The 72089-nt window shown below is 40.4% G+C and overlaps 1 protein-coding gene across 1 annotated transcript; it reads right to left on the minus strand.

Moving 5' to 3' along the window:
* Positions 1 to 16263: 16263 nt before the first annotated feature.
* cahz (carbonic anhydrase) lies at positions 16264 to 29234 on the minus strand. Its single transcript, XM_080439427.1, has 7 exons — positions 29056 to 29234; positions 27558 to 27755; positions 25406 to 25524; positions 24626 to 24718; positions 24175 to 24237; positions 23188 to 23343; positions 16264 to 18006 (listed from the first exon to the last, which is right to left on the minus strand). The coding sequence occupies exons 1-7, from the start codon at positions 29084 to 29086 to the stop codon at positions 17887 to 17889; spliced, it is 780 nt and encodes a 259-aa protein (XP_080295553.1). The 5' UTR covers positions 29087 to 29234; the 3' UTR covers positions 16264 to 17886.
* Positions 29235 to 72089: the final 42855 nt, after the last annotated feature.

Here is a 72089-nt window from a genome sequence, read left to right on the forward strand (position 1 = left end):
TATCAGAGCTGCGTCAATTAACTATATTGAGTCTGTGCTAGTTTGCTATTTTCCCAGGACATGGGTTGATTCACGTCTGGCCAGGCAGTGTTGTGTGTTCTGTCAGACCTGTGCCTTTTCCAGGTTAAGGTCGATGGGAGGTCGATGTCATCCACACGCTGTTTTAGTTGGCCGATATATAATCACTCACAGCTGAGCCATGGGAATACACTGCTGTAATACCCTGGATAATTAGCAACACACACATGCACACATGCACGCGTGCGTGTGCGCGCACACACACACACACACACACACACACACACACACACACACACACACACACACACACACACACACACACACACACACACATACGCACACGCACACACACCCACACAGAGTCATGCAGACATAGTCATGCATGTGCAGACCAGACATACTGTACATATTCACACACACACACACACACACACACACACACACACACACACACACACACACACACACACACACACACACACACACACACACACACAAGTTTACCTCCCTTACGCCACAAAGAACACTTGGACAGAGGTCACAGAGTGCATGCCTGACATTGTGTTTACTAAAACAAATATGTATGATGTGATCGTTCTAGAAGAGACCACTTTTCAAAACTGCCATGCTTTTGTGTTTGGTCCCCAGCAAGTTGAACTAATTTAACCCCTAATATACATCGGCTATGCGAGGCGTTCTTCAAAAATCTTGAAACTAATATGTTCTGATGGGGGTCTACGGCCAAATATACGTATCAATTTGGGGGTCCTTGACACAAAAATGTTTCATAACCACTGATGTAGAAGATCAACACATTCCGGATGATGCATTACAGTTTGCCTTTGGACTTTGTTGTAGTAATGAAGCAAATTAACTATAATGGAGAGGGTGAGGATGAAGAGAACAACACCAGTGTCTCTCAGCTGGTGTTGCCCTGGATCAGTGGTAGGCAACAGGGTAGGATTCAACAAATAGTTCTATTTTCAATTCTTTGAATGTTATGTTTTCACTGTCAACTTTCCTCTTGAGACTTTTGGATGAAAAACTTCTCTCACGTTTTAAAAAACTAACCAAAACTGCGTTTCACATGCCTTAAATTATACATTGTTTCTCTCTGTTCTAATTAAGAGACCTTGAACCATGAAAGAGCTCTTGTTCGAAAAGGAGCATGACTCCCTGTCTCCAGATAACATGTTCTTTTGAAGCATTTTGAAAAATGCCACAAAAAGATTACATTTCTGTATGCACCTATAACATTTCATTTCACATGCATTTCTATCAGTTGTTACCACGCACATCTTTATGTATCAACTTTTATAACAATATAGTTATTATTGTATATAAGGTTGTTTGTTGCAAGTTCCAGGTCCTAAATTAGCCATTAATTGTGTTCTGGTGGTTTGGGAAAGTTAGCCAAATGTTTGACCAATGTGCAAAATAAATGCTTACCAATAGGCTTTCTTCACACATGTGTTCATACTAACACCACTCAATTTGTTCCAACCCAACTCTCATGGGAAACTTCATGAGAGCCAATCAAAGTTGAGGTACCCGCAGGGCTGGGGAAAACAACTTGTGGAATGTCTAATGATGGGTTTTTGGGGGTCCTGAATCCATTCCATTAGTTTTAGTAAAAAATTACTCCTGGCCATAAAATTGGCCATGTCTAATTTTCAGGGGCCCTATCCATCAAATTGTGGTGGCCGTAATTATCACTTATTTATCTTTGTTGAGTGGAATATTTTGATTCTTGGGGTTCTTATAAAAATATCTCCATTTTCTACTGTTGTGTTTAGTTTGCGTAATTAGCATAATCAGGTTGGGTAGGTGTTAGTAGACACCTTTATGAACACATTTGTGAAGAAAGCTATTGGTAAGCATTCATTTAGCTGATTGGTCAAACATTTGACTAACTTTCCCTATCTATTGGCCATCATCTAATTTTGCATTGGCCAGGAAGTCGGGACACAATATAAAAGAATACACTAGTCTATTCCTCATTTTATGATACATGGATTATGCTTAGTTAACAGCCTTTTTTATATTAATGCAATGGATGCATTTGGGTTCCCTAACCATTCATGTTAGTTACAAGTAAAGCGTTTTTAATTAATTGAGCATGCTTATCACATGCTAAATTACAAGGCTTACACGTGGATCTTTCATTGAAGGTTTTCTGCTAAGCTCCAAATGGGTGGGGGTGGGGGGAGGTGTGAGGAGGGCATGAAACAATGTGCTTATTAAATACAGTATTACACCGAAATGGAACGGAAGAGCAATTGCATGAACTCATATTGCATAGCACATTTTCAGAAATCATATTAGCTCTTCACAAGTGTCTAATCAAAATGTAAAAAAGTTGGCCTTCTTAAATCGAGCTACATCATTTTAAATACTGAAGACTTGATATGATTGCTCAGAGGTACTGATATGAACCTGAACAAAGATATTCAAAGTGTTCCAAACCAAGCTGAATATGGCATGTTCATAAGCACTCTATTAGTGGTCCACCTGCAGTACATTTTAATGCTCTGAAGTCAATCCATCCAAGACAGGAAGTGGCTTGACATAGGGAGGGTGAGCAAGGCCCAATCAGAAGGATGCATTATACCATACTGTAAGGGTTCACAAACTTTTCAGGCCGTGACCCCGGCGACCCCTGGGGACCCCCCCCCCCACCCTGACAAGCACTTGGAAGTGTAGGCATTACATTTAGTTTGACTCGGTTCCACAGATACATATTGTGAAAATAGCCGAACTACAAGATCGGCTATTTTCACAATGTTTGCCTCTTTCTTATGTAATATTTGACAACTTGGCCAATTTGGTCTTAAAAAGGTCTTAAAAGTCATTGAATTGTAACTTTAGAAATGTGCAGATCTGTATACACTTATACTGTGTGTTGGTTTGTTTACTGTTGAGTGAGAAAACAATGTTGCACATTAAGCTAATCCTCTGGGGGGGTCCCCAGATTTTGGGGACCCCCCTGGGGGGTCTGTGTGGATGCAGGTGGTATTCCACTGGGAGCAGGTTGTGGAAGACAGATGAGCTTCATGATTCTTGTTTTTAAAGGGCCAGTCTACATTCTCTTTGAATAACCAACCCTCTGCAGCACATGTAAGCTGAACTCTGCACTAGTCTACCTTCGGCCTTCAGTGATGGATCAAAAATAAATCCACTTTTTTGTAGCTCAAAGCCGTGTCTCACAAGGAATCAGGCTAATGCCTAATTTATGCTCCCTCATAGAAGCGGTGTTCCGCATCAAAAAGCTGATCTACAAGCTTGTAGATCGGCTACTTTTGGCACGAGCCAACGTCGCACAGCAAAGTATAAATTGGGCTTAAATCGTATTTTCTGTTTTACTAAAGGCAAGGCAATTTTATTTGTATAGCACATTTCGACAACAATTCAATGTGCTTTACACAGAACATCAAGCAAAGTAAACACAATTATGATATTATAAAATGACATTAGGATGCATAAAACAAAAGAAGTACAAAATGAATATACCGTTACGGTGCAGAAGAGAAAAGAAAAGAGACAAAATTAAAATGCTCTGGAGCTGGAGAGATGGGGAGATCCCTGATAGTTAACAAACACTCTATGATTACTATTGGAATATAGAGCTATTTAACACTTATTTTAACGACTATTTACACCCCCTTTAAAAGCACTCTGATACAAAAATACTGTCTTTACAAGTAATGCAGTTTTGCATGATGAGCTGTCTATCATTTGCTGTATTTGCAGTCCATTTAGGAGATTTAGTAGCTTCAGATGTACTCAAATATAATTTTCATCTTTTATCCATGAAGATCTGAGGCCGATTCTACAAATGTCATCTTGTTGCTAAATGCTGCTATATCAGTGGTGCTCAAACTTTTTCATGTCAAGGTCCACCCACAATTATATGTATTTGGCCGCGGACCCCCATCTCAAAATATTGTGTTAATGGGTTAGACTGTATTTCTCATTTAGTTATCTCTTTCACTTTTCAACTGTCTCTTCACTAAAATGCACAGTATGTCTCTCTCCATGCCTTTCCCTGTCTCTACCCTATATATCTTCTCTCTAACGGTCACTCTCTCTCATTGCTCCCTCTTCTTTGATAGGCTCTATGCACAGCAGCCATATTATCACTTCCTTCACAGGTGTTGCCAATGATACTAATGAAGGCTCTGTTCCATTTAGAGTAGCACAGTGGTTCTCAGACTTTTTAATTTCCACGACCACCATAACTCTGAGAGTGTACAAATGGAACCATTTGGTTCCATTTGTACACTCTCAGAGTTACACACCCATAAGAGGCCATTTGGAACCCCCTCAAGGAACCACGAGGGTCCCTGAACCCCAATTTTAGACCCACTGGTGTTGCAGTGATTAGTTATATGTGTATATAATGACATAGAACAGTGTGTATATTATGTTCCATGTATATAGAAGTATATATTATGGCCCATGCCAGGCGTAGTATGGCAAAAACTCTCCCGGGTATTGCTAAGTTTCCCGCTAATCTGACAATGAGATCAAGATTTGTGGCATTTTGTGAAAAACAAGCCCCTCCTGCAAAGTTTGAAAGCTAATTATAGCCAATGGGAATGGAATCTGATAGATCTGATAGATACTGTACATGTTGAGCACATGACTACAGACATAAGGTGTACCACCTTGGGTTGTTTTGGACGCAAAATGCAGGACCATAGACACATTATGTCCCTGATGCTGCCATCTCTTTCTTTCTTGCTTTCTTTCTTTCTTTCTTTCTTTCTTGCTTTGTTGCTTTGTTGCCTTGTTGCTTTCTTTCTTGTGATTTTATTCTGTTATTGTCTATTCTCTGTCCTTAGTGTCCATTGTCTGGTTATGTGGTTACGGCTGGGCTGGCTGTACTCCAAATTGCCCCTCAGGGATGATAAAGATGGACATGAACCCTTGAATCTTGAGTCATTAGAGGAAAACAAAGTCCCTTTCATCAAAGCTCCTTTTAAAGTCTATCAAATGGCGGGCACTAACACACACACACACACACACACACACACACACACACACACACAATCACACACACACACACACACACACACACACACACACACACACACACACACAGACACTCAGAGGCACACGGACAGACAGACAGACATTCTCCCCATGTACTGTTTGTATGTCTACCGATATACTGTATCACGTAAAGATAAGAACAACTAACCTGTACTTATTATTGTCTCCGCCAGGCCGAAAGGCATGGCGAGAGAGTATGTTTTCCACCCCGTCCGTCCGTCCGCGTGTGTGTGTCCTTGTGTCCGTGTGTCCGTCCGTCTGTGACCAGCTAATCTCTGGCACCGTTGTCTTGATCGCAGCGAAACTGTGCACACACACTCCCTGGATGCCAATTCAGAACCTTTGCCCCAAATTCCTCTCATGGGCCTTTTATAGCGCCACCAGGAGGCCGATTTGTGCAAAACACATTTTTTGACAGTACTCCTACAGATTTTGTCCAAAAGTCACGCAAATCGGTACACAGTATCTCTATAGCCATTAAACGAAACGGGTCTTTCAGATTTCTCATATTCCATCCTGATTGGCTAAAAATGTCTTCCAAAGTTTGCAGGAGTGCTCCGTTTTGAACAAAATGCCTCAAATCATGAACACAGCATGCAATTTCCGTGAAATGTTACACGCACAGTCCCATTAGGCCGAGGAAGAACTACCATTTTAATTTTGTCAAATCAGCCTCATGGTGGCGCTATAACAGGCCGATTCGTGTTTTTACCTATAACTGCACCGATCTGTGTAAAACTTTGTATGCACACTCCCTAGAGGTCAAGGAAAAACCTTTGCCCTGCATTTTTCACATCTGCCTTTTATAGCGCCACCAGGAGGCCGACTTATGTAAAACACATTATTTTATACTACTCCTTCCAATTTTATCCAAATTTCACGCAAATCTGTACACATGATCTCTATAGTCATGTGATCACGACGGATGTGTTTGATTTTTCATATTCCATACTGATTGGCTAAGATTGACATCTAAAGTTTGCATTATTGGCTTGTTTTGAACAACATTACGCAAATCATGAACGCAGCGTCCAATTGCGCTCAAACTTTGCGCGCACATTCACACTATGTTGAGGAACAAATGCCACCCTTTTAACATTGGCCTTTTATAGCGCCACCAACAGGTCTAATTTAGCGAAACAAATGTTTTTAACAAAATGCCTCAAATCATGAATGCAGTCAGTGTCCGATTGTCGTGCAAGGCCTATGAAGAAATGGCACCATTTTCACGTTGGCCTATTATAGCGCCACCAGGAGGCCACAATAGCCTACCTGACCTGGCGGAGACCTGTGCTCCGAGGAGCACTTTTTCTAGTTGTAAACTGTACTTGCCTCTTTCTGAGCATTGCGCTGCTGTATAGCAACACAGGTTGACACTGACCTAAATATAGGCTTTTCTATTGCTTTGCCAACATACTTAGTGTATAAGCCACCTTTGTTTTTAAAACAATGAATTCAGCCACATATACAAAATGGCCAACTGTATGTGTGAGAAACATAGTTAAACACCTCCTCTTCATCAGGATAGCACCAATGATTTAAGCCAACATCAAACTTTACTACAAACCTTAAAAACAGAGATTTTATTATACAGTAACTTCCAACCTGTTGGGGAACACAAAGGTATCTGTTGACGGTGTGATAAAAGACGTGACTATAGACAGCGGATTGACGCAGCTGGTTCCAATTTACAGGTTGTTATGCAATGGCTTCTTCCATTTGCTGGAGCAGTAAGAACCATTTTGGGCACTCTTTTGTTTCCCTCTATTTTTCCTCCCGCTCTTTTATTTGTGTGTGCGTGCGTTTGTGTGTGTGTGTGTGTGTGTGCAAGAAGGAGAATTACGACTTTGCGCGCACGCGTGTGCGTGCGTGCGTGCGTGCGTGTGTGTGTGTGTGTGTGTGTGTGAGTGTGAGAATAACAGTGTTACTCTCCTGCTGAATTCCCTGACAGTGTTACAATGTCATTTAGTTTCACAGGAGAAGTGGTGATGGAGGGTCATCAGGGTCAGTCAGTACCAGAACAGACCCCAGCGCTACACAACTAGTATCATCAACAGAGTGCCAGTATCAACCAGTACCAGTGTGTAATCAGCTTTGGCCTGTTTCTCTCCCCTCACTCCCCTCTCTTTCTCTCTCTCTCTCCCCCACCCCTCTCTCTCTCTCTCTCTCTCTCCCCCTCCATTCCTGCGGTCATAGAGATAAGACGCAGAGAACAGATCCCACCCAACGAGACTCCTCTGGAGTTGCCCCTCTGTGTCACAGTCTGTCCTCTCACTCACTCACTCACTCACTCACTCACTCACTCAGAAACACACACAGCTTCGTCTTACAATATGTTTGAGGACCCTCCATTGGCTCTCTCCCCATCCCCAACAACACTGCAGGGAAACATGTAGCTATAAAACCCATAAATACAAAAACAGGAACATTCAGTGTTGGCCACTGACCACACAAGAAAGGCAGAGTGCTGGCGAGGCTCACAGTGATCCATAACCACTGAAAACTATAAAACAGTAGACACATTGCCTAACCGGACGATGCACAAAAACAGATCACTGGCGACAGACATAGACTGGCCCATGAAGTCCGAGATCCACTGTCTATGGCCCATCCGACGCTCTGAATGACGTCATATTGTGCTCTGTAGCCAGCCGAACCCAACAAAGCCACAACATCGCTTAAATGGACTCAGAAGGCTCAAGAAGTTCGGCCTGAGTCCTAAAACCATCAGACCTTTGCTACAGAGCCAGTACCAGACCAGTACCCGGTGAAAAATGGTGACGGATGGAAGGTTCATTGGCTTCGGTTTTGCATTTGAAACATGAGTTTTGTTTTGCGACTTGTCAGCATTCAAAACAACAGCATTAAAATCACAGGGTGCATTGCACACTAAAAGCAAGTTGTTGTAAGCAAGCAAGATTTGTTTAACTCAAACAGCTAGTGTGCCTGGCACACACAGCAAAATCCAAGTTTATATAGGGGGTTACATTTACTATACACCAACCTACATATGCACACACCTATATAGGCGTGCATTCAAATTACACAGGCCTACCCTCCCTTCATGCTGGCTTGTCAGTCTCGGGGTTATTTCCACTGGCACAGTTTTGCATTGCACTCAGTGCAGTGCCCTATCAACATACTTTGGATTGCACCTTTGCCCTCCTGATCAGTGTTGCCAGATTCTGTGAGAGAAACAAGCAACCAGGTCTAGGAAAACCAGCCTAAAAGAAGCGACTATGGGCCACATGAGCACTTTAACATATACATCAGCTATTTGAAAATAGCAGATCTACAAGCTCACAACGCGTCGCGATGTGACACGTTGTGAGCTTGTAGATCGGCTATTTTCAAATCAAATCTTGCAGGAAATTATAATAAGTAGATCTGGCAACCCTGCTCCTGATACTCAATGTACATGAAGATTAGGGGTGCAACAGTTCATCGAGTTAATTGATTTAATGGAATAAAATATATATATAGATATTCAATAAAATTACCGACTTTCAAAAATAGCAAAAATAGCAGATCTACAAGCTCTCAATTAATCGCACGGCAACGCGAGCACCGGCTTTGTCGAGCGTCTATAGATGGGTTTCCCGTTTGTAAACATGAGGGGATGATGCGCGCGCAGTGGAGGGAAGAGCCTGTAGAGGGCGCTATTACCCGCAGCAGCTCTGGCCATAGTACATTGATAAAATAAATGGTCTTCACCGGGTTTAATGAAAGTAGATTAAATGATGCAGTTTGTAATATCTTCTTTACTCAATAAAAATGATTTGTCGGAAGTTGTATCTGTCTGTATATAATAGCAGCATTATGCCTATTATGCCTATAATAGCAGCATTATGCCTATCTAAATCCCGAAAATAACAATAGAGTGAATGGCACTTCCGGGTCGTTCTACCTCCCGCATGCGCAGATTGCACACTCTGCTCTGTGATGACGTCGCGCGGAAACCCATCTATACAAACTCAATTGGCCTGCGTTCGGGAGTGGGTGCACGTACGCACATACTCCTACGGGCTGGGGCGGCGCCTGTCAGCGTGGAATGTTGGGCGGGAGGAGTAGGACCGAAGTCTCTACGTCTTCCCGGTGTGGGCTCCTCGCTGGCAGGTGAACCAGTAGGGTACAACAACAGTGACAAGCAGTGGGAGGAATTACAAATAAATGGCTACTCTACATTTGTATAAATAAATATATAAATAACAAAATACATATTAAATGTAAATACATATTTAAGTAATTTAATTGAAGTAAATTGTCGATAGGCCTCGTATAATTAATTCGGCCATGCCTGTGACCAGTGTTTCTCAAGATTCACAAGATTTGTCAAAATAAAATAAAAATAACAATAAAAAAATAACGTAGGACATGATGTATAAGCTCACACTACATTGTATTGAGACATGTTGTGAGCTTGACTATTTTCAGACCCCCTTGAACCCTCTCAGGGACCTCTAGTGGTCCCTCCCTGGACCCCACTTTGAGAAACCTCCGAAGGAGGGTGGGAGGCTTCTGTGGGATTCAATCCATGACCAGAGACTGGGATCCATGTGGACACATGGAGGTCCTCAATGGCCAGGCTACCGCACCCCTTTCCCACTGCATGTTATCTCATCTGTCACATTGTTTTATTCATTCCTCTGCTTAGCTCACATCTCTTGTCACATGACCCACATCAATGGAGCTGGGAAAAAAACACAGTGAACAGACAGAGACACAGAGAGGAGGAGGGTCACACAGAAATATTGTGTGTGAACTGTCCCTAAAGACCGTTCAACCATGCAGAGACAAACACAAAGGCCTCTGGTACAGACACCAACAAACACACAAACAACCTTATGTAAGGCCTGGCACATGACGGCTACTGTGGAGTTAAAAATACAGTCGTTTCCCCTCATACAGTAATTCAAATCAAAATGTAATTTAGTACAAAATTAACGTGTCCTTGCACAGTAAAACCCTCAGTGCTAATTGAACTTGGTCTAAGAATGTACCTGTACAGATCCATTTGTGTCCATTCTTCTTACACTCAAAGCTGTGATTAATTCCAGTAATGTGAATAAATGTACCATATCATTACTTGCATCACGCCACACTGCAGGCAGCCAGCTAGCTAGCTATGCTAACTAGCCAAGATGAAGATGAGATGTGACATCACATACTTTAATCATAATTTAATGCTGTCGTACGAACATTGCCGTTTGCCGAAGATGACCGATTTTGATGTTTGAGTTGAGAAATATTAACCCATTGAATCCGGGAACGCATGTCTGTCATTTTAGATTTCTTTGGCTATTCAAAAATAGCAGATCTACAAGCTCATAGCAATTTGTGCAAATCTTTGAACATATATTTTTTAAAGCGAACATTTGTCAAATATTTTGTTCCAGGGACGCCCCAGAAGCAAAGATTTTAGTTACAAATGTTCGCTTTAAAAAAATATATATATCGCACTCTGTGCGGCGCACTATGAGCTTGTATATCTGCTACCATTTGTCAGTTGCAGAGTTGCCTGTTGGGATGGATGGATGGCTGCTCACTCAGTGAACATGGTGCGTGCGTGCGTGCATGCATAATGTTGGAGTTAGGCCTGAATGCTTGCGTGTGTCAGTGTGTGTGAGAGTGAGACAGAGTTTGCTAATCAGAGGTGTACAGTGGTGGAACAGTACTTCCTTGTTTATTTAGCTCTCAAGTTTATCCAAATTGAAATGTTGACCGTGATTAGGCGAGACCTGCTGATGATTACCGGTATGTCTGACAATATGATTTGAGTTGTTTCTCAGAGAAAAGGTCAAGTTTATCCCATGTAAAGTCCCATGACAATCAGGCTTATGATTTTGTGTGTGTGTGTGTGTGTGTGTGTGTGTGTGTGTGTGTGTGTGTGTGTGTGTGTGTGTGTGTGTGTGTGTGTGTGTGTGTGTGTGTGTGTGTGTGTGTGTGTGTGTGTGTGTGTGTGTGTGTGTGTGTGTGTGTGTGTGTGTGTGTGTGTGCGTGCGTGCGTGCGTGCGTGCGTGCGTGTAAACCAACACTAGCAGCGTACAGAAGTCCCTCTGTTAACCAGCGGAATATGGGGCTGACCTTTCCCAGGCAGGTCTGTCCCACATCAGGACAGATACATATGATTCTACTTGATAAGCTGAGGGCGATTGGTTTTGATTGCACATCACTAAATTGGATGAGATCTTACTTGGAGGGTAGAGAACAAGTGGTTGACATCAACGGAACCATGTCCTCATCCCTCCCGGTGAGCTGCGGGGTTCCTCAAGGCAGCATTCTAGGGCCGTTACTGTTCCTTCTATACATTAACGACATGAATGCTGCCTGTAACTGCAAACTGTTCCTGTTCGCTGATGACTCGGCACTCCTGATCTCGGGTGAGGACAAGTTGCAAGTTGAGGAAGCTCTCAGCTCTGAACTCTCAAAAATCCGTACCTGGCTTACCGATAACAAACTGTCCCTACACCTTGGGAAAACTGAATCCATCCTATTTGGGACCAAACATTCCCTCAGTAAAATGAAGGTAAATGACTTCAAGGTCAAAGTCGATGACACAATCATCACTAGCAAAGAAGAGATTACCTATTTGGGATGTATTATTGACAAATACCTGACAGGTGAAAGCATGGCAACAAAGGTGGTCAAAGGAGTAAACCAGAGAACCAGATTTATGGGCAGAGTTTCCTCTTTTGTCAACCCTCAGGCCCTCAGGACCCTCTCAGGGGCCCTGATTCAGCCCCTTTTTGACTATGCTAGCTCCTCTTGGTACTCCAACACCTCAGTGTCACTGAAGACTAAGCTTCAAACCTCCCAAAACAAACTGATCCGACTACTTCTCGGACTGGGGCCCATGACCCACCTCTCTCCCACTCACTTTGCCAGCCTAGGCTGGCTCAGGGTGGAAGACAGGGTTAAACAACAAAAAATGGGTCTGGTCTTCAAAATTGTAAATGCAGATTTGCCCGAAATGCCCCCTATACCCGCATATCTGTATAAATACCTCGAAAAAGTTAGTGACACCCACAGCCACGAAACTAGAGGGAGCGTAAACAACAATCTGGTACCACCCACCCATAAAACAAACATGGGCAAATTCTCCTTCTATAGCACAGCCACCAAGGAATGGAATAGTCTAACCCCATCCCTCAAAAAATGCAGTTCGCTGGGCTCATTCAAAACAGCCCTAAAAACTCATCTTTCTGGAGGCCGAAAGAGGAGCTAGTACCAGTTTCCCTGTAGACAGACGACCCCCCCCCCTCCTCTTTTTGTACATATTTTGTATTTCCTCATGCTTTTTTTTGTATATAATTTTTATTTTTCCATGCTTCCCCCCCCCCCCCCTTTTTTGTACATATATATTTTTTTATTTTTTCATGCTTTTTTTTTGTACATAGTGGTATTTTTTCTGTATTATCTGTATTTTCATGATGATTTTTGAACTGTTTGGTTGCTACTATATATGTCTATGAAATTAATTCAAGGACCCCAACGGAAACAAGTCCGCAAGGACTTTTTTGGCCGGACCTTTTAGACAAAAGCATTATAAATGTAACTGTGTTGTTTTACATTCTTTTGCCTAATAAAAATTTCAATCAAAAAATCAATCAATCAATCAATCAATCAGTTCAGTGGTCTACTCTACTGCCCCGGTGACCCCACTTCACGTGTGTGTGTAGTCACTGTATGCATATGTGAGAGTTTACACCTGTTAACACATTGATTGCCATCACTTGATTGCCAAGATCAAGTTAACTTGATCTTTCAAAAAAAAAAAATTAGATATGATTTTTCGAAGATCTAGACTCCTATCCACTTCCTTGTTAACTTAAAACTTAAAAATTCTGTATCTCGGCTCCTGAGTACTTTTTCTCAATGAAAAATCTCTGGCATAAAACTGCAAATAATCTGAAATAATTCTGGCAGGCAATGTGTTAAGACAGAATACAAGTATTGAATTTCTTTATTTAACTATCATCTTCCCAACCAAGTCGTATTGAAACACAGTACACATATTCTTCACTAGGGAGGCCTGGATTACATCAAAGGACGTTTCACTACAGTTATACTTGCAGCAGTACATGCAGTGCACAATGGAAGCCAATGAAGCCTGTGTGCTCTATGAATGCACACGGGTGTGTGTGTGTGTGTGTGTGTGTGTGTGTGTGTGTGTGTGTGTGTGTGTGTGTGTGTGTGTGTGTGTGTGTGTGTGTGTGTGTGTGTGTGTGTGTGTGTGTGTGTGTGTGTGTGTGTGTGTGTGTAAACTAACACTGGCTGCTTACAGAAGTCCCTCTGTTAACCAGCGGAATATGGGGCTGACCTTTCCCAGGCAGGTCAGTCCCACATCAGTACAGATATGATAGTTCAGTGGTCTACTCTACTGCCCCCGGTGACCCCACGTAGGTTTGCCGGGGGCGTCATAAAGGCCTTTGATACATAATTTCATCATGTGATGTCTAAAACTCTCCTTTAAAACAAGGAGGAGTTTGTTGAGGCAGGATTACAGCTGCAGTGAGCTCTGTGGGGGCCACCCTGCCGCTTTAGTTGTTAACAAAATACTGGTACATAATCTCCTTGAGTGGATTGGCTCTTAGAATAGAAAAGAAAGCTTACTGATGAAACAATATTAAACAATAACAAAAATAAAGTCTATTTTCATTACCTGGCTGCAAGTCATATTTCCATGATTGCGTGGATGGAAAGCTTGAACTGTTGATGTGGATGTGTTCCAGCATTGTTCATTTTTATTTATTTTTGCATGAATTATGATGATATAATATTAATGAATATTATAACTGTAATTGTCTCCGCCAGGCCGAAGGCATGGCGAGAGAGTATGTTTTACCCCCTGTCCGTCCGTCCGTCCGTCCTTCTGTCTGTGACCAGCTAATCTCCGCCACCGTTGGCCCGGTCGCTGTGAAACTGTGCACACACACTCCCTGGATGCCACAGCAGAACCTCTGCCCCACATCTTTCAGATCAGCCTGTCATAGTGCCACTATGAGGCCGACTTTTGCAAAACACATTTTTGGATATTACTCCTACAGATTTTGTCCAAAAAACACGCAAATCAGTACACAGTATCTCTATAGTCATGTGATCAACACGGATCTGTCCAATTTTCCAGATTTCATCCTGATTGGCTAAGATTGGCTCCCAAAGTTTGCAGGATTGCTCCGTTTTGAACACAATGCCTCAAATCATAAACGCAGCTTGCGATTTCAGTGAAATTTCACACGCACATTCCCACTAGGCAGAGGAAGAAATGCCACTTGAAATGTTTTAAATCAGCCTCATGGTGGCGCTATAACAGGCCGATTTGCGTTTTTAACTATAACTGAACCGATCTGCCAGAAACTTTGCATGCACACTCCCTAGAGGCCAAGGAAAAACATCTGCCCTGCATTTTTCACATTTGCCTTTTATAGCGCCACCAGGAGGCCGACTTATGTAAAACATTTTTTTTTATATTTTTGTTTCTTTCTGTGCAGCACTTCGGGCAATCTTTGGTTTTATGTAAACGTAATCTATACATAAAGTTTGATTTGATTTGAACTGCTTCCTCCTCTGCGCTCCTCTGTGGGTAGCATTCAGCTGGGTCAAGCTGAAAACAAGTTCCCCGGTGGGATGAAAAAGGTCACCAAAAAACAAACATAAACAAAACAAAAAAACATTGAAGACCCTTGCTCTACGGCACTGTTTCTCAACCAGTGGGTCGTTACCCAAAAGCAGGCAAGGGACCGTAATATATTGGGCACAGACCTCTTGGTCAAAATGAAATACTCCAGTAAAGTAAAAATACCTAAAAGGTGTACTTAAGTACAGTACTTGAGTACTGTACTGTACAATTAGACCATTGTCTATCCAAAACTAGATATTCAACTTGATGTTCACAGATGGAACAAGATAGAGAGAGGGGAAACCTTTGAAAAATGTATTTGTTTCCTTGTCACGCAACCTCACAGGCTTCACACTTGCAACATGGACATTCTGTACAGCATGATTTACACAGAGTTCTCTCTCTCTCTGTCTATTTGACTTGAGTTCATTCAACCTCCACCATCAGTTTGATTCTCTTCCTCATAAGTTCACGATGTCTGCACCTCAAACTGTGATGTATTTATCAGTGCCCGTTTACTTCTTAAGTAACAAGTAACAAGTAACTAAAGTTTTCAAATAATTGTAGTGGAGTAAAAGTACAATATTTGCCTCTGAGATGTAGTGGAGTTGAAGTAAAAGTACTGAACACTGGAAATACCTAAAAAGTGTACTTAAGTACAGCACACCACTGCATTTTTGTACTTCTATTGTTAAGCTATTTAGCTGTTCCTGTCGTGTTTTTCACACTTACTGCGGGCTGTGATGACACACAGGGATCAACGAAGAGTATCTATAATTTATGCACAACAAATGACAATGCGGAAATTTGAGGAAAGTATCGGGTTCCAATTGTCTTTAGGCAAAGACTTATTTACTGTTGCCAGTTTCCTTCTCTTATCCACCTGTGTGTGCGTGTGCGCTTGTGCGTGTGCGTGTATGTGTGTGTGTGTGCCAATCATTTGGCCTAGATTTTCCATCAAGACCCAATCTTGCAGCCTCACTCTTGTGTTTCGATAGCAGGTGAGTCTGTAGATTAGAGGTGTTGCCTCCAGATGCTTGCACCTTACCCAGACACAGTTTACAGATAACCTCATTGACATTCTCAGGTTCCCTATCAGCATTGGGTTTAAAACCAAAATATCGCCCACTTGGCCGAGGAAGAAATGCCACCCTTTTCACATTGGCCTGTTATAGCGCCACCAGGAGGCCAAAATAACGTACCTGACCTGGCGGAGACCTGTGCTCCGAGGAGCACTTTTTCTAGTTTTAAATATTGTTTCATTGTATTCTTAATTGCATTCATTCATTTGTACTACTCTGCTACAGGCTCTGAATAGAGTAGTTGCTTCAACAATAGTAGTCAAGCAGCAGATGAGTAATGAGTTTTACTTTTGGTACTTTAAGTACCTTTTGATACCAATGCTTTTGTTCTTTTACTCAAGTAAATTTTGAATTCCAGACTTTTACTTGTAACAGAGTATATCTACATTGAAGTATTGATCCTTTTACTTAAGTAAAACATGTGAGTACTTCTTAAGTTCTTCCACCACTGCATGCATGTGAGAAAGAATAGTGACGAGCCCAAAATGATAGAACATTTTCTTTTATTGATAAAACATTTGCAACTATGACAGATTCACACATAAACATGACATTTCCATTTAATAGTTGAAGCATTTCAAATGCTGCAGTTATGGTGTAAACTACACTTGGGAGACATTATTGCTTGATAAGAAATATATATAAAAGCTAAAAAAGAACATTCCGCTGGTCTCTTGCATATCAGTCAGCCCAGTTCAATAGAACGTGGCAATGACTTGAAATCCAAAATGGAGATCCTCAATCATTTCATTTCATGTAAAAAAAAAAGACAAAATCCACAGACCATGGACATAAGAAATACATGAATCATGTTAATAGCTTGAATGAGTCTACATAGTTCATAATTCAACCCATAATTCAATGCTTCAAATTGAAAGATTCTCCACAATTTATATATTTTTTCATGATTCTTTAAGACAAAAATATACATAGCACTGGGGTGATAGGTAGTTCAGTTGTCATAGTTACTACAAATATAGAATGACGTCTCAACCTTCATTGGAAGAGTTTGGTCAGTTTTGTCCAAAAGGCTGCCCATGTCTTTGTCTTTGTGATATGTTGTTTTTGTTGTTATGTTTGTTTTGTTGTTTTTGTTGTAACGAACAGACCTGTGAAGACAATTTTCCCCTTGGGGACAATAAACTATATTATTATTATCGATTCTAACAAAGTCAATCAAAAGTCAATGGGAGCTCCATGTTAAGCTGGGTACCATTGTACAGCAGATGGTAAATCATTGCATGCAGAGAGGCTTTCCTTAACCACATGTTTAATATAACATGCATAATCCCAGCCTCTCTGTGTGAAATGATTTGAAAATGCTTTCATGACATCACCAGTAGCCAGTGACCATAGTGCTGAATCATGGCTGCCACTGAAAAATAGGCCTACACCCAAACTCTTTAAATAGGTTAGAGAACCCTTCAAACTCACAAGCAGAAATAATCAAAACATTGTGTCTGTCGGCAGTAGAATTCAGGATGTAATGGAATGCATAGAAAGAAGTAGTCGAGACAAAGGCTTTCTTTTTCAGCATATAGGCATAATATGCTGTTGCTTTTGCTCTGAAAGAATATGCTGCAATGAGATGTGAACTGAAACGACGGCTACGTTTAGCTTCCGTTTTGCCCCACAGAAGACTATGTACTGTATGTATGCTGCTGGTCAATGTTGATGTGACCATGACAGCGAGGACAGCCAAACGAAGCGTAATCTGAACATGACGCTCTCATGAGAGATTATGGGGCGGCGGAGAGGGGGAGGGGGATATAGGAGAGAGAGATAAAGAATAGATGGGGGTGGGGAAAAGAGCATAGGCGAGTAGGACAGCATACTAATCACACCAAGGACATAATGGGTCATGTTTTAGATTATTTTTTAAATATTTTTTTTTGCATATGCAGTGAAAATACACCGCAGATCTTTTCAGCGCACACGTCTCCCATGCTTTCTAATGATTGGGGAAAGCTTTCAATAATTTGCTTTGACTGCACCACCTTGATAATTTATGGACTGTTAGTGGCAGACCACACTGTTAATTAGGAAATAATACCCCGGGTGTTGACAAATTTATGTGTGGAAGAGACAAGTAGAAATGAAAGATGCTTGTTAGGGGAAGGAGCTCCGGACCTTGCGTCCTTTCAGAGGCTGCGGAGGCCTGTAGTTGTCGACCATGCAGCACGCCTCTTCTCCTTCAGCGCTGAAGAGCACTTTGCGGAACACGTCCATCTGCAGAGAGGCAAGGTGGAGGGGGGGGGGGGGGGCAGAGGAAGACAATCTCAGTGATCACAAGTAGGAGGATATGGTGCTTTACTGTGCTTTTTATGATTAACCCATTAAGACCTGAGGCCGATTCTACAAAAAGGTCTTCCGAATCCTAACATTTAAAAAAAAAAAACCTACTATGTTGCTACATCAGTGGCCAAAATTATATGTATTTGGCCGCGGACCCCCCATCTCAAAATATTTTGTTCCAGGGACCCCCCCAGACGCAAAGAGTTACAAATGTTCGCTTTGAAAAAACATATATTCAAAGATTTGCACGATTTTTCAAAAATAGCAGATCTACAAGCTCGTAGCGCGGCACTCAGTGCTGCGTTACGAGCTTGTAGATCTGCTATTTTTGAATAGCCAAAGAAATCTAAAGTGACACAGATGCGCTCCCGGTCTTAATGGGTTCATATTGAATCTCGGATTAACACTTGAGGGGTTAATCAGATCGCTATTTCCGTGGACAGGAAGTGAACTGAGCATTAGCGGTAGGCCTAAATCCAAGTCCTCAGATAAATGATCTGAGTCAGACAAGCGTTTCACTTTCATCAAAGGATTTTGGCCTGATTTAATGAAAAATCCTGCTCTTCAACTGAATACATTTAATACAAGCTCATACAGTAAAGGTTTAACACCCTAATTCATATATTCTATGTCATGTTTTCTGAAACACAAAATAAGGCTATAAGATCAGTGTTATTGTCATAACTGAAACAACGGAAATCTCTGAATCAATTTCTCAATCAATTTCTTAATCATGGCATGGAGGAGAACATTATGAGCTATTAAAGATAAAAGCCACAAATGTGTGAGTGTAGATTTTGTTCCTCATGCGTGTCCCAGCCATCATGGGTCACTGACACTGTCTGGATATTGAGTTGTATAGAGCATTGGTTCTAAAAGTGGGGTCCGGGGACCCCCAGGGGTCCTTGGGGGGGGGGTTCCAGGGGGTCCCCAGCAAAAGTAGTTAACATAGCATCACAATCATCTTAACCACATTATCTATTTATATATGTTGGCTATTAAAAAATAGCAGATGTACAAGCTCTCAGCGCGTCACGTCTTGTGCCGCACTGAGAGCTTGTACATATGCTATTTTTGAAAATATTTGACACAAATCTTCTCTTCTGGGAGTCTCTGGCACAAGATCATTTCAGATGGGGGTCCGCAGTCAAATATATATCGATTTGGGGGTCCTTGGCACAGAAAACTGCTGGTATAGATTGCAGTATAGGTGAAAGTTTCTTTTTTCACAGTTCCTGAGCAATACCAAATCTTGCCAACAGCCTCAGTCAGTGAACAGCTGAACATGCATATCACGTTGGCACAGACCTGGGTGGAAATGTGTCTCATGGCCTTTGTTGCCTGCAGCGAAAGTGTACAAGCAGACACAGGTGGCATTTGTCTGATAAAGATGCAGCAACATTGAAACATTAATGATGCTGTGAGAATTTTACTCAAAAGGCCTGCATGGTGCAGTATTGCGAGTGAAATGTTTGTGGCTGCAAGAGTCAATATTTTTTCAAGCGGTTCTTCAGAACTTAATGCATAGATTCATGTGTCGCTTCTCGCTTGGATGAGTCTGTGAATAGCATCATTGTCAATATAAGTAAGCCTGGGAAGAGCTGCACTAGATACTCCTCTAGTCTTAGGAGACATTGGCTTGAAAGCCTGTATTTATAAATGTCACAAATGCCCTGTCTAACATGTTCATTTGGACTGTTTTCATAATAAAGACATTCATTCATTCATTCATTGCACCTTAACATTAACCACATCAACCTTTGGTGTCCCTATTTTAGGCTACTAAAATAATACTTCCACCACAACAAGATGGCATCAGTGAAGGTCCATCTCCTGCACCTCACATGCTGCTGCCAACTCAACTTATCTGTGCAGTACACATGCTTCAGCTGTACTACTCAGCCCCTCCCTCACTGAACACTAGGCTCATGTTGCACCATCAGTTACACCACAGCTTGTAGATGGGCTGTTTTCACTATTTAGGCTTCTTTCTTTCTTTCTTTCTTTCTTTTTTTCTTTCTTTTAAGCCATTTTGCAATACGGGGTCACAGCCTATGGGGATCCTTGGCATGGAAATGTTTGGGAAACACTCATACCATTAGGAAAGACATGCAGCAAGACAGGTCTTATAGTCTTTCACTGCTGTATTTATATTTAGTCATTGTGCTGTATCTTTTAGACACTTTAATTGCTTCTGATAACATGAAACCAACCCAGGAAAATCCAGACAACCATTACGAAAAGATTGAGATCACGACTTCTGTTAAATAGGGAATGCAGCGTGTGTGTGTGTGTGTGTGTGTGTGTGTGTGTGTGTGTGTGTGTGTGTGTGTGTGTGTGTGTGTGTGTGTGTGTGTGTGTGTGTGTGTGTGTGTGTGTGTGTGTGTGTGTGTGTGTGTGTGTGTGTGTGTGTGTGTGTTGTATGTCCGTATGTCCGTATGTCCGTGAGAAAGAAAGAGAGAAACAGATAGACATACATACAGAGAGACAGACAGACGGACAACAAGAAAGAGAGACAGAGAAAGAGTAGAGGCCGCAGCGGCTTTCCTTTGTTTAGTAAGTGGAGAACAGCTCATTAGGGGACACAGTGCACTGTAAGTCCTTTAACAGGGAGAGTAAACAAGTCTCCCCTGGGAGCCATGTAGCCTGTAGCTAACTGCTGAACTTAGACTCTGGGATGTTATTGCCCGCCCTAGCCTACATAAGCAATACATGTGCTCTATGTTTCAGCGAAAAACAATATAGCATTTTAAATGCAGGCGTGTATGTCTAAAATTAGACATACAGGCTAAAGTTAGGATAAGAGGGAATGAATGATGTCGATTAAAGTCAATGGACAGCATGTCATGCAACTGTAGTAACACAAAAGTGTCTCTGGGGTGTGTGTGTGTGTGTGTGTGTGTGTGTGGGGTGTGAATTGCAATTTTGCTGTTGCAATAGCTTTTTCTTTAGCCGCACTAGCAACGGAGCGCCAACAATTGCAATGTCAGTCGGCCTGTTTGGATGTAAGGAGGAGCAAAACACTCTCTAGGGGCCCCAAACCAGAACGGCCCCCAGTGATAGTGTAATCTAACCCAACACAGAGCAGTTTAGGAATTGATCCTCCCTTCACTTTGGCCATGGCAGCCCCAAAGGGTTTTACAGTAACTTCACACTGACATTTGTATAATGAGAATTATTGGCCATACATTTTTTGATTAATTGTAATAGCACATTATAATCACATCACAATCTCCTCATAAGATGCCATATGTTGTAAGCCATTATGACACTTGAATGAGCATGCTACGAGGCTTCTCAATTTACATTTTCCATGCATTCCTTTTGCTTGTAAAACATCAGAATTTCATCATTAGCACCATTACATTATACACAATACTTCCATTTTCATTATGATGCCTATGATTATTTACAATGTGCGACCATAATTACGCATTTGACTCTGCTAAGGTTTTTCCACAGCATTGTAGTATCTGTATGTGTTAAGTAAGTATCTGTATGTGTTAAGTAAGTAAGTAAGCTAAAATGGATCTGAAAATGTTTTGAAGTTGTTTATAGCTTTTGACACAACATGCAGCCCTAGGCTAGATCCTCATTAGCCCTGGGCGTACAGCTCTGTTAGCCCTGGGCTCACTCTTACAACTTCAAATGTGATATATCTCTACAATTAGCCCAGGGCTTCCTCACAGAGTTATCCTCACATTTCCTGGCTTGTCCTCAAACCCTGATGTTAAGATTGCTAGTGCGAAACGAGGTTCAAACAGAAGCAATAGAACGCCCGTTGCCCAATCTTTATGCTATGATGACACATTGTAAGTTGCTGTGGACAAAAGCACCAGTGCCTAAAATCTAAAAGTAATCTTGCATGACACAGTCACAAGGTCACTCCACAAACTATAGCTTTGTGGGGGAAACATAAGAAAAAGGCAGCAGCAAAGCAGATGATTAAAATGCTGTTTTGAAATGGCATGCACTTTAATATGTGACCTTGCCACGCAAAAGCAGGTAGACTGCCAAGAAAAATGTCTGTATTTAGCTCCGCCGCAAATCAACGTGCGAGTGTAGCATGTGGGTGTGTGCACACATACACACACAGTCATGTACCGTACACATATACACAAGCCCACGTGGCCTTGCCAAATATTTTAAGATTTTATACAGCATGTAATCCAGTTTATGGTTTAGACTTCAGCTGCTGACTGGATGGCTGATGTTCACAGGCCGTTGAACCATGCATCACAGAACAAAGTGAAGTGAAGTTTCTAAATAAGTTTTTGGTTTCACATGGAAATTTCATCGCATGTTAGCCTTACTTTGTTCCGTCCTTCAGCTGAAAGATCTCTCCCAAACTTTCATATCTATGAACCCTAGCATAGACATGCTAGGGTTCATTTGCTTCCTGCCAGTATTGGTAATAAAAAATGAAAAAATTAAATAAAGGTATTCTGGACTAGCCAATAACATTGACTAGTCTGGCTTATAGAAAAAGGTTCCAGGAAAATGGTGTGCATGGGAACACCAGTTGACCGAAACAAATAATGGTATTAACTTTTAGACCAGTGCCCTCACTAAGTTTTAGTTAGAAACCAGTTAACGGGATAGCTTTTAAAGCACTTCATGGCCTGGCCCAAATTAAATGTTTGAGTCAAAAACCCCTTTCATGCCAATGCACAGACTGAGATCCTCAGGCAGGAACCTGCTGGTTGTTCCTGAGTGGGGCGTATAGGCAAAGGGTGACTAAATCAGTGTCTTCTTTTAACCCATTAAGACCTGAGGCGATTCTTTAAAAAAAATCAAAATCATAACAGTTTTTGGAAAGAAATCTAAAAAAAATGTTTTCAAGATTTTTCAAAAATAGCAGATCTACAAGCTCATAGCGCGGCACTCGGTGCCGCACTATGAGCTTGTATGTCTGCTATTTTTTAATAGCCAAAGACATCTAAAGTGACACAGATGCGTTCCAGGTATCAATGCATTCTTAAAATATGCTTTCCATCTAGAAGAGTGTTTGTCTTTATTGTACTGTATCTATGTTCCCCTAATTTGTGTGTCTGTCCATTATTTTTGCTTGTGCTTAATTTGTAAATTATGAGTTTTTTTAAAAGCAATAAATACCTGGGCCGGGCTGACACTGATGGCGTCCTTGAGGACAATCCATTTGACACACTCCAGAGTAGGGGGCGTGGTCAGGGACCCATCATAGGTCCAGTATTCCAGGGATTCAGGGAGCAGAGTCGCCGTATTAAAGTTAGCAAAGTTGGTCTGCTGTCCCTGTGAAAGAAAGAGAGAAGTTTGATACGATGAAAGTGTGTGGAATGGATATTGTCTCCTTAAGTCTTACATAACCGGAAGTTACAACTGTACTTTGACAGTTTTCTTTCCGTCTACGTCAAATCTCTTCACCAAAAATAGCCGATCTACAAGCTCAGCTTGTAGATCAGCTATTTTCCCTAGATCAGCTTCTAGCATAGACATGCTAGGGTTCAAGTGTATATGCGTATTAAGTTTGGTAGTTATCTGAACCTGAAAATGACTTTCAAATGTTGTGCCCAAGGCACACCAAAGGGCAAGTCTCAAGGTACAACTGTATTATTATACAGTGTATACCACATGCTATCACTCTGTAAAAGTTTATTTTTATTTACTAGTGCCAAATTAAAAGTTTAGCAACTTATTAACAATTTATTTCATAATTTCACAGATGTCCAACAATAGCAGGGGAAAAAAACCTTGATCTACATGCTGAAGCTGTGAGCTTGAAGATCTGCTATTTTTGCTGTTTTTGAGACTTTTTGAAAATCATTTAAAATGTAATTAACCTGTAATGACATGTCCAGAACAGGGACGCCAGGTTGAAAGTGGTTAAGATATATATATTTGTGTGGTATAGAATTTACCTCTGTATTGGGAAATGAGTTCAGACAAAAAAAAGAAAGGGATATATATATATTTGCATAGTTGTATATTGCAATAATAATGTGTGGTTTTTACAACCTAGGCACACCTGGTCTTGTCTCACAGCACACCGTTTTGGAACCACTGGCATATAGGATAGACAAATTATGTTCAGCATATTTACATAAAATGTAGCATGTTGTCTACCTTGCATTTAATGGTGTCCAGGCCATCCAACACTTTCTGCAGGCTGGGGTTGGCACCTCCAATCTGAGTTTGAACACACACACACACACACACACACACACACACACACACACACACACACACACACACACACACACACACGCAATGAAGATAAGCAGCAATTTCCATCACATCATTATGATCAACATTGATTGTTTTGTTTTCAATTTCAGCAAACAAGGTCTGAAAACTTGCAAAAATAGCCCAGTTACAAGCTTGTAGATCTCCTATTTTTCTTATCTTTTTCTTACATTTTCTCTATGAGTTTAGTTCGTTTTGTAAACACACAATACAGTTTCAGTTACTTATCTATTTTTTGTAAAGCCTAATTTCTATCATTTATACATTTTTTCAATTCTAGTTTTCGTACTTTTCTAGTTTTGTTTAGAACTATAATAACCCTGCATCCCACCTTGAGGAACACCCCGACCACAGCCAGTCCATCACACTGCTTGACCGCGTCAGCAAAACTGGGGTACTTGGGGTTCCAGTACACCAAATGGAGCTGAAAAAGAAGAAAGTATAGCCACCACATACAATTACTATTTAATTCTGTTAGGCAGTTAGGCAATTGGATCAACCTCTGGCGTTCATAAGGGTGCACAGCGACAGTGCATTTTTTCCCGAGATGTTGTTTGAGACAAAAGTGTCAAAGTAAGTTTTAGGTTCACAAGAAACATTTTAATGGAAAAAAAAACAAAAAAAACAGCTACAACAATTACAACATAGCAATGGAAACAATGAAAATGTGTTGAATACTGGTGGAGTGGTGCAAAAAATAAATGTTTTTTCAATACAGTAGGCTAGTAATTATTTTCTCAGGGGTGTGTTTTCTAAAATGTTTTAAATATATGTTTTTATTACCTGTAAAAAAAGATTTTCTAATTTGACATCATACTGTTGGCACTATAGTCTCATGTGGTAAGACACACTATCACCAATCTGACATGGCTGCTATTGTGAGACTACATACATGGTCTTTTGTTTTCATCGTTGGTGGGGATATGTTTCCCTACATCTGGTTGGAGTGAATTAAGTAAATGAATTTCCTGTTTGTCATCAGCATTGGCCATGCCTCCAGGCCTTAAGTTAAGACGTAAGACCTGGTAATTAAGACGCGCAAAACAGGGCCCAGTGTGTTTGGTAATATTGGTGTGTTGAATAGTGGTGTTTAGTGGAGTAGAGCAGTTACCTCGCAGGGAAACTTGACTCCATTGACGGTATGCTCGGAGCCTCTGTCGTTCCCCGCCCCCCAGTGGAAATGGAGCTGCTTGAGACGGTAGGTCCCTGTGATAGGACCCCCACTCAGGGCTGGAGAGGAAGGAAAGGAAAGGTCAACCCCAACAAACACCACCTCCCATAGCACTACCATAACCCTAAGCCCAATCTGTACCCCATCCCCACCATGTATCCCCCTCCACCCCCACCCCCACACACACACACACACTCACGCACGCACTCACGCGCGCGCACGCACACGCACACACACACACACACACACACACACACACACACACACACACACACACACACACACCTGTCACATGCTGTACATGAGCTATATACTAGATAGAATTTAGTTTGAACAGCCTGTCTAGGATTGTCAGTGGACCTACAGTAAGTACATTTAAATATGTCACCAAAGAAGAGTATGATGATATGATCTTGGTATATTCAAAACATTCCCATTATATACTGTAGGCTTATTTGTTTGCCATGTCAGTGGAAGTCATTAGCATAAGATATTCAAGCTTCCATAGAAGAATGTATTGTATTGTAGTGCAGTTTCAGCTGCATGTCCATTCGGTTTGCTTCTGGATTCATCTCTGGCATTATAGCCACTTAAAACCACATGAACCCTAGTATCCCTATTCTGGAGCTGATCATTCAGCGTCAATAGCACTTGTATAAGCTTACAATGCGTTGCGCTGTGACGTGTTGTGAACTTGAAAACCGTCTATTTTCGGCAAAAAAGATTTGGTGTTGAGAGGAAAAAAGGAACATACCCAGTATAGAGCCATACCCAGTATAGAGCCAAGTATACAGGGTTTAAGTTGTTAAACACTACAGTATAATTGACCAAGGCCCCCACATGGTCTGTACTTTTCCCCCTCCTTTTTTTCCCTGTTACACCACATTTCTAAACCAAAAATAGCCGATCTACAAGTTCTCAAACTATGGTTCGTATAAAAATACACAAATCTAATTGTTAACAGTTTCCCCCGACTATGACCACGGATATGCTCTAAAAGTGTGAGAAACATATTTTTTCATTTCAGCTGGTCTTTAAAGTCTAGCTGGAATGGCTTTTCCCCCCTACCTTTATTGTGATGTTTCTAGCTAAATCAGAGGCTGGTTGTGTCTCAAGCCAATCAGTCTCGGTCAACTACATTGCCTAACTAATTATATCTCCATTGTGACCATGGATATGCTCTGGGAGTGTGTTATTAAATGTTTTCATGTCATGACGTCTTTAAGGCATCCTGGCTGGCTGTAGATAATGAGGATGCCCACTGATTGGTTGATTGAGGACTTCATATAGCAGTCGTCTCGTCACACCCTCTTTATCTACTGTAGCCTATACCACAAAATAGGAAAGGAAACTGGCACACGCTCACATAGCACTCTCCTCGCCATATAGCCCTTTTTATCTACTGTAGTCTATACCACAAAGTAGGAAAGATAACTGGCACACACTCACACAGAGAAGTGAAGTGGCACATTAGCTACTGTATGAGGTTAAAGTGCCGATTGATTGCAAGCGGTTCTCAGTATTATACACATTATTCTGTGCATGTGTGTACACAGTCCTCCTGAAGTCAAACTTCTTAACTGTTGGAGTCAGACCTGATGTTGAATGCTTACTGTACAAATATTTGCAGACCACACTGTATGTGCAGTTACGCATGACTAAAATAAACAGCTTCTAGTGGCAGTGACATTTTTTAATCCAGAGCAAGTTATAAACAGCCTGGTAAAGGGTTATAGTCAGCATTACAGCATTAAAGAAGTAGTTCACCCAAAAAATATTTTATTTTCTATCAATTGACCTGCATTTGAGCCTCCTAGAGGCTGTCTGCTCAGGAATGCGACAAAAACAAATCTCCATGAATTCAAGGCTTCATGGGGTGTGTAATTGATAGAAAATAAGTCATTTTGTGGGTGAACTATTCCCTTAATATTTAATTTATTTAGCATAAAAGGCCAACATTGAGCAAAGTTTAAGTGTGAGTGGAACTTAACCTACTGTATAAACGGGGGGAAAAATATATAAAGAAATCCTATATTGTACTAACACTATACTTTCAAATGAAATCTTACAAAAGACAGATAGTTCATCTTACTGGTAGTGTCCCCATCATCTACGAAGGTGACCTGGAACTGGTATCCAGTGTTGATGAGGTCCTTGGCGTCAGCCGGGTTGAATTTCAATTTGAGGCCCTTCAGAGAGCGGTCATGCTGGGCCTCCTTGTGGACGATGTCGATGGGAGACTGCTGGGCCCCGTTGCAGATGGGAAACGTTTCAAACCATTTGTGAGGTCCTGAAAATGACAGTGTATGAAATTAGCAGCTTATTCGTATTTTAATTAACCCATTAAGGCCTGAGGCCGATTCTACAAATGTCTTCTAAATCCTAACAGTTTTCTGAAAAACACGTATGTTCCTATATCAGTGCTGCTCAAACTTTTTCATGTCATGGACCCCCAAAGTTATATATTTGACTGTGGACACCCCCATCTGGAAAGTATTTTGTTACAGGGACCACCAGAATCAAAGATGTGAGTTAAAAATGTTAGCTTTTTTTTTTTAAAGTACAGTATATTCAAAGATTTGCAAAAAATGTTCAAGATTTTTCAAAAATAGCAGATCTACAAGCTCATAGAGCGGCACGAAGTGACGTGCTATGAGCTTGTATATCTGCTATTTTTGAATAGCCAAAGTATAAAATAATGGTTAAAGTGGTTAAAATCTAAAATGACACAGATGCTTCCCTGGTTTTAATGGGTCAAGCAATAAGCACCTATTCTTAGTAATAGCTTAATAGTGCGTTGAAAATGTATTACGTTTGTTCTATTTTATTTTATTTTATTCTGTGTTCTAATCTATTCCGTATTAGTTTCATTCTATTGAGAGTATTGTGTGACCAGCGCTGTTGTTTTTAATTGATTGATTGAATAGAAAAAAACACAGGTGCAGGAGATAAAAAATTCTTAAAAGTGTGTTGAAGGTGCTTCTAGGATCAGCAGGAATATAGACTTAAAAAGAAAGAGGAGATCAGAGCACTCCAAAAATTTGGAGAGGAGGAGGTAAAGTTTATTCTATAAAAAATGGCAACAAGTTTCGACCGGTTAAGGTCTTCATCAGGGTGAGAACTGATGAAGACCTTAACCGGTCGAAACATGTTGGCATTTTGTATAGAATAAACTTTGTTTTAACTTTACCTCCTCTCCTCCATGTTTTTTGAGTGCTCCTCTTTCTGATTGATTTAATACTTTATTAGACAGAAACAGCAAGAGGTACAGTCAGACATTTGGGCTAAAAGGACAAAAAAAAGTCCTGGGGACTCCATTGTGGTTCTGGCCAATTATAGTACTTTAAATTAATTCAAAAGAAAAGTACAATAATATTCTATTCTATTCTGAATTCAGAATGAGAAATTGGCTAATGCAGTATAAAACCCACGTTACGTATAATTAGGTAAAATAACTGTTTTATGCTCTTAAACACCAGTGTGCTTTTGTGATTGATCTGCTGTCACAGTTGCTTGGCTTAAATACCCAGTAGCCATCAAAATTGCATTAATAAATCCACACCTATACAGTGTGTAGCTGTGTGTCTCACCATTATCTGGTCCATATCCCCATCCAGACATATTGGCTGATGCTCCAAACTGCCTATTGGAAAGAAATGGCAAAAGGTAATCCAACTTTAAACCCCGAACAGCGGGGGAAGAGAACAACTTAAAGAGTCCTATGATGACCTGCTTAACACTTACAGACACCTGCAGAGAGAGAGATGCTGTTGAGCCTTATATATGGGAGCCCTGCCCCCTGAAGTAGCCTTATCACACACCTCCGACATATGTGTGTGTGTGTGTGTGTGTGTGTGTGTGTGTGTGTGTGTGTGTGTGTGTGTGTGTGTGTGTGTGTGTGTGTGTGTGTGTGTGTGTGTGTGTGTGTGTGTGTGTGTGTGTGTGTGTGTGTGTGTGGGGGGGGGGTGTGTGTGTGTGGGTGGGGGTGTCTCTGTGTGTGGGTGTGTGCGTGTGTGTGTGTGTGTGTGCGCGCGCGCCAGTGTGCGGTGCGCACGTGCCTGTGTGTGTTTATGTCATGATAAGTCGCCAGAAGTGTGTGAATGGAATCTGTTCCATCATAGACGCTCGCGCGCGCATATACACACGCACGTGCTCACACACACACACACACACACACACACACACACACACACACACACACACACAGGCTAGTTGATTGTGGCTTTGACGCTGAGAAAATTACATAAAAAATTGGTAGGCTATCTCCGGCTGTTCGTTCTTTAGCGAGCGTGTTTTTATTCAATTTCAATTGCAATCCTATAATATATTTGTATTTTCCTATTGAACCACATCGGCAAACTGACCTCTCGGTTAGGTTATCCGGATCCCACGTCGGTTATCATCCCATCCCGGTGTGGACTGACAGACGTAGAGCATGAATTTGTGGTGAATCTGGCTCACAGATGCTCCGGAGCCGTGGTGTGCGATACGCACACATACATGCGTGATCCGTGCATGCTAAGAATAGAACAGGGATGGATGCAGCGCTCCTAAATCATATGCTTTTTGCATCCACATTGACATTTGTTCTCCACTCACTGTGTGTCGTAGGCCCATAGGACTGTCTGGCTCCGTCTCTAGGCAGCGCTGCATCCAGAGCAGTCATGCTGCCAGACAGACAGCAGGGATGTGATGATCGGCTCTTAGGAGATGAGCAGCCAGGCTATCCTACTAGCCTAGGCTACTTGTTTTAAAGCACTGTTTCCCAAACACTGGGGCGGGACCCATTTTTATGGGTCGCAAATTAAATCCCCAATTATTTTTGTTTCCAATATTTTAAAAATATATGTATTTTTTTTAAATAGAAAATAATAATAATCAGAAATAAAGTAACTATAATATTATTATATACTAAATAATCCAAGAAATTCCATTAAAAAAAATAAACTTTTAAGAAGTAGTAAAAATAGTAGATCTGCAAGCACAACATGTGGCATCACCAAGTGTTGTGTGCTTGTAGATCTGCTATTTTCACTATATTGGGTCTCTCGGGGAGACATCACATTTCTCTTTTGGGTCTCGAGCTAAAAAGTGTGTGAACCACAGTTTTAAAGGAGCCTGTCGAGACCACAGGAGGTCGTGAACATCAGGTATCTGGCCAATTAGTGCTCAGTTGATTTTAATTTGATGAATACATGAATAAATCTACCAGTGGAAGACTAGTAGGTAACAGAAGACCACCGTGACCATGGCATGGACTTAAAGAATAACATCACATTTATGATTGTGCAGAGATGTAGGTATGTTGTATGTTATTCATTGTGGATAAAGATGTCAACATTTTTACAAGTGCAGGCACCGGTACGTTTAATAAACATTAATGGTAACCTCAGCTGGTCTCACCATCGCTGAGTAAATTGCTTGAATAATAATTTGCTGCCATCTTGTGGTTTAGAAAGAAATAGCAATGATAGCTCTTTTGATGATTTTAAATAGGCCTATAACCTCTAGGTCTATGAACATAACTCAATTACAATAACAACATGAATTCCCTTTAATGCATTCTCACTCCAAACGCAAACAACAATTGTGCATTTTATTTTTTAAAGCTAATGCTCTGTATTCCAATAGTAATCATTGCTATAGAGTGTTTGTGCATCTGTCCAGCTCTTTAGTAAACAGAAAATACAATTTGAAGTTGTGGTACAAATTTTATCCAATCAGGGAAGAAAACCTAGCAAAGACCATTTATCACAATTCAATTAGTGTTCCAGTTCCAATTTATTTATTTGTTTCCATTACTTCTAATTGCACTTGTTCATTCTGTATGTTCTGTTCTTATGATTGGATAAAATGTATATCACAACCTGAAAATGTCTGTTTACTAAAGTGGTGCAACCTGAATGGGTAGAGAGGCAACCTCTTAGTTTAATTGAATCCAAGGCCCTCAATACAGTTTTTCCAAATGAATTGGTCATACAATGTGTGGTAGGCACATAAGGTACTTATGTGAGGTGTGTTTTTCCTAGTGTCACCACACAGTAAAATAAAATCCTGTAACTCTTGAGAGTGTACAAATGCAACCAAATGGATCTGGGTCCATTTGCTTGCATTTGTGCACTCTCAGAGTTCATTTAACTGTGCAGTAAGTAGTGGTAGTATAACAGCGAAGGTAGACTAGGCTATTTTACCAACTGGACCCCATCCCACATTCAAGGTTTTTTTGTAGCATACTCTGCCTCATAATGCCTTCAGGGCAATTATTAACCAATTATTTGACCAATTGGGAAGTAGGCCTTTGTAGCAAGAACAGTGCGGTTGTACAATAATAATAATACTATAAGCCAGCCCCAGGAGAACCTCTGACTTTGCTTATTTGTTCCATCTCTGTACTAATCTTATATCTCAGTTAAAGGGATAATCCACAACATATATTTACTCGTAAGAGTGTTGAAATACACTGTGCTGCTCGAGAACCAAACTTAAAAAAAAAAAACTGAATTCTGGGTATTTTAATATCAGGAAGAGAAGCTCCATGTTCAGATCGGTTAGGATTGGACGGTATTGCCTGTAGTTCTTCAATTTGTCCCTGGATGGAGCCAACGAGCAGAAGAAATCCTTAGCTCTTCCTATTATGCTTATCTACAGTACATCACAGGGTCACTGATTAGTTTTTAGGTCCGGTTTCAGAACAGAATATAAAATATATAACAATATTAACTGCATAGGAACAGAATCCCTATAGAAGGCTCTGGACATGCAGGATACTATGTGGATCAGCATTTATTCCAAAGCATTGACTTAATCATGGTATGACTATGAAGATATGGAGTATAAAACACACCATATAGCTCTCTTCCATATTCTGGTACTGGCCCACCATTATGCAGTCATTGTAGGATCAGAGGAACATTGTCTTGGCAGTGGCATTGCACTGGCACAGTCCTGAATGGTCCTGAACCAAACTGAGGCTTATTCTGTGGTCTCAGTCTTGTAAATGGCTCTGCATCAGAGCATCAGCTAAATACCTGAAATATAAATATAAAATGAAACATCCATACTTTATAAATATATTGAAATCAGATACTGTCAACTACCTACAGTACAGGAAATCTACATGGATCCTGGGACTATCAAATTAAACAGGGTCTCAGGGTCCCATTCCAGGGTAAACACTTATTTAATGTGCATAAAGAGATTCTGCAAGGGCTTGTTACCAAGCTACTTTTTATACTGTGAACATGGCAACTAATTTCCCTTTTAGGGAATACTACAAAAAAGTAATATTGCAATTAAAGTGTTCAGACTGCAACTCTGATCTTCATTTGTACATAATCGTGGGGCTGATTTCCCCAACTTTAAGTCATGTGTGGATCCCAGGACTGCTGTGTATATGCACATCTAATGGAGACCCAGATAAACAATTAAGTCAAACTTTATCTGTTGACCATAACACAAATCCCATGTACATCACAGAAACAACAATGTAATCAATGCAAAATATAAAAAATACGCAAAAACAGTTAAAATATCCATGTACAGTATCAAAAACTACACATAGAATCATATTTGTGCGTGCATATTTGCTGTATGTGGATCAATTTCAAACCTTTATTTGATCTATTTAGAGGCTTTTATTTTTATTTGGTGAAAGCATGTGATTGCTGCTGTTTCCTGGAGCATCCCTCGATGTTGATTCTCCATTCTTTTCCTGGCTGATTCGCACAGTTCCCCTCCTGCCTTAATACTCCCCCGAGTTTAACGGTATAGCCCAGCCAATCAGCGGGAAATGGAGCTTTGAAATGTTGCTAAATGAATCTCTTTCACAGCCCAGATGTTTCCTTCGTTACTCTCGTGTGAGACAGAATGACTGGATGGAGTGGAAAGGATGAGCCAGAAGGGAGAGCGTTGGAGTGAAAGGATGGGTTTAAGCGTGTTAATTTGCTCTTTCGTTCAGCTGGCTTAATTGTTTGTTGTTCATAAATTACATAATTCGTTCGTTCGTTCGTTCGTTCGTTCACATATTCATTCATTTGTTCATTCATTCATTCAGGGGAGCCACTCCTCAGCCATGGCATTGGATGCCCAATAAAAATCTAACCATTACATCTATAAACTATGACATCTTTGAGGGCCCTGTCAGCCCAGAGCTCTTCAGGTCTTCCCCCTTTTTTGACCCCAATTGGTGCTGGTGCATTCACTTCCCCTTTCCAGAACTTTGGTTCTAGAACTGCTTCCGTTCTAGATTCTTCGAACCGTGGTGGTTTCACTTAGCCTGGTAAACCCTCCCTCCGGAAATCTAATTTCTATTTGATTCCAGGAGTGAGTCTGGCCTGATAGCCCATTGTGGGGGTTTCTAGTGAAATTACCAGCTAACCGAGCCTATCAGCGTCGTCGCACATCGTTCTGTGATTGACAGCGACAGTTGGCCAATCAGGTGGCGAGTTCGAGTGAGCCCAAAACACGAACGGCAGCCATATTTTTCTTGTCCGCTATATTCTCCGCTATTTTTTTACTTCAAAAAGCTCTCTAACTTCTATTTTGAGGCACGGAATTTACTTATAAGATATCGTTTGGATAGAATTTACTTGTTTAACTTCATATATGTGGTCAATTAATCATGACAAAGCCTATTTAAAAATAAAAATGTAGAGAACCGGTAGGGGTGGGCAGTGACACCCATGTATCCGAATAAGGCAACCCATTTTGGGCATGAACGTCTCAAAAGTCCCGTTGCGTCACATTAGACTGGTGAACTGCTGATTGGCTGAAGGGGAAAAATTATCATTGGCTGAAGGGGTTGTCAGTCAACTGTATTACTCCCGTCCAACTCCAGCCCGCAGCCAATATTGCAGAATGGGCAATCAGGCCAGACTCACTCCTGGAATCAAATAGAAATGAGATTTCCGGAGGGAGGGTTTACCAGGCTAGGTTTCACTTGACCGGCTGCGTTTCCACCAGTCTTAACTCACTCACTCACTCACTCACTCACTCTCAAGATGAAAGAAAAATAATAGCTGAACCTCACATTCTAAAACTGATTTGATCATCAGTTGTGCCATCAGCTTGTTCACTCGTTTTTATTACCCAGTGTATGAGTGTCAGTGAGTTCATGCTACAGGGTGAATTAGCACAGGATGGCTTTGTACTGTACAAAGACTTTAAAAATCAAATAAAGGACACCAATAGGATGCGGCCGTAGGCTCTGATAAAGTTCCGGCAGTGGCTAAATCATCTGCTTTGGCTCCACATGCCAATCCCAATGCCTGACCAATGTTAACATTAATGAAAGGGCCTGCACACAATTGTGTCATGCTAGAGAGGAAGCCTTCTCCATGGAAAATAAATGAAGGGAGGTACCATCAGCTGACCTAACCTTGCAAGTCAGTCGGAAAGTGTGTCAACATCATTTTGAAAAGATTATAACTGGCTTTGAAAAAATAGCTCTTGGCTTGGACATGGCCAAAGCCAGACTTTTATTTATTGTTTTTCATTTATCCTATCTTACATTTGGGAGTGGTGCGCATGCGTGGCTGTGCCATGTCTGTCCTCCGAGGCGAGTGCAGGCGAGTGTCTGTGTCGTTCATCCGGGTCCTCCGAGGCGAGTGCAGGCGACTACAGCCGAGCGAAAACGAAGCGGCGGCCATTGAAATGTGTCCGTCTCTCGGTTTGCTTTCGCTTTCGCTTCGCGTCTCAAAACAAACACTGCTGTTGCTTTCGCTTTTGGTTTGCGTGTTGTGGCGTCGACAGCGTACTACACGAGAGCCTCGCGCCCGTGTCTGTCTAGTTAAAACTGTGCGTTTGGCTACTAGAGGACCTCTAGTTCAGATACATTTGGACTAGGGGTGTGCCGATATATCGTCCCGCGATATATCGCGATACGTTTTCGTGACGATATGTATCGTTTTGGAGAAAAAAAAATATTGTTTTGAAAAAAATATATATAATAATAATAATAATCAGCCCTGAGGTGAAAAGGGTGACAACATGTTTTATTTTTTCGGGTCAGGTGTCACACTATTGCCCTATTTGGATTCAAAACGTCTATTGTTGCTGAAAAGCTACAAGTTTGCATGTCTGAATAATGCAAAAACAGAAATATTTGTTTGCATTTGCTTTTTTTCTCCCCCATATATTTTTATAATAAAAAGGTGCGTATCGTATCGTATCGAAATCGTATCGAAGTTGTGTGCCCAATATCGTATCGTTTCGTGAAAGTAGTGTATCGGCACACCCCTAATTTGGACAGCAGAGAAAGGGGAAAACTCATAGCCTGGGATCCAGCCTGCTTGCTACGTTCAGCGTTTTTTTTTTCTTCTTCTCACTTCGCTTCACACTGATTAGCCAAGTGAGAAAAAGACGAACGTAGTGCATCAGGCTGGATTCCAGGCTAGAAAACACAGGCATCCAGACAGAATCGAACCGTTGATGTTGTGATAGTTCACCCCACCTGAGTTGGTTTTACCCCAACTCTATCACCATACTGCACTGTATACACTCACTGTATGTTCTCTAAGGCCTCAACTACCACCAAACACAGAATATATCATAGCTGCCACGTGCTATGATGCGGTCATATTTCTCATTCATCAACAGCGGGCTAGCTGGTGTGTTTGCTGACTGGATTCATTCTGGTGCTCAGTCATGCAATTTTGGCAGTGTCTTCTTTCCATATGGAGTAAGCAATAAGCAAGACGCGGCAAGATGGACTGAGAAGGCAAATAGACGGCAAACAATATAGGAGACGGAGAGACAGACAAGGACAAATGTTATATCTAGCTCAGGGGTGGGCAACTTTGATGGTGGAGAGGGCCACTATATTTCCACACTCACTCCAGAGGGCCACATTGCATATACAGTACTGTCAGGCAGAAGCCTCTTATCTCCGTATTTTAACTTTTTCCGTAAATTAATCCTGCACTTCGCCATTCTATGTCACACAAAAGTAGCAAAAATAGCCGATCTACGAGCTCAAAACGCGTCGCGCTGCGGCGCGTTTTGAGCTTGTAGATCTGCAATTTATTGCTATTTTTGAATTGGAATCCTGATTTTTTTTTTTTGCTATTTTTGAATTGGAATTCTGAAAAGTAACATTTTTATTTAATTTCAAATGCATTTAGTTATACTTATGTTAACTTTATGAACTTAAATACAAATACATTGGACATAAAAAATACTAGAATTTTAATACTAGTCATGACGCTACTAATATAGACTGAAGTAATTGAAGCGGGTCATGTTTGGAATTGTAACAGCTGAAATCAATAATACATCAGTATTCCGATATTAACCTGCATTAAGTGAAGGTGGGGGCCGCATGTGGCCCCCGGGCCGCCAGTTGCCCATGTATGATCTATAACTTGTTATCCTAACATTACCTGCTGCATAATTGTTGTCACACTAGTGCAGCAATGCTGTTGCCAGCCAGACCGTTGCTATAGGAGGGGGATGCTGGCGACTGTTTATTTAAAAAAAATGAATCTAATTTAGTGTCTTTTCTTACTGCCACTTTTTACGTTTGAAAGGCATGATGACTGCTCGCTCAGCTTGCAGATGTGCTCAGCTAGTCTTGATGTTCAGATTTTGCACCTAATCTAGCTAAATGTGTTGTTTCTTCACATCATCAAATACATACAGTACTTGACATTGGACAACAAAATAAGTGTTGACTAAAATACCCAAGGAAATAATTATTAGGATAGGGCTGGGCAATATATCGATATTATATCGATATTGTCATATGAGATCGATATCGTCATGGATTTTGGATGTCGTAATATCATGATATGGCATACGCGTTGTCTTTAATCACTTAAGCCCTAATTTATACCCAAATAAAAGGTGAAAATAACTGATTTACAAATTCACAATGTGATGAGATATACAGTACTGGGCCCATGACGTGACCAGAAGATATGACACATAGAAAAGAACAGAATGAGTGGAAACACAAGCATTTCGTATCATTGTGCACAGACGTCAGTATGATAAAATAGTCGATGGCCATGGCGTCAAGTGTATCACTATATGTGCTTACGCAGATGAGAGTGATTCAACACAGTCCTGTATTTACGGGTCAAGCTGACAAATGCCAGTCCTATAATCATAATCATAACAATGGTTCATTCACAATGTACTTTTTCCTTTCCTAGAAGTGCAGTGGAGTCAAAAGTACAATATGTGTCTTTTAAATGTAGTGGAGTGAAAGCCATGTTGTATTCAGAAATACTAATAATCGAGTTAAGTGCAGAACAAATACAGCGCTGTGCTGAGCCCACACACAATAATTAGTTTCCCATACACTGGAGACATAACATCCACGGTGTCATCTCAATTACTGTCCTGTCATCTTGTCTTCCGATTTAAAGATAATAACAACTTGCGGGTTGGACAATATGGAGCAGCTAGATTGCACTGAAATCCTCTATAAGAGTTACAGTAATGTTGGCGACATGCATTCTTGTCTTTCATAGTTGAATGTCTGACGTCTTCTTAAAATTACTTGATGTCTTCAAGGTATTCAGGATAGATTATCACAACTATAACATAAGAAGAGCAAGCATGAGTCAACCAAACCTTAGACGCAGGAAAAATCTTATACTACAGGGACATCTCACCTGTCAACAGAAATCTATTCTCACACTAGTAAAATACATATAGGCTGAATGTAATTTTCTTTTCTTTTCATTTCAATGTTCTTTTTCGCAGGAAGACTAGCTGTCACCTTGATGTCAGCTAATGGGGATCCCATTCAACTTCTAACTTAACCCTCGTAGGGTCTTCGTGTTTTAGTCACACCCAGGGCCTTCGGGTCACTTTGACCCGAAGGCCCTGTGTGAACATTTTAATTTTCATGAAAATGAAAATTTTCATTTTCATATCACATGTTTAGTACAGTAAATAAGGCAAATAGAAGAAGTTTCATAGAGAACAAAAAATGTTTACATACTTTTAATTCATGTTGAAAATGTTAAACCGGGTCAAAAGGACCCGAGGACCCTACGAGGGTTAAACCACAGTAAAACACAGTAAAATCCAGAGTGTTCAATGAAACCAAAGGGACCTACAGTACTATCTCAGATTCAAATGAGCTGATTTTACAGTGTACAGTACGTAACTCATAATCACTGTGTGTCCATGGGTGTGTCACCCTCTCCACCATTTCCATCTCTCCAGCTTTCCCTCTAGGAGCCTTTAAAGCAAAAAACATAACGTTACTGACGTGCTGTGGTGTTTTTATTCAGTAGCAACGTCGCAAGCTCTTGTTGTAAATTCTTTTCATTGGTTCGATATTTATAACATCGACAGACACACTAAAGTTGAGTGTGTCTGTCTATTTTATAAATATTGAGGGTAACGTTTTTACGGGTAAAGTGAAAGTGTAGCGGTTTGAAACCACTTACACTTTCACTTTACCCTTAACAATTTAAAATAGTAAAAAATTGCTGATCTTCAAGCTCACAAGGCAAGCTTGTAGATGAGCTATTTTTGCTACTTGTATGTGACACCGTAGTATGATATATAGGGTAATCATTTACGGGAAAAAAACTAAAAGTTGAAATACGGAGATACAAGGTTTCTGTCCCGGACAACACACAGGCAGGTGGGAAGACAGACTGCAGCAAATGAGAGACAAAAAGCCATTAAGACAAGGAGGGAGGTGAAGATAAGCGAGGACAGACTGACAGGCTTATAGAGATAAACACACCAACAGCTAGATGGAGTGACGGATACAGACCTCAGCTAATCAGTGAGCAATCCATTTACCTTGGAAGTGCAGGCTCACACTTGTGACTCGCTCAAATTTGAATATGAATAGCTTAGATGTTCCCATTGATTGCACCTGGAAAAAAAAGGTGGTTTATGTATTCTGCATCTTTGACCTGGAAGACTATATAGGTTACAAAATGACTTAAACCATAATGAATTAATCCTGTTAAACGTTTTGAATACAAAATGAAAGAAGTGGAGGTGAAATTGTTACAAGGTTTTAATTTGTGTTTTTAATTAACCTTTTTACACAGCTGTGATGATTGTTTGTTCTAATTGCCTGCTAGACCAGTGTTTCTCTTTATGCACAGTATGCATAATCAGAGGGGTCTGAATGCTTGACCCGACAGGCGGGGGGGGAGGGGTTCCTGGCACGGTTTGGGTCCACTTGTCCACTTACAAGCAAGGGTCACTGCAAATCAATAAACTGACGCTAACGCTGAGGAAGACCTGTTAGTTTGAAACACGTCTGTTGCTCTGCCTGTGGAGAGGTGAATAAACGGAGAATAAAATGTGAAAAGGACATATTGTGTGCTGCAGCTGTTTTCTCAGTTTCATGATATTGTTGAGCCGTGCACCTTGAGATCTTTGTTTAATCTGGAGTGTTGCGGTGCTTTCTCTCACTGAAAATCAATCTTCTGAGTGATCACCTTTATCTTAGAATAGAAAAATATTTTTTTATTGGCATCAATAACAAACATAACATAACAAACATAAATATGCAACCATAAAAAAAGGCCAAAGTGGTTCAACTCACAAAAAAGCCAAAGCTTGTTTCCATTGTGGTCCACTTGAACCACTTAACACCCAACCAGCAGACAAACAGGAGGAGGGGGGGGGGGCAGGGATAAAGACATGCGGGTGACCTACATGAGGAAACATTTCTATCCTGATGGGAGTGGTGTCTTCCAGGATGACAATGCCCCCATCTGCAGGGCATGAGGGGTCACTGAATGATTTGATGAGTTATGAAAATGAGGTGAATCATGTGCTATGGCCGTCACAGTCACCAGATCTCAACCCGATTGAACACCTATGGGAGATTTTGGACCGATGTAGACCAGACAGCGCTCTCCACCACTATTCAGAACACCAAATAAGGGAGGATATTTTGATAGAATGGTGTTCCATTCCATCCCTGCAGTAGAGTTCCAGAGACCTTAAACTTAAATCGCTTTTTTTCTGGCGGTGTGAAAGTCATTGTGAAACTTGTGTTGATAATGCTATAATGCTATTTTTGCCTCAAGTTCTCCTCAGAAAAGGGACGTTAGGGTTCAAGTGGTTAATGTAAAAAAAAGAAATCATATCACGCAAAGATTTGGCGGACCCCCTGTAGTAACTCTGAGGACCCCCTAGGGGTCCCGGACCCCCTGTTGAAGACCCCTGCTGTAGTTCCATTTGGCCAAAGGAGACAGGCACCAGACCAGACACCACACTATTCAACATGGCCACAGTGTATTAATACTGGTTCGGGCCCTCACACCTACGTTGCACCGCCGATTCGACCGATATATCTGAGTCATAGTTACATGCAGGGGCATTGTCAGAGTATCCGTGTCCCTTTTGTGCCCATATATGGAGATCTCTGTATCTGTCAGTCCTTGTCCCTTTTATGCCCATATATGGAGAATTGGAGATGATGTCAGCAGTATATGCCCATATATTGGCATATCCATGTATTGGCATATCCATGTATGGGCATATAGGTTGGATCGGCGGTTGTGGACAACCACAACCGCCGATCCAACCTATATGCCGATCCAACATATTATGCCTATATGTGGACATATCGGTTGGATCGGCGGTTCTGGACAGCCGCATATCCGAACGACTCGACGGCGGGTACCCCACTCCCTCGAGTCCTTGCCAACGTGCGCGCGCCGAGTTTGAAGTCTGGCGGTCCCATAGAGAGTACCGAAGTCCTGACGTCACTCGTTCATCCCCTGGGTCACGGCGGTAGTTTTTCTATGGAGAATAACATTGGGTCATCTTAGAATCGTCTCATATAAGAATTGTGGTCCTAAAATAAACAAATTGTCCCGGCGATATTGTCAGGGAGGAGGCTCTGTATCGTTTCCGATAGTCAGTCACTCATATTTGATATGCTGTAGTCTGTTTCTGGCGAAAATGTAACTAATTCGGCGGAGGTAACATTAGCGTTTTCTCGCCGTCAGTTGATTCTTCATATCTATATGAGTCAAACTGCCGGGCTCATTTGTTTATTTTTGTAACAGTTCTTATTTGACATGATATTAAACACGCCTATGGGAATTCTGAATGGGGGAAAAAAACGTGACCCAGGTAGGATGCGTAAATTACGTCAGACTTCAGTGCTCTGTAAGCAGAGGTGGGATCTGTGGCTCTGGACAACCGGATCTCCATATGCCTATCGGGTTTGTTTATGGTTAGGTCTGACTCATATAGTGACGTGGCCATGGTCCTCCCTATACATATGGGCATATTGGGTTTGTTTATGGTTATGTCTGAGTCAGAATGACGTGTCCGTGGTCTCCCCAGGGCCAGCCTGCCCTCCCATTAGCCAATTTTAATATATGGGCGGGGAAGGCTGTGCAAAACAAATGGACACAGCTGATTATCAGCATATTATTTTTCACAATACTGTATTGATTATCCAGAGTCTCCAGACCCTCGTATCGATATGTATCCAGGACTTCTTTCATATAGCCTACCTACATTGTAAATGTGTTCTTCATAGACAGTTTTTATTGTGTAATAATTCCATGTTACAGTTTTAATTCACAAATATAAGCATTTTATAAATCATAAAAGCTATAGTTGGACACACAGCAGGGTTTGGTAGTTTTAAGGATATGACTAGGACAAGGCATGGTTTATATTTAGACTGTGGGAGGTTTGGAGGATTATTTTGTGATTAATGTCTATCTATGATGTTATAGCCTAATGGAAGATCAGCTGGAAATGACAACAGAACAGGAAAGAAGACGCCTCCTCCTCCTCCACCTCCTCTCTCTCTCTCTCTCTCTCTCTCTCTCTCTCTCTCTCTCTCTCTCTCTCTCTCTCTCTCTCTCTCTCCTTCATCTCTCTCTTGAGTCTCTCTCTCCCTCCATCCTCGCATAGCGCGCTGCAGCAGCAGCAACAGAGCGACTTGCCTTCAGGTGGTGCATGTATGGAACGCAAGCTCGCGCTGCTTGCTTGATGCCCACGCACACACACACGCACACGCACAAGCGCACACACACATTCACATAGACACACACAACGCAAATACCACCAGTCGCTCTCGCTTATCGTCGTTTCGCCTCCCAGAAGACGGACGTCATTTGGGATTTTATACCTACCTCGCCGTCACCACTTTTCGCTCAAGGATGGTTTGAAGGGTGAAGACAGAGCGAGGTAAAGCTTTAATACCATTAAACTGTTTTCTGATCCTTTTAATCCGTTTAAGGGTTCAAGTAATGCCGATCGGCATTACTTGAACCCTTGTTCGACCAATTGCCTGTTGACAATGACTCACACACCAATATGGGTCTGTTACATCGTTTCATTGCTTCAACGCACCGATAATATTCTCCACCAATTGTTTGTGTATAATAACGTTGTGGACCCAGACGGCGTGAACATTGCAGCGCGCCGCGCGCACATGCAGATGTTGTCGGAGAGATGCGACCAGCGCCATGTCCGCTTATTATAAGCGACTTTGGGCTTGTTTTTCTGCTTGTGAATATTTGGCGGTTGCAGTTTTTGGGGATTGTTTCTAAAGTGTAGTTGATTATTTGGGCTTGCTTCCTAAATGTTGTTTAATGTTGTCTCAAACATTTTCGAGTCAAGGACCCCCAAATTAGTATACTATTATTATTATTATTATTATTATTATTATTATTATTTCTGCCAGGCCAGCCTGCCAGGGACCCCCATACAAGATTTGTGTAGTTAAAGAAATCACATTTAATTCAAGATTATATTTTTATAATAGCCGATCTACAAGCTCACAACGCGTCGCATCGTGACGCGTTGTGAGATTGTAAATCGGCTATTTTTAATTAGCCGAAGGGCTCATGTAGCCTAGTTGCTTCTTTTTTTTCATAGACCTGGTTGCTTATTTCTCTCGCAAAATCTGGCAACCCTGGTTGCGACGCGTCGCTCGCCTCTTATTGCCACAGCTGGATATAAAGAAGAGCCGAGCCGAGGGCTTTACATTGTCTTGAAGCAAGAAGCAAGACCTAAAGTGGTTACAGTTTAGTCGTTGTTTAATCCACCCACTGTAGTTATGAACGGATGCTATCCATCTATCCATCTATCCATCTATCCATCTATCCATCTCTCTATCTCTCTATCTCTATCTCTCTATCTGTCATATGCCCTTCTTCTGTTCTGTGAAGTGAAGCATGAGAAGTAGTTGAGAGCTTAGAGGCGGCTGGTGGCCTGATGCTGTAGGAGCATGGCCGGTGGCTGACCTGACCATGGTGTCTGTACCTCAAGATGAACTGATAAGGACAAGACTGCCCTTTGGGTATGCTCTCTCTATCTCTTTCTCCTTCTCTCTCTCTCTCTCTCTCTCTCTCTCTCTCTCTCTCTCTCTCTCTCTCTCTCTCTCTAAAAATTACCTGTTACAAATTATGGAAATGGAACACGTATCACACTCCCCGGTGTTAATTTGTACTCTCTATGATAACATGGACACTATAAGTGAGTCCACACACACCCCACCCAGCTACAAACTCATTTGAGGAACATCTGCTCCATGAGTAAACACACACCACTCAAATCACTGGTGAGTATCACTCATCAATGTGTAAGAGAGTATATTAAGATTGTAACTTTTCAGCATCCACCTGAGCATATCCGTGGTGATAATGAAGATATAATTAATAACAGATGCTAATATATTTTTTTGTGTAGGCTATTTGTATGTCAAAAATCCCATCCTAATTATTTCCTGTCAAATAGAAACATACAGCTGAGCTGATTATATCAGCAAGCCCAAATAATCATGATTTCATTCACCTGTGTGATTCCCATAGCTCAATGTTCCTCCACACACGCACCTGGATTTCATTATGGAGACACTCCTGGGCTACATTCTTTCTTTATCTCTCCTATGCCAATATTACTGGAAGACATTTGGCTTTTGAAAATCACATTAAAGGTAAGCCATGTGTTATTTTAGTTGTGTCTGATGGATCTCTCATTTACAGTACACTGAAATTGGTCTCTGGTTTGCTTCATCAGAATCAATCAGCTTATATTGTTCAGGTGGTGATTTTTTTTATTCTTCGTGCGCTCTACATGATTTTGTGGTATTTCATGAGAAGAGAGAGGATAGAGGTAGAGAGAGAGCAGCAGGGAAAGAGATAGAAACAGGTTAAATAAAACACATGAAGATTTATACATACTATACACACACATAGTGTGCAGCACCCAGGAAGTGCATTATGCATCCTTTACATTGGCTTCCTCTATCTTTGACTATGGCACTGAAACATTAGTGGAATTCTGTATAGTGAAGTATAGGTGCATGGGTGCATTGAAACACAGTCCTCTTTCTGAAATCCGTATTTTCCCTACAATTTTTGTTTTGACATCCGGGTATCCGGGACGTAAATGCATGGACGCGCATGTGCGCGTCCGTGCGCGTCCGTGCCCGTGTGAAGTGTTCGGGTGAAACCGAATGGGACCGAGTGCAGCCGACAAAAATGGAACGAGCCGCCATTGTTTTCTCTGTAGGCAGTTTATACTTCTTACTTTCGGTTTTAAAACGCTCTCAAACTTCTTTTTTGAGGCACGGAATTTACTTTTAAGATAGCATTTGGATAGAATTTAGTTGTTTAACTTCATATATGTGGTCAATTTATTATGAAAGAGCCTATTTAAAAATAAAAATTCAGAGAACCGGCAGGGGCGGGCAGTGACATGCATTGTATCCGAATAAAGCAACCTATTTTCGGCATGGCCCGTTTAGAAGTCCCCCCTGCGTCACCCCCTGGTGGTTGGGGAAACGAACTGCTGATGAGGAGGGGGGGGGAGTGGAGGTGCGGTGTTTGACAATAGTTTTTTTCTTTTTTTTATCTCTGAACTCGCCTACAATCCCTTTAAGATATATTGTATGTATTATGGATGTTCTTATCTTCAGTCAACATATCTTTATGACTTGTGATAAGACTTATGACAGACCTAACAGCTTATGTATTTGTATGATGATCCTGCTATTTGAAGTGGTTGCACTAAGCACAATTGTTATATTCTGAATACAATGACAATACACATCTTAATATGAGCTGTGAGTGCAATACTCAAAAGTGCCATGGATAAAACACCCTTAGCTTTATGCATATTTCAAACTGTAACTTCAACAAAAGCATGGTCAGGCCAGCACACATCACATCCATAGGATTATAAGACACTGGTCATCTTACAGTACATTACTTTCTCAGCTGTTGCCAACAGGAGCAAAACTTTGGACACTAGATACACAGCAGGACTTGATATCTTTGTGTATTTGTCACTTTGACATGGTGACGGTGTCGCTTGCCGAAAATAACAAATATACAAGCCAAAAATGCATGTTGTCCCCTAGAAATATAGCCTACCTATCAGTAACTGGCTTCAGTAAACAGAGAATTCTTGAATCCTCTTGTCAGCGTTGTTTGTGGAGATTATGTGACTTGAAATGTCATTATGAATCCAGCAAGGTGCTGGTGGTACCGTAGGTAGACAGGACAGTTGTGTTTCACGGACTGCTCTCAGTGCATGCACTCGCTATAAGCATGCCTGCGTTGTTGTCAAGTGATCATTTGTTGTAAAACCTTGCTCATACGCAGGCCCAATGAAATATTCATTTGCTTTGTCTCTACCGAGTTTTCATGGCCTTGTCCCGACCCCAAAATGTTTTATTGGTCGAGATCTGCGCGTTACTTGATTATATGGACAAGGAGAAGTAGATTTTTGAAGTATGAGAAACATCGGTTTTATGAAGAGAGAAGGAAATTGGATGTTAAATTGGCATAAGCGGATAACACATCTCTCTCTTGGCCCTCACTTTGCTCCCGCACTTGTTTTTCAGTCTTCAAACGTCAACATGAAACAGACCAATACTGTATATATAGTGGTTGTTTCTACTTAAACCCATTGATACCTGGAACGCATCTGTGTCACTTTAGATGTCTTTGGCTATTAAAAAATAGCAGATATACAAGCTCATAGCGCGGCACCGAGTGCCGCGCTACGAGCTTGTAGATCTGCTATTTTTGAAAAATCTTGATATTTTTTTTTTTTAGATTTTTTTCCAAAAAACTGTTAGGATTTAGATTTTTTTAAAGAATCGCCTCAGGTCTTAATGGGTTAAGCACATTAAGAGAGACCTGGTGTGTGCGTGTGTGCGTGTGCGTGCGTGTGTGTGGGGGTGTTTGTGTGTGTGTATCGTAGCAGTAACTCAAGGAGTTACATTTGTATCTGTCTCTGCGTGCGCTGTAGTAGCACTGCAGTTATTCCCCTCCTGTGAGTTGTTTATGCCCCTAGTTAGTCTGACAGTGTCATTACAACAGGCTACATATCAGGACAGTTTTTATGGCGTGGCTCTGCACGAGGCTAGCCGTCTAGGATCTGTCTGTGTGTGTCAGTATGTCTGGAGCTAATCTTAGAAACTGCTGGACCGACGATCAGCGTTTTTGAAATATTAAACTTAAATGTTTTATTTAAGTCTGTGGGTTCTGAACGGGCCGAAACTTTGCCCAAAATTGGAGTCATATATGTCATGAATATGTCATACCGTAGGCTGACTGACGTCAGATGACTGATATCACAGGCTGGCCACATGAACTCCTAGATCCACACCGTCTCTGTGTGGACCCCGAGATCCACATAATGTCCTTTGGCAACGTTCCCTAAATGCAAAATGTTAATATTAAAAAGATAATTTGCACTTCACTAAAAAGTGTGGCAGACAATCTTACATCTTACAGTAAGTCAGTTGATTGATTTATTGATTGATTGATTGAATACTTTATTAGTCACAAAAAGTAAACAGCACGGAGGTACAGTAACATTTAGGCTAAAAGGTCTCACAAACACAAACAAAAAGTCCTGGGGATTTGTTTCCATTGTGGTCCTATGTATTCAATTCATCAACAGAGCATAGAATATTAACACATTAATACGCGTCATCGACAAATACAAATAGTTATATTTACAGAGGAGAAAAAGAAAAACGGCAGCTCACGACCCTTCATTTCAATGGGAATTAATACTCCACTTGTAGTTTCCTGATCAATGCTTTTTCAGGCCAGTTTTGAAAGAAACGATGGTGTCAGGGTCCTTCTGGTCGGTCGACACGGTCACGACTTTTTTCTGTTCTGGCCCCACAGTGGTGGAATGAACTTCCCACTGATGTCAGGACAGCAGAGTCACTGCCCATCTTTCGCCGCAGGCTGAAAACCCACCTCTTCAGGAAACACTACCCTTCCTCTTTGCCTGGCCTACTTGTTGTTAACTAGTTGTACGAACTCTTGTTTTATTGTTGTATTGTTTTTTCTTGTTTAGTCGATACACTTATTTGTTTTAGCTCGTGCTCATTTGATTTTGCTATTTTGTCTCATCTGTTTAAGAAAGTAGGTAGCTGATATATTGCACTTTTACCTTAGCGCTAGGTATACTCTTGGTTGCTTGTTTTTGCAGGAAATGCACTTAAGACTTCTGGTGATTAGTAGTTTCGTTCCCTACCTATGTTGAATGCACTTATTGTAAGTCGCTTTGGATAAAAGCATCTGCTAAATGACTGTAATGTACCGTAATGTAATGTAATGTCAGGGCATTCCACATTGCGGTGGCAGAGTAGTAGAATGAGGATGTTCCTATGCTTGTGCTAAATGTGGGGGGTACCAGATCGTGGTCGCTCCCTTTGGTGTTGTGGCTGTGGGTGTCTCTCACTTTGGAGTAGTAGTTACAGGTATGAGGGCACTGTCCCTCTGAGTATCTTAAATACCAATCCCATTGATATTTGCGTAACCCTGTCTCTTCTACCCTGAGCCATCTCAAACTAGAAAAGTGTGTTTTTAATTAGGTGGGTCATGGGCTTCAGGCTGAGTATTGGTCATATGTGGAAGGGTGGGAAGATAAATAGAGATGGAACATAGAGATGTGTAGAAGAAGGAAAGACACGTACGGTCTACTCTACTCACTTTCTACCCTACGGTCTACCCTACTCACTTTCAAAACTGCCCTTAAGATACACCTTCAGGAGGCTGCAATTCGAAATTGGCCCCTGTCAAAGTAAAAAAAAAAAAAAAGTACAAGCCTAGAGATGTTTGAGAAATAGAGAATTTCATAATTCAATACGGTGGGGGTGGCAGGAACAAAGCCAGGGCATTTTGACTCTTATTTTAATTGATTGCAATGTGGTTGATATCATTTAACAGAGTTGAAATTATCCACTTTAATTAGTGCTCGAATTGGATCGTTTTCTGGTGGTAGACGTTTGAGCAGAAAAGGTTGCAATAGAATCCAAGATGAGGGCAGGACAACTGCCTGCCAGTGACCATTTGTTCCACTAAAACCCTCTGTTCTGCTTCACAATGAAATTGTCATAAAAAACAGAATCTGTTTTTTGTTTAGTTATTTTCCTAAAGATTGTATTTTTCTGCATTGTACACTTTATTTTAGATAGATCTGTCAGTGTAGAAAAAAAGGAAACGAAGGCCATAGAGAGACTTGCGAGGCAACATGGGACTCGAACTTGGGTCCGTGCGCTCACCAAGAGCACGTGATACGTGCGTGCTGAGCCACCAGGCACCCCAAGACTCTTTGATATGAAATCTTAAATAGTCATACAAACCTCTGGTTTATGAAACATTACATTGTCGCTACATCACCCAAGGCTCTCCATATCTTAGCTTTGCAGTGTGTTGTTCACTAGCCATTTTTAAACAAATGTAGCCCTACATAGTCAAATGTACTCTATATCAGTGGTTCTCAAACTGGGGTCCGGGGACCCCCAGGGGTCCTTCGGGGGGTTCCAGGGGGTCCCCAGCCAAATGTGTTAATACAGCATCACAATTATTTTAACCACTTTATCCATTTATACATTGGCTATAAAAAAATAGCAGATCTACTGTAATCTCAAAAATGTTTTGAAGATTTTGAAGATTCTTAATACATCTTCTCTTCTGGGGGTCCATATATCATAAAACATTTTCAGATGGGGGGGTCCGCGGCCAAATACATATCAATTTGGGGGTCCTTGACATGAAAAAGTGTGAGAACCACTGCTCTACAGTATATCACCTTGAGGCGTAGGCAAAACACGAGTACTATCAGTAGGAAGAACAAACCTATAATGCATGTTGGGTCCTAAATCAAAGGGTTTAGGAACATTATGGTATACCGTACCTAAAGAAAAGCATTCTGTCATAATAAAGATGCGATGGAAGTATAGGATTTGTGTTTTGGGTGTAGTGATCCATAGTCTCCCTTCCATTCAAGGCTAAATACAACAAGACGAGGGTCACTGGTTTTCTTCAGTTGATTTGCTATAGTCCTCTCCCTCAGACCTAGTGTCTTCCAGGTTAATGGTTAATGGATTAGAGACTCAACGCCACATGAGCCCAGACAGGTTTTTTAGGTTGTGCACAAGCTACATCATCGGCATGTCAAGCCCAATCAATTTCAGTTTTTCAGCAATTTCAGAAAAAAAGTAGCTTTCGGCGCAAGATCAACACTACTGAAAACACAAGGCATCTCTTAAAGAGATATTAACCCATTGAATCCGGGAACGCATCTATTGTCATTTTAGATTACTTCGGCTATTCAAAAATAGCAGATATACACGCTCATAGCGCAGCACCGAGTGCCGCGCCATGAGCTTGTAGATCTGCTATTTTTGAAAAATCTTGAAAATGTGTGCAAATCGTTGAATACTTTTCTTTTAAAGGTATCATGACATTCATTTTCACTTTTTTTATTTTCAATGTTTTATTTGGGGTTTTATGACCTCAATTACACCCAAAAAACCTGAACTTAGAACATTCAGTGGATTTTCTGTGGACTGGGGTTTTGTGAATAATTAGGCTGAAAAGTAATCTGAGCTTGGCCCTTCGACAGTGAGGTCACAGTCGATTAATCCCGCCCACTCTCCTCCTCGCCCCTCCCCTCCCCTATCCTTTCCTTTGGGGGGGGGGGCGGAGCAGAGGCGATGATTGACAGGCAAAATCCCTCACCAGCGACACCCGCAGGCAAAGATTTCTTTTTTCATTGCAGTTGAAAAGGCTTTAGAAATGTGAGAGAAAAACACCTGCCATGGATCACTGGAATGGAATTTTCACTTAAAACTTTTTGTACACTTTTGAAGGACCAGGACAAAGACTTTGAATGTGGTGTAAAAGTGAATGTCATTAAACCTTTAAAGCAAACATTTGTCAAATATTTTGTTCCAGGGAGCCCAGAAACAAAGATTTCAGTTATAAATATTTGAAATATTTAAAATTAAATTAGAGGATTTGCACAAATTTTCACGATAAAAAAAAATGCAGATCTACAAGCTCATAGTGTGCCATCAAGTACCGCGCTATGAGCTTGTATATCTGCTATTTTTTAATAGCCAAAGAAATCTAAAGTTCCCGGATTGGATGGCTTAATGGGAGTAGACTGCGCACACGGCTATGAGCCGTAATGCTAAGTAGAATGTCTCTGTCAGGTATGCAGTTAATACATCGTTTCTGCATTTAAGGCCAACTGCATCGCGATCGGCAGCGTGAGTCATTTCTGTTACATCCGCGTTGTTTAAGAAGCTGCATTGTAAAGAAGGAAGTCGAGCTATAACGTCTAATCGTTCCTTAATTGCGTCATAGCTCCTTTTATACACACACACTCGCACCATTTCGGGAGGCTTGCCAGTGTGAGTCAAAGCTATTGCTTAGCAATGCAGTGGGTTCCCACAGATATAAGTACCAAGCATCACTAACCCCGGCAAACCTCCTCCGCATTCTCTCTCTCTCTCTCTCTCTCTCTCTCTCTCTCTCTCTCTCTCTCTCTCTCTCTCTCTCTCTCTCATTCTCTCTCTCTGGCTCTCTGAAGCTCATTCCCCTCCAGAATCTGTTCATGTTCTTTTAACTCACTGTCATTCTCATGTTTGGTTTGCTCTCGCTCATGTCCTGTGTTATTTCCCTTGCTTCTTTGTTACTTATAATTTTCTTTCTCTCACATTCTCTTCCTCTTGTACGTACTCTTCTGTTCTGTCTTCATCTCCCTCTCTATACCTCCCCTCCTCTTCTTCTGTGTCCCTCTGCCTTGCCTGTCTCTTGGTTGTCAGCATTACAAAGGGATTATATGGGTACATAAAGAGAGAGCGCGTATACCACAGTCAAAAACACAGCACAACACTCACAGGGGTCGCTTATCGCACCAACACGCTAGATACTATAGTCACAGGAAAACTATGTAAACTGACTGGAATTAGCCTAAAGCCGCTAACAGACAGACAGACAGACATTATGGACAGATGTCTGACTGATACAGATAGACAAGGTTAACCCATTAAGACCGGGAACGCATACTGTGACTGATTTTTAGCTATAACCATTATTTTATACCTTTACCTATTCAAAAATAACAGATATACGAGCTCGTAGCGCGGCACTCGAGATCTGCTATTTTTGACATTTGTGCAATTTTTTGAATACATACATTTTTAAAAAAAATGTTAACTCAAATCTTTGCTTCTGTCCCTTGGAGCAAAATATTTTACAAATGTTCGCTTTAAAAAATACATATTCAAAGATTTTCACACATTTTCACAATTTTTCAAAAATAGCAGATCTACAAGCTCATAGCGCGGCACACATAGTCAAAGAAATCTAAAATGACAGAATGCTTTCCCGGTCTAAATGTGATAAACAAGCAAGTCTTAGCTCAGACCTCAAAACTATCAGCAAACAGCATGCCCAAGCTTAGGCACTTACACATCTACTGCAGCCCACGAGCATGACTCACATATAATAACATAATAACATGCATAAATCAGGCCATGTTGGCATTAAGGCATTTCCATATTGTTACTCAAATAGAGGCTCACGTAAACATACAAAGATGTCATAGAGAGAAGTTGATGGAGAGCTATTGTTATTCCTGCCACCGGTGCTCCGTGGAAGGGAATGATATCCTGAAAAATGGAAAGAAACGTTATGACAAAAACTCAATGGGACTAATTACTTTAAAATACACCTTCTTCAGTTGTCAATCTAAATATATAGTTAAGATCTTATATAGTTAAAGATGTTTTTCCACTAACATTCACCGACAGGTTGTAGACTTACTTATATTGTATATATTGATAAGGAATCTATTGGATTTTAGCTTTAGCCATTATTTTATACTTTGGCTATTCAAAAATAGAAGATATACAAGCTCATAGCGCAGCACCGAGTGCCGCGCTATGAGCTTGTGAATATATATATTTTTTTAAAGCGAGCATTTGTAACTCAAATCTTTGCTTCTGGGGGTCCCTGGAACAAAATACTTTTTAAGAACCACTAATTATAGCAACATATGGATTTCAGAAAACTGTCAGGATTTAGAAGACATTTGTAGATGGCGTTCCCGGATTGAATGGGTTAAATATACTGTCATCCAGAATGAGTATAAAGGAAGAAGACATCAAGAGACCAGAATAAGTGAGGGCAGAGCAGGAAAGAGCATATTTAATGTTGTTTTACATACTGCCCAGTATTGGGTGTGCTGTGCACTCAATGTTCTGTGCTGGCCTCTCCATACTCACAAGTAGAATATCGAAATTCTTGTGTATGTGGCTTTGTAATATTGCCTTTGTAATTTGTATCATATCGTGGCATATCATACTGTATCACATTGTGTTGTCTCCTGTAACATGTTACATAAAATAACCCGTAATATAAAAATAGTGTAGAAGTATGTTTAATGTTGGTCTCAACAACTTAGACAAATAAATACGTAAATAAACGAAGGATGAATAAATAGATAAACTTAAAGGGCATAGAACAGTAATATAAAAAGAGGAAAAAAAGGACTGTCAAAAGCCCCAAAAAACAGTTAAGAAAGAAGAAGTGCAGAAGTATGTTTAATGTTGGTCACAACAGCGTAGACAAATAAATACGTAAATAAATAAATAAATGAAGGTTGAATAAATAGATAAACTTAAAGGGCATGGAACACAAATACAGGCTTCAGACGCACCACGGTGACGCATTTTAATACCGAAAGCTCAGGCTCCACAGGCAGCAGCGTCGACGCTGCGATGAAAAAAGCATTTACACCACCTTTTCCTTATTTATTTACATAATAGGTTATCATATCACATTAAACTGCATGGTGTCCTCTACCATACTGTATCCTCCGGGTATTAGTCACGGATCTGTTATTCTCTCCCATGTTTAGCTATACGTTCTAGATTGTTGTTTTTATTGTCACTTTTTTATGTTTTTACCCAGCCATGTCTCCTCTTTGCCTCTGGACATGAATGTCACATGATACAGTGTAGTGCATATCTAGTCCTATATAGCTTTATTCTGGGAGAGAAATAAAGGACTGAGAAAAGACTGCGTGGTGGTGATGGGGGGGGGGGGAGTGCAAAGTGAGACACTGGCAACGGAGAGGGAAGCGACACTCCATGTCGACTCCTCCATGTCCATGTTGGAGAGGAGGTGGAGATGAGGAGAAGAAAAGGATGCATAATGGCATTCATTAAAGCTGAGGCAGCCAGTCCACAGTGAGATGTCAAGTAGGGGGGAGAAATGTCATTTCAGCTTCTCTCTCCATGTCATCTCTCTCTCTCTCTCTCTCTCTCTCTCTCTCTCTCTCTCCCCCCTCTCTCTCTCCCTTTCTCTCTCTCTGTGTCTGTCTCTCAATCTCTCAGTCACACACCCTCTTATTCTCTGCGTCTCTCTCATATAAGCCCATTCCCTCTCTCGTCGTGCACTTGACTTCACAGGCATTGGGACGGAAATAGCAGCCATGCACGCTACAGTGTGCATGCATCCTCTCTCTCTCTCTCTCTCTCTCTGGCAGCGCTGCTGTCTCTTTGCCTGGAGAGGAGGCAGCGACCCGGCTTCTATAGAAAACATACAGGGAACACTTCTATAGCTCTCAGGGTAGTGCGCTGAATCAGAAAAAAGACGGAGCGTAATGCCGAGAGACAGACAAGGAGGAGTGAAAATAGCATTGTGACAAAGGAGGGGATTACGGCAACTGCACTCAGTGGTGGAAAGTAACTAAGTACGTTTACTCAAGTACTGTACTTGAGTATAATTTTGAGGTGTTTTGACTATGCTGGAGTGTTTCAAATTTTCACTTTTACTTCTACTCATCTCAGAGGCAAATATTGTACTTTTACTCCACTACAATTGTTTGAAAACTTCAGCTCTTACTTTGCAGATATAAATTATTACATTATAAAACATACATTAACCCCTTTAGCCCCGTTTTATATATAGGCTATTTGAAAATAGCCGATCTACAATTTTCAAACATTGTAGTACTTTTGCTGTTGGTACTTTAAGTATATTTTGATGCCAAATTGCCAATACCTTTGCACTTTTACTCAAGTAACATTTTGAACACCGGCCTTTTACTTGTAAAAGATAATTTCTACATTGCAGTATTGATACTTTTACTTAAGTAGAAAATGTGAGTACTTTTTCCACCACTGACAATAATTTAATCGGAAAGTGATTTTTTATCTCAGGGATGTGATCGTGTCTCACAATACCCACGCTGATACATAACAGGAAAAAACACTATAACGGTGAAATTATGTAAAGAGCTGATGTTCACCCCACAACAGAAACATCCGTAATAGTCGATGAAAGTGAACAGAGATAATACGTTACTCCCATTATCCCCATTCAAAATACATTATAAATAAGATTAGATTAGTAGAGTTCTCTATACGTATTTGGCTATAAATATTTGGCTGTAAATGAAATGCCAAAACTGATAAAGCTTCTGATGTTTGGAAACAAAACAATTTGTATTGTAGAAGCTAAAATCAATATAGTTGTAAAATATACAATTTCACATTTCAGGGAAGTATTAAATCCATACAAATTAAACTTTTATTGACCTTGCCATTTGTTTGATTCAACCTCCACACTTGACTAGAGACTACAGGGAAATCCACCTGTAATAATCAATAGCTTTCTTTTGACCTGCTGAGGGCCTCTGTTGAGCTGCAGGATGTATAAAGACATTCTTTCAATGGAATGCTTTAGATAAACCACTCACACACATCAGCCATTTAGTGGCTCACGTATAGAGAGATATATAAAGCATTTGTCCTGGCAGATGAAGGAAAAGTCCTTCAGCCTGCCCTACGGAGACGGACAGGTGCGTCGGAGTAATGAACTTGAAGAGCAGAAAAAGGGAGTCCTGCCTTACACTGTCTTCACTGTATTAACCCATTAAAACATCTGTGTAACCACTTTAACCATTATTTTCTACTTTGGCTATTCAAAAATAGCAGATCTATATAAAAGCTCATAGCACGTCACTTCGTGCTATGAGCTTGTAGATCTGCTTGTAGATCTGCTTGTAGATCTGTCTTGAAAATGTGTGCAAATATATATATATATATATACTATATATATATATATATATATATATATATATATATATATATATATATATATATATATATATATATTTTTTTTTTTTTTTTAAGAGAAACATTTTAACTCAAATCTTTGCTTCTGGGGGTCCCTGGAACAAAATATTTTCAGATGGGGAACCACGGCCAAATCCTTTTGGGGGTCCTTGACATGAAAAAGTTTGAGAACCACTTTTTTAGTTTTTTCGTAAATGAACGCCCTACTTGATCATACTACCGTGTCTGTGTCACACAAAAGCATCAAAAGTAGCAGATCCACGAGCTTGAAACGCGACGCGTTGCGGCGCGTTTTGAGCTTGTGGACCTGCTACTTTTAATGGCTTTGAATTTGAATCCTGAGAAGTAACAGTTTTAGACAGCTTTGGAGCTTGAGCGAGAACCGCCTGACTGCCAGCCTCCATATTTGCCACACAAACATCTTGCCCCATACACAGTGATATACATATCATATACACAAAGACACACTCATGGAGCCTGCACACATCACATACAGTACATGCATATAGCCTACACTTAGAACAACACACACACACACACACACACACACACACACACACACACACACACACACACACACACACACACACACACACACACACACACACACACACACACTCTTATAGTACATAATGACACATTCCAAATCACACACTGGGACAGTGAGACACACACAAACAAAAACACACAGAGAGACACAAGTAACACACACACACCCACACACCCACACACACACACATTGTCAGTTGAATATTTTGCTGTTATTCTGTCCATTGAAATGAGCACATTTGTTTTAAGCAGCAGCTGCAACTATCGATTATTTACTCAGCACTTGATTTATTCTATTGATTACTTCTATCGATAAATCGATTGCTTTATTTTATCATTCGTCGCAAAATGGTGTTGCACAACTAATAGACCCTCCAGAAAAAACACGATTATGCACATAATATGCGATTATGAGCATAATTATGCGGGGGTCACTTTTTTTCAAAAAGGGCACATCACATTGCATAATATACGCTTCGCATCGCACAAAATGCGAAATATGCGGTGCATATTTTGCAACTTCCCGCAATTTCACCGCATAAAATCACATAAAAAACACCCACATAATCAAGGACTTTTGCCTGCGTTTTTTTCTGGAGCGCCTAAATATAGGGATCGAGTATATCTGTCGGGCAGAAACCAGCTAACTCCAAAATGTTGTGGAGTTGTGGAGTTAGGAGGTTTTGTTCATCATTGATAATTACAGCTGAATGGACCTCCACGCTCACAATTAGGTTGGAGGTCAAAAGGGGGTGGAGCCTGGAGTCAGCAAAACCAGCTAACTCCACCCCCCTTTGGTGGAGTTAGCTGGTTTAGCAGAAAGTTTGAGGATCCAATGGAGTTAGCTGGTTTTGTCAGAAGCGCTTTTTAATACTTTTCATTGGTTCAATATTGTTTTTTACCAACACACAGACAATTCAATAGGGTGTTAAATAGCACTGATTTATGGGGAAAAAATGCAAAAGCGTCAAAATGGAGTTAGCTGGTTTCTGCCCGACAGCAACGATATTATACTCGATAATGTTTTGTTTTTTATAAGTGATGTGAGGTCAAATGTAGCACAGGCTGATTAGGGCCACGCCATCCCTTTGCCTTTACTCCAACTATCTCTGAGAAAAACACGCATGTACAGTACACACATAACCGTGCATGAATAATGCATCAGACAGGCCGACTACCTACACACACACACACACACACACACACACACACACACACACACACACACACACACACACGACAGCTCCATGACTCAGATGACCCATAACACTTGATTACAGCAGCCTATATTGGGGCGCCAGTCATCCTCTCAGTGCTGTAAGCGACAGATAGAGACAGAGATGAGAGAGAAAGAGAGGTAATGGAAGTAGAGAGGCCGAGTGGGAGTGGGAGAGGGAGAGAGAAGGTACCTACCGCACCTACAGTAATATCACTGTTACCAGACATGTTCACACAATGATTCATCTGGGTGAGTGGCGCCGGATGGACACACAGCCAGGGCTGCGTGTTCCTGCTCCCAGTGGTGTAAAGTAACTAAGTACATTTACTCAAGTACTGTACTTAAGTACAATTTTTAGGTACTTTTACTTTACTGGAGTATTTCGATTTTTTTGACTCTTACTTCTACTCCACTACATCTCAGACACAAATATTGTACTTTTACTCCACTACAATTATTTGAAAGCTTGAGTTACTAGTTACTTTGTAGATAGAACGTATTACATTATAATACATCCATTAACCACTTTAGCCCATTTTTAAACCTAGGCTATTTGAAAATAGCCGATCTACAAGCTCACAAAGCGTCGCATCGCGACGCGTTGTGAGCTTGTAGATCTGCTATTTTCAAACATTTAAGTACTTTTACTTTTGGTACTTCAAGTACTTTTTGATACCAATACTTTTGTACTTTCACTCAAGTAAATTTTGAATTCCGGACTTATACATGTAACAGACTACTTCTACATCGCAGTATTGCTACTTTTACTTAAGTAAAACATTTGAGTACTTGTCCCACCACTGCTCTCCACTGCTCTGGTTCTGAGTCGCTGTATACCTGGTTGCACGTAGTGTTATCAGAGCTTAGATGTTGCTATTTTCGCTGTGCGACACTGTGCACGCAAGTAAGTATAAGTCAGGCTTTACAGCCTGCTCTGCTTATTGTGTTGTTCTGAGCGAGGGTTTTGTGATAAACATCTTTACCTTGACATAAAACATGAAATGATAAACAAACCAATATCTATTCCGTCAGGCTCACAGTCATAGCTTCACTTTTGTAGTCTCACGCAGCCAGACTTTCAGATATATCCGCCTAGGCTTCATGTCTGCTTTCATGTACCTCAGGTGAACAGGTTGTTTTTTAATTTTTACAGACACTGGATCAGATAAACCTTGACAATTAAAACTGTAGTGTGGTCTGCTGTGGTCAAATATGGGGTCGATAGTCACGCTTTGTAAACAGCACTCTATGTGTGAGTGTCAGTGCACTGGCTGAGTTGCCAGTGGTGGAAAAAGTACTACATTTTTTTACTTAAGTAAAAGTATCAATACTGCAATGTGGAAACACTCTGTTAATCATTCCGGTAATCAAAATTTACTTGAGTTAAACCGTTTCACAAGGTATCATTCTTATGCATAAAAAGTATTAAAATCTTGGATGCGACGCATTGTGAGCTTGTAGATCGGCTATTTTCAAATAGACAAAGTTTAAATAGGGCTGAGAGGTCAATGTATGTTTTGTAATACAAATTTAAATCTACAAAGTAACTAACTAATGTTTTCAAATAATTGTAGTGACGTAAAAGTACAGTATTTGTCTCTGAGATGTAGTGGAGTAGAAGTAAAAGTATTGAACATTGGAAACACTGCAGTATAGTAAAAGTACCTCAAAATTGTACTTAAGTACAGTACTTGAGTACATGTACTTAGTTACTTTCCACCACTGTGAGTCGCTTAAAGAATCCTCTAGAGTACCATGCTATGTGACTTTGATTTCCAAGCCCTGTGCATGGTTCCATTTATAAACATACATTATGGTAATCACATAAATTGCTTCTCTTACTAATGCAATACAAGATGGATTTAGCGTTGTGCCGCTGTCGGTAATTAAACACCATGCTGTCGGCATTGATTGCTGTTTTAGGCTATTTTAAACTTGGCAGCAGCATGTCTCACATTAACGTTTATTAACGTTTAGTCGTTCGGTCCGCATAAAATCAAACGGTTTAAGATCGTACACCAGTGGTGGAAAAAGTACTCACATTTGATACTTAAGTAAAAGTATCAATACTGCAACGTAGAAATACTTTGTTACAAGTAAAAGGCCAGAATTCAAAATGTACTTGAGTAAAAGTACAAAAGTATTGGTATCAAAATGTACTTAAAGTAACAAAAGTTATGCAGAATGTCCCATTTCAAGTTTTCAAATGTATACACATCTTTTGAAAATAGACGCATTGTGAGCTTGTAGATCAGCTATTTTCAAATGGCTGAAATGTATATAGGGCTGAAGTGGTTTATGTATGTTTTGTAATAATAATCAGAATCTACAAAGTAACTAGTAACTAAAGTTTTCAAATAATTGTAGTGGAGTAAAAGTATAATATTTGCCTCTGAGATGTAGTGGAGTAGAAGTAAAAGTATTGGATATTGGAAATACTTAAGTAAAGTACAAATACCTCAAAATTGTACTCAAGTACAGTACTTAAGTAAATGTACTTAGTTACTTTACACCACTGTGACGTACACCAGACCAGACCGTATAAACTGGAAATTGACAGAACTCTATTTCCCAGGGTGCATCATTGTATTTGCAATCAATACTAAAAACATGCAATCTGTCCGTTGTTATCAGACCCAGTGGAAACAAGTCCCCAGGACTTTTATGTGTTCTCCTTTTAGCCGTGTTCTCCTTTTAGCCTTAATATCTGACTGTACCACGCGCTGTTTACATTTCTGACTAAGAAAGTATTACATTTTTTTAAATATATGTAAGTATTGGTGCATAGCAGGGTATCAGTAACATTCTTGTATCAACATTGGATCCCTGTGTCCCATTTTATTGTTGAGACAAGAAAAATAAAAAAGCACCTACGCATGATACAACAAAAACAAAGAAAAGCAAGGGAAACGAAAAACTAAAACAGACTGAAAACAAAAGAAAAAATACAAAGAAAAAATTAAGAGAAATGAAGAAAAAAATTTGTTTTAAATCGATCAACCAAAACCCAGATTACTTTTCAGTCAAAGACAAATTTGCATTTAGATACGGCAAGTTATTTTTGTGCTCACTTCTTCTTGGGTATATCTTAATCTCATCGAGACTTAATGGAGTGCAGTGGATACTTCATTGGTTCGATAAGAGAAGGCTATAGCGGAGAGAGACAAGACTTTCTCGGGGTGGTCGTATATACTGTAGATAGATAGGGATCCAGTGGTGTGGAATGAGCCATGAGCCCACTGATGGTGAATTCTCTGTGGATTGGTCCACTCCCTGAGACTCGGTGAAGTGTGACGGCAAAATCAGCGGGCGGGTTGCTCTCCGCTGGGCTCAAACCCCTCCGTCCGTGTTCGTTCATTGCTTTATTAGCCTGTGTGAAAGTGTGACTCATTCACTGCTTCCTGTGTAGTTATAGGAGATAGATAACAATAAATACTCACTCTTTTAACCCATCGAGACCGGGAACGCATCTGTGGCATTTTAAAAAAATTCTTTGGCAATTCAAAAATAGCAGATATACAAGCTCGTAGCGCGGCACTCGGTGCCTCGCTACGAGCTTGTATATCTGCTTTTTTTGAAAAGAAACGTGAAAATGTGTACTAATCTTTGAATATATATATATTTTTTAAAACATTTTCAACTCAAATATTTGCTTCTGGGGGGTCCCTGGAACAACATATTTAGAAAAGGGGGTCCACAGCCTTGAAAAAAGTTTGAGAACCACTGATATTATAGCAACATAAGTTTAAAAAAAAAACTGTTAGAAGACATTTGTATAATCCCCATGAATCAAAGATTTGAGTTAAAATGTTCGCTTAAACATATATATATATTCATTATATATATAAGATTTGCACAAATGTTCAAGATTTTTCAAAAAATAGCAGATCTAAAAGCTCATAGCGCTATGAGCTTGTATATCTGCTTTTTTTGTATAGCCAAAGTATAAAATAATGGTTTAAGTGGTGACACAGATGCGTTCTCGGTCTTAATGGGTTAAGCGGATGCATACACGTCACTGTGTGACCATGTTGTCGAGTGTCACAGCTGTTGAAGCATAAATTAACCCGCTTATACCCACCTCCCACCCTCTTCATGTCTTTTGTGTACAGCAGCAGTCTCTAATGAAGACATTATCATTTTCTGTCTTTCCATTGACCTGTCTTCTATCTATGTGTGTTCTTCATGTTCTTGTTCTCTCTAGGAGAACAACGAATGCATAAGAAATGACTTATTAAAGGGATAGTTCACCCCCAAAATGACCTTTTCCCCCTATTGATTAGTCACCTCATGGAGATTTGAATTCATTTTCATTCATACATTTTTTGTATAAAAGAAAGTACTTTTTTGGGTGAACTATCCCTTTAACATTCCCATCTTTTCCCTTTGAAAACGGCATCATTCTGGAATAACAAGGTGGGCGGAGTTATTAGGTTGTAAGGGATTACAGTATTTGTTGCTAGCTGCTCTAGTGTAGAAGTTAGTTGAGCAAAGTAGACTTGGCAAACACCTAACCAGGTATTTGCCAGTTCGACACCTCGTGGGACAAATGTATAGCGTAAGCCCTATTATTCCCAAACACAATAAGGCTTTTGATATAACACAATATTGGCACTTATGCATGAGAAACGATGCCTCGAGGCCAAAACAACAACAAAATCACCTGCTGTCTTTCCTGTTGGTTGTTTCCCTCGGTGCTTGTAGATGCTGTTATTGGCTAATCTGTCAGGCAGCTGATGACTTGCTCTGTTCATGAGGCAATTTGTCCAAATTATGTTCTCTTTATCTGACAACAAACAATTCTGGATTTAGCCATTCAATAAAGACATTGCTTTTTTATATTTTTTAAGCATTTCTGCATTATTACCAATAGTGATAGTGAGACAGGAAAGGTGGGAGAGAGAGAGAGAGGGGATGCACTAAAGAGGCTCTCTCTTTACTACGCTCATGTTGGATTTGAACTCGGGCTATATAGTTACTGTCCCCTTTGATTATGGCTCATTCTATCCGGGAAAGCATACTGCGTCAGTTTAGATTTTAGCCATAACTATTATTTTATACTTTGGGCTATTCAAAAATAGCAGATATACAAGCTACGAGCTTGTAGATCTGCTATTTTTGTTGTTGTTGAAAAATCGTGAAATTTGTGCAAATCTTTAAATATAGGCCAATATGTTTTTTAAAGCGAACATTTTACCTAAAATCTTTGCTTCTGGGGTGCTACAAATGTCTTCTAAATCCAATTTTTGTTTTTGTTTGTTGCTATAATATCAGTGGTTCTGAAACTTTTCATGTGAAGGACCCCCAAAACGATATGTATTTGTCCACAGACCCCCCCCCCCCACCCCATCTCAAAATATGAGTCTCAGTATATTCAAATATTTGCAAAAAGCTTTCACACTTTCAAAAATCAGATCTACAAGCCCATAGTGAGGCACTCTGTGCTCAGTGACACCCCTCAAAATAATCCTATTTGAACTGGGACCCCCCCCCACCCCCCACACTGATAAGCACTTGGAATGTAGGAGTTGAGGTGCTAAATTTAGTTTGATTCGGTTCCACAGATAAATATTGTGAAAATAGTCAAATATATATTTTCACAATTTTTGCTTCTTATAATGATTTGACGATTTGTCCAATGTTTGACCAGTTTTTATAGTATAGCTTTTTTTTTTAGGTATTAAAACTCTTAAAAGTCCATAAATTGACACTTATCACTGTGATCCGGGGACCCCCCCAACAAAAAAATCCTGTGGGGACCCCCCCCCCCCTGGGGGTCCCGACCCACAGGTTGAGAACCACTGGTGTAGTGTACTCCTGGAATGCAGCCAGTGACTCATGTTCAACCTACTTCTCCCATGGCAACGTTTCAAGTTCTTCCTCCTCTCAGCCAGGTGGAGGAGTAGGAGGAGAAGTAGATGGAAGCCTACAGTACCTCTATGAATGCATGTCCTTTTCACATCAGCATAGCAGTTTGGCTCTGGGGGGGTTTTGCTTCTTTTGTTGGTAATAATGCCTGTGAAGTAGGGGTGTGCCGATACACTAATTTCACCAAACGATACGATACGATATTTGGCTCACAACTTCGATACGATTTCGATACGATACGATACGCACTTTTTTTATTATGAAAAATATATGGGGGAGAAAAAAAGCAAATGCAAACAAATAATTCTGTTTTTGCATTATTCAGATATGCGAACTTGTAGCTTTTCAGCTACAATAGCCGTTTTGAATCAAAATAGGGCAATAGTGTGATACCTGACCCGAAAAAAAAACATGTTGTCACCCTTTTCACCTCGGGGCTGTTTGCATGCCTGATTATTATTATTGTAAAAAAAAAAAAAAAAAAAAAAAAAAGTTTTTTTTTTTTTTGAAAACGATATTTTTTTTTTCTCAAAACGATACATATCGTCACGAAAACGTATCGCGATATATCGCGGGACGATATATCGGCACACCCCTACTGTGAAGCAGTGGCACGCTGCTACTGAAATATGACCGCCAGTTTGTCTTGGTTTGTCCCATTCAATGTCATTATTTTTTTAGCTATAACCATTATTTTATACTTTGGGCTATTCAAAAATAGCAGATTTACAAGCTACAAGCTTGTAGATCTGCAATTTTTGGGGGAAATAGTTTTTTTTAACGTTTTAACATTTTTAACTAAAATCTTTGCTTTTGGGGATTCTACATAATGTCTTCTTTAAAAAAAATATATATATTTTTTAAACCTATGTTGCTATAATATCAGTGGTTCTCAAACTTTTTTCATTGTCTGCGGACCCCCCCATCTCAAAACATTTTGTTCCAGGGACCCCCAGAAGCAAAGATTTGAGTAAAAAATGTATATATATATATATATTCAATGATTAAATACATGTTATTATTTACGGGAGGAGAGGTCATACTGTATGTCTTTATAAACTAACGTTACATTATTTTATTACATTACATTACATTACATTTCAGGAAACACTACCCTTCCTCTCTGCCTGACCTACTTGTTGTTAACTAGTTGTACGAACGCTTGTTTTCTATTGTTGTATTGTTTATTGGATCTTGTTTAGTCGATACACTTATTTGTTTTAGCTCATGCTCATTTGATTTAGCTATTTTGTCTCATCTGTTTAACGAAATAGGTAGCTGATATATTGCACTTTTACCTTAGCGTAGGGCTGAACGATTTTGGGAAAAAATCTAATTGCGATTTTTCTGACTGATATTGCGATTGCGATTTGATTGCGATTTTTTTAATTAAAAAAAAAATCTTTAAATTTTTTTTAAGTCAAGCTTCAGTTTAGTATTCACTGTGTACGTTTAAAAAGTAATTGGAAGTAATGGAACATTACCAAATGGCATACCATTTATTTACTGTTCTAGATCCTAATAAATAAGGATGAGAACTAAAAGATATGAATTGCTTCATTGCTTCCAACATGTATCTTCCAAGTACTTTTTTTCCCATGTATATATTTAAACATTTAGCTGGAATAGAAATAGCTTATTTTTGTAAACAACCCAACATTGAACTTGTTAAGTCATTAACTTATGGCTCAAGAAGAGAAGCTTTTTCTGAAATGAAGTTCAATAAATAAAAATAAAATTAAACAAATAATTACCTTTTTGTGTAAACAATTCACAGCAGTGAAATAAGTAGGTATTTCACTTATGGCTAAAGAAGCATATTTACTGATATCCAGTATTTAGCTTATGTAGATTAACATTCAACTAAAATGTAACACTTTTTTGTCTCACAAGGCAAAGTCCTCTCCTACTGTACATTGTATTACTACTACTCGTTGGAAGTGAAAAACTCAGAATACATAACGCAGTGGTGGAAAGTAACTAAGTACATTTACTTAAGTACTGTATTTGTACTTTACTTGAGTATTTCTAATTTCCAATACTTTAACTTCTACTCCACTACATCTCAGAGGCAAATATTGTACTTTTACTCCACTACAATTATTTGAAAACTTTAGTGACTACTTACTTTTCAGATATAAATTATAATATTGTAAAACCTAAATTAACCACTTTGGCCCTATTTTATACCTAGGTTATTTGAAAATAGCAGATCTACAAGCTCACAACGCGCCGTGATGCAACGCGTTGTGAGCTTGTAGATCTGCTATTTTCAAACATTAGTACTTTTACTTTTGGTACTTTAAGTACATTTTGATACCAATACTTTTGTACTTTTATTCAAGTACATTTTTACTTTTTACTTGTAACAGAGTACTTCTACATTGCAGTATTGATACTTTTACTTAAGTACAACATTTGAGTACTTTTTCCACCACTGTACATAACATAAGTGACAAAGATACAGTTCATAGTCGCTTCTTTTGGGCTTGTTTTCATAGACAGGGTTGCTTATTTCTCTCACAAAACCTGGCAACACTGACCAGGAAGTGCTTTCCATCGTATTGTTTACATTGCATCCAACAGTAATAGTTTAATAATGATGGGAAAAATATAAGTTACACTTACAGAAACAAACATAGATAGGAGCAACACTACTACTACACTACTTGTGTCGCACCGAAAATAATGTTTTACCGCTACGCGCGGCATCAGGGATTTGCGCAACACGGCCGTTCGACAAACTTTAAATACTCGTAGCCGACGGAGACCTAACTCTATGAGAGGGACAGAGCGAGAGAGAGAGAGAGAGAGAGAGAGAGAGGGGGGGGGGGGCTCGCTGCCCTCTCGCTCCCTGTAGCGAGATGCAGGCAGCCACTCTGGAGAGAAGGAGACAAGTCCCGCGGGTGCTCTGGGATTAATATGAATATTAAAATGATTTATTATGATAAAATTAAAAATTAAAAAATCGCGGCCTTTGCGATTAGCTAATCGCGTGGTTTCAAATCGCGATTTCGGTTTGAAAACGATTAATCGTTCAGCCTTACCTTAGCGCTAGGTATACTCTTGGTTGCTTGTTTTTGCAGAAAATGCACTAAAGACTTCTGGTGATTAGTAGTTTTCGTTCCCTACCTATGTTGAATACACTTATTGTAAGTCGCTTTGGATAAAAGCGTCTGCTAAATGACTGTAATGTAATGTAATGTAATGTTTAACCTGATAATATCTAGCCTCAAACACCCGGAAAAAAAAAAAAAAAACTGTCAAGAAAAAAATCCATCACTGCTGCTACAACTCCATCCAAGTAAAGGAAACACTGATCTGCGTGTCCTTCTAACCAAAACACAATGAATTACTCACCTGCTGTGAGGTGCAGTAGCTTTAGTGGTTCTTAACCTTTTCAGGGCCCTTTTTCAAGGCCCAAAAATAATCATATTTGATTATCGCAGGCTGGGAGAAGAAATCCGAGCTAGATGTGTTTTTGAGCGGTGTAACCGCTCCTATAAGTGGGTTTAGGACCCATCCGTGGCGAAAGTTTTTCTTTCCGTCGTGAAAATGTGTCTTTCGCTGTGACGCCATGCTGTGGAAAACACGCCCATAGGCTAAGCTTTGCAGGAGGTGCTGTGATTGGCTAACGAGACACATGATGAAATTAACTTCAAACTTCGCAGACGCGCTGTGATTGGCTAGCGAGACGCATGATGAAATTAATAATAATGTAAAAAATGTAAGCACGTCACTTCGCAGGACGTGCTGTGATTGGCTACCGAGATGCATGATGAAATTAATAACTCATAAATAGCACCGCTCACTTCACACTGGGTGTGATTTTTCTAAATCTGTTAACATTGTCGTGGACATAGCGATTTTTTTTGGGATGACGTCATTTCCGGTTCTAGTCTTCTGTGGAAGTCTAGGCATCATTCATAGGTTGGCAAAGAGCGCCCTCTAGCGTAATCACTAAAAACGTAATTTTTTTCTGGACACAAGTTCCTTGGCAGTCAATGTGTTAAAAAGGTCTTAAAAGTCCTTTTTAATCCTGCCTCATGACTGACTGCAGTACAAACCATCTCTTTTGTGTTTCAATATTATCTGGCAGAGCAGAACATTTTACAAAGACAGACAGACAGACTGTTTCATCGGGGACTCTGACGACGGGTATAGGTTAAGTATGATTATAAAGGATTATGATCAGATTACAATGCCTTATAAGTATGTGTATAATGCGTTATACACATGGGATGCATAGCAAGTGCTACCTACTTTATTGATACATCTTGTGTACAGTCAGGTATTTATTTATTTATAAGACCTTGTGTGGTAAGCGTCCTCTGTACCCAGTACCGCGGGAAGTAGGGGTGCTGGGGGTGAAAAAAAAGTTTTTGATAATAAATCGGTAAAATCAGGCAAAAATAAGAATGAAATAACATAACTCTAACCTAACCCTAATCCTAACCCTTAAACCGAAATAAAGGAACCAAAAACTGGGGAAAAAACGAACCCAATCCGCCCAGAACCGCGCGCGCGCGCGCGGGGGGGGGGGGGCTCATGCACGCGCGCTGCGCGCGCGTGCATGAGGTGCGCATACCGCACCCCTAACCTAAAAGGTCTTCCCGCGGCTATGTCTGTACCTATCTTCGCTTTTAGAACCAAACCTTACTGGACATTCAACACGTTCACAAACACACATTAGATATACCAGTCCACGTAAGAGCAGTGAACGAGGAAAGACTGCCTTCATGTATTATGCTCCACACAAAAGGAACAAACGTCAGGACTCTCTGAAACTGGAGCGATTGGTCTCAATAGAGACATTTAGGGTGCTTCTTGAGGACACATTTCATAGTAACTGCACCTGTTTCATGTAACACTGTTTATTTGCATCTGTGATGATTGTAATATGATTCAAATGTTTGTTATTGTTTTTCTTTATGTATGTATTTTATATGTTTTATATGCTGTTATCAGGGCGTCCTTGAAAAAGAGAGCTTGCTCTCAATGGGCTTCCCTGAATAAATAAAGGAAAAAGAAAGAAAGGTACATAAGAGTAAAACTTATTTTGTTTCTCTTAGAGATCTTAAAAAGATTTAAAGAAAAGAAAGAGAGTACAAATAAGAGCAAAGAAAATAATACAAAGAGTATGTACATGTGCTTATAATCTTGGTATATTGTGTACACCAACAGTGTTCCCAGTAGCTGCCACCTAACTTTGTGTTAACAACTTCACAGTATATTCTATACAGTATACAGCAGATTAGGTAGGTGCAGTTCAAGCATAATAGTGCAAGAAATGTGTCTGCGTATGTTTGTAGCTCACGTATCTCGAGAACCGTCTGACCGACCGACTTCAAACTCTGCTCCCCAAGGTGTCAACCAACACTTAAGACACAAAGGGAAGAAGCCAAGAACCGGGAACCTTATGCTTCCTACATGGCCGCCCTGAGCCACCGCTGCTCCAAATATTTTCCATTAAGCATTTACAAACAAACAAATGTGTATTCAGTCAGACCTGTTGTTTCTCCATTGTGAAATTCATAATGGAAATCATTAGGGCTCTAAACATCCGATTAGACTCTGGCATTGTTGTGAAATTCTTTTTTATTAGGACAGCAATTATTTTCTCCCTTGTTCTCTTGAGCAGTAATTATGGGCAGCATCCTTATACGCAACTTTTTAAATTTATTATTATTGTGGCATTTCAATCTAAAATGGAATAAAATACACTGCATTGCAGGAGTACAATGACAAATTGCTTATCATATAATGCAGTTGTTTTCATTTTGGTAAAGGCTAATATCACTACTTTTTTTTTTTACCAGAACAAATCTGAAAAATAGCATTTTCCGGTTGACTATGACATATTTTCATTAGCAGCCCTCCTCAGCAGTATACCACAACCACATCCTCCACAGAGTCCACAGATTACCAGCGGTATAGCACTCACACACATGCACACACATCTGCATTATTGTTTTATTATTATTGCTGTGCATATTGCTCTAGAACACGCAGCACTAAGGAAATGAGAAAAGCAATCCAATCCAATCTTCTTTTCTCTCCTTCTGTTGAACATCCCATTGCAAAGCTGTACGCTTGTTAAAAGATTGAAATCACATCGATTGAGAATAAAGACCTTGTGGGAATGAGAGAACAACACTAATGCAGGAGGAGGGCTGGAGCGAGGAAATGGTGCGCGCGTGCTTGTGTGTGTGTGTGTAAGAGAGAAGGAGAGAGAGAGAGGGGGGGGGAGAAAGAGAGAGAGTGAGGCCAAAGAAAAAGGGAGATGGTGAGAATGTGAGAACTATATGGTTAAAGTGGGTGAGATTAGAAAGCCTTATCATGCTCCCTACACCAGTGACAGCAAACCACAAAATATTATATACAAAAAATATTAGATCTACAAGCCACGTTGCGATGCATTATGCGCTTGTAGATCGATTGTTGGCTAAGATATTTGGTGTGAAAAGTGAAAAAAGACATGCAACTCAGGTCCTTTTTTCTAAGTATAGAGGGTTTAAGTTAGCCTGGTAAACCCTCCCTCCGGAAATCTCATTTCTATTTGATTCCAGGAGTGAGTCTGGCCTTATCGCCCATTCTGCAATATTGGCTGTGGGCTGGAGTTGGGCGGGAGTAATACCGTTGACTGACAACCCCTTCAGCCAATGATAATTTTTCCCCTTCAGCCAATCAGCAGTTCACCAGTCTAATGTGACGCAACGGGACTTTTGAGACTTTCGGGGCCCAAAATGGGTTGCCTTATTCGGATACATGGGTGTCACTGCCCACCCCTACCGGTTCTCTAAATTTTTATTTTTAAATAGGCTTTGTCATGATTAATTGACCACATATATGAAGTTAAACAACTAAATTCTATCCAAACGATAAGTAAATTCCGTGCCTCAAAATAGAAGTTAGAGAGCTTTTAGAAGTAAAAAAATAGCGGAGATTTTAGCGCACAAGAAAAAGATGGCTGCCGTTCGTGTTTTGGGCTCACTCGAACTCGCCCCCTGATTGGCCAACGTAAGCTGTCAATCACAGAACAATGAGCGACGACGCTGATAGGCTCGGCCGTTTGGCACAGGTTTGGCATACACAGCCAATATTGCAGAATGGGCGATAAGGCCAGACTCACTCCTGGAATCAAATAGAAATGAGATTTCCGGAGGGAGGGTTTACCAGGCTAGGTTTAAGTGGCTAAGCACGATTGCCTAAAAGGTACTACAGTAGTCTGCTGCATATCAGTGTATTATATTATCAGTTTCAGGACCATGGAGAGCACCTCTACCATTTGCCCAGTGCCTTTTGAATGGGCCTTTAGGTGAGCCTGTCTCCAGCCCCTGAATCTCTAGCCTCACATTCAGGGTCTGGTGGTGACGCTGTAGAAGGCGGGGTTTTCTCTGTTGAAATTCTAACCAGCGACCCGGCCCGATCGGGATAATCCAGTATGAACCAACCGCCAAAGAGTCCCACTTTGGCCACGCCCCCCATCTCAGAAAACGGCTGCACTGAGAGGGCTTTCAGAGTGAATAATGGATAATTTTCATGCATTTTCACACTCAGCCTGCATGCTGAGCGCTACCTTTAGGCTATAACGTTTTAACGTCATATCCGTCCTATAGAGCAACATGCCAAACTGCTTTTTAATGTGTTCACTGTCTGAAGCTTTGCCTCCATACAGCCTGGCACTCTAGTTGCACTGTGATGATGTAATGACATTAATCAACACAATGTGCTCAACATATATGCACACCTGCACATGCTACGATGACTAGTCAATTAACTAGTTTTTATGCAGACTAGCTTCTTATGTGGACCTGCCATTGTTTTTCACCTTATATCAGTGGTGAAAAGTAGCTAAGTACATTTACACAAGTACAGTACTTAAGTACACTTTTGAGGAATTTTTACTTTACTGGAGTATTTCCAATTTTCTGTACTTTTACTTCCACTCCACTACATCTCAGAGTCAAATATTGTACTTTTACTCCACTACAATTATTTGAACATTTTAGTTTCTAGTTACTTTTCAGATATAAATTATGATATTATGAAACATATACATTAACCACTTTAGCCCTATTTTATCTATAAGCTCACAACGCGTCGCATCGCGACGCGTTGTGAGCTTGTAGATCTGCTATTTTCAAAGATTTTAGTACTTTTACTTTTGGTACATTTTGATGCCAATACTTTTGTACTTTTGTACTTTTAAGTAAATTTTGAATTCAACAGAGTATTTCTATATTGCAGTATTGGTACTTTTACTTGAGTCAAGAATTTGAGTACTTTTCCCACCACTGCCTTATATCTAACCTCATGTACAGTGTATACCTGCTGCTATGTGGACCTACCGCTGTGTTCCCCATCTTTTGCACCTATAGTCTCATGTACACCTGCTGCATGTACAGTATGTAGATATCTTTCATGTTTCTTTCATGTTTCTTTTTCTGTTTTTATGACACACTCAAGTCATAGCCTTTTTTAGTTCTGGCCATCAGTCACACTTGTTTCCTCTGTCATGTACACACTGTGATGTCAGGTGGTGGCGTCAAGAGCGTGACAGCTCATGAATTGTATTTGCATGGAACACAAATAAAATAGCTTTTAGAAAGCTG

The sequence above is a fragment of the Gymnoscopelus braueri genome, assembly GCF_963280865.1.
Source record: "Gymnoscopelus braueri genome assembly, chromosome: 10".
NCBI classification, from domain to species: Eukaryota; Metazoa; Chordata; class Actinopteri; order Myctophiformes; family Myctophidae; genus Gymnoscopelus; species Gymnoscopelus braueri.

What these genes read in the sequence shown, in the direction of transcription:
- cahz (XM_080439427.1), bottom strand. Translation starts at nt 29,086, where the DNA reads ATGTCTGGATGGGGATATGGACCAGATAATG. An exon ending in GAGTCAAGTTTCCCTGCGAG is followed by an intron (nt 24,719 to 25,405) that starts GTAACTGCTCTA and finishes CTTCTTTTTCAG; the next exon opens with CTCCATTTGGTGTACTGGAA. An exon ending in TCAGTGTCAGCCCGGCCCAG is followed by an intron (nt 18,007 to 23,187) that starts GTATTTATTGCT and finishes GCCTCTCTGCAG; the next exon opens with ATGGACGTGTTCCGCAAAGT.